The sequence below is a fragment of the Triticum urartu genome, chromosome 5 (genome assembly GCF_003073215.2).
Source record: "Triticum urartu cultivar G1812 chromosome 5, Tu2.1, whole genome shotgun sequence".
Taxonomy (NCBI): domain Eukaryota; kingdom Viridiplantae; phylum Streptophyta; class Magnoliopsida; order Poales; family Poaceae; genus Triticum; species Triticum urartu.
The window spans coordinates 518,501,655-518,573,743 of NC_053026.1; the positions used below are offsets into that span (position 1 = coordinate 518,501,655).

The 72,089-nt window shown below is 46.5% G+C and overlaps 4 protein-coding genes and 2 pseudogenes across 4 annotated transcripts; 1 reads left to right on the forward strand and 5 right to left on the reverse strand.

Annotated features, from left to right (window-relative positions):
* Positions 1 to 10,928: 10,928 nt before the first annotated feature.
* Positions 10,929 to 11,928, reverse strand: LOC125556534 (probable calcium-binding protein CML21). The gene has a single exon (XM_048719251.1). It carries the CDS (start codon positions 11,724 to 11,726, stop codon positions 11,241 to 11,243), a length of 486 nt encoding a protein of 161 aa, XP_048575208.1. The 5' UTR covers positions 11,727 to 11,928; the 3' UTR covers positions 10,929 to 11,240.
* An 8,961-nt stretch (positions 11,929 to 20,889) lies between these two features.
* LOC125510294 (auxin-responsive protein SAUR36-like) lies at positions 20,890 to 21,518 on the reverse strand. Its single transcript, XM_048675438.1, has one exon. It carries the CDS (start codon positions 21,368 to 21,370, stop codon positions 20,948 to 20,950), a length of 423 nt encoding a protein of 140 aa, XP_048531395.1. The 5' UTR covers positions 21,371 to 21,518; the 3' UTR covers positions 20,890 to 20,947.
* Positions 21,519 to 23,995: 2,477 nt separating this feature from the next.
* LOC125510290 (auxin-responsive protein SAUR36-like) lies at positions 23,996 to 25,086 on the reverse strand. Its single transcript, XM_048675435.1, has one exon. It carries the CDS (start codon positions 24,650 to 24,652, stop codon positions 23,996 to 23,998), a length of 657 nt encoding a protein of 218 aa, XP_048531392.1. The 5' UTR covers positions 24,653 to 25,086.
* Positions 25,087 to 26,155: 1,069 nt separating this feature from the next.
* LOC125510291 lies at positions 26,156 to 27,519 on the reverse strand (annotated as a pseudogene).
* Positions 27,520 to 27,545: 26 nt separating this feature from the next.
* On the forward strand, positions 27,546 to 30,324 carry LOC125510292 (annotated as a pseudogene).
* Positions 30,325 to 30,469: 145 nt separating this feature from the next.
* LOC125510293 (auxin-responsive protein SAUR36-like) lies at positions 30,470 to 32,415 on the reverse strand. Its single transcript, XM_048675436.1, has one exon. It carries the CDS (start codon positions 30,950 to 30,952, stop codon positions 30,527 to 30,529), a length of 426 nt encoding a protein of 141 aa, XP_048531393.1. The 5' UTR covers positions 30,953 to 32,415; the 3' UTR covers positions 30,470 to 30,526.
* Between the last annotated feature and the right edge of the window lie 39,674 nt (positions 32,416 to 72,089).

Sequence of the window (72,089 nt, forward strand, 5' to 3'; positions counted from 1 at the left end):
GAGGCACCGGGTCGAGGGGAGACAGTCCTGGAGGCGCCTCAAGGCGACCTTCCGGACTCCGGGAGCAGAGGGAGTAAGGCTCCCAAGGGCTCCGAGTTCAGCCTTCAGCTGAACACTGTGTCGGAACCTCCAGTGGTTCCGGACTCGGGCAGGCGGCCTCCTTCCAAAAGGGGCAAGACGCCCGTGCTGGTGACCTCTGTCCATCCAGAGGCACCGGACAATCTGCTGGGAGTGCTTCGCAACGCTTCCATCAACGAAGAGCACCGCACTATTATGAGTGCGGTGATCTAGAAGGTTCAGTCCGCCAAGAGCGGACTGACTGAAGCCTGTGCCAGCCTTCTAACAGGCTTTGAGGTAAGTATTTGAAATATAGGAAAAATATTACCGCATAGACAGTAGCCCCTGATAATCTGTTTGGTGTTCAAAGAAAAGCCGAATAGAGGATCAAATTATCTGCAGGAGTCTAATACTAGTATGTGTGTATGCGTATGCAGGCTTTGCTGCTGACCTCTACCGCACTGACTGCGGAGGTCGCCGCACTAAAGCAGGACCTCGAAGGATCCGAGAAAGAGCTCGGCCTTGCCAAGAGGCAGCTCGAGGAGAACAAAGGTAAGTAATACCTAGTCTATAGATATGTATATATACAAAAGGGATACGATTGCAAAATGACAGGATCATCTTTAATTTGCCAGGGGCCACGACCGAAGTGGCAACCCTGAAGCAAGCGCTATCCGAGGCCGAAAACAAAGCGGCCCAGGAGCACACCGAGCGGGAAAAACAAGAGGCACGGGTGGGCGAGGTGCAGCAAGAGCTCCACGCTCTCGTGACGAAGCACGAGGCGTTGGAGCTTGACTTGAAGACGCGAGAGTCCGAGCTTGCCATGGCCCTTGAGAGTGCAAAGAATGCCCTCCAGGAGATTGATGCGATGAAGAAGATAGCGGCGAGTAAGGCATTCAATATGCAAAGCAAGCATGTGAAAGTAAATTACTTGTTACTTACCTGAGTCCGGAGCTCTCCAGGAGCATTCGCAGATTTGCCCCGCAGTGTGTCGGATGCCGCACAGTTTTACCAGGCCGAGGAGGGAAGCTCAATGGAGAAGCTGTTCTGGTCTCAGTATACTGGGACCGAACACCCGATGCCTCTGAGCGACCAGCTGAAGCAACTGGTCGAGCTGCACAAGGCGGCCGAATAGGCCATGAAGGGCTTTATAGTCTGGATGTGGCCTGGCGACGCCCTTCCCAACAGCTACTTCGGTCTGGTGAGGTGGCTTGTGGATGCCTGCCCACGGCTGGAAGTCATCAAGCGGTCCGTCTGCATCGAAGGTGCACGCCGGGCTTTCGCCCGTGCGAAGGTGCACTGGGCCAAGATGGACGCCGTGAAGCTGGTGAAGGAAGGGCTGCCGCAAGGCAAGGAGCATCGCCATCCCGAGATGTACTATGAGGGTGTCCTGAAGGGTGCCCGTCTTGTAGCGGACGAGTGTGCAAAAGATGTAATATTTGAATAAACTTGCTCGTGCAATCCTGTATTATGAAAACTTGTTCATATGCGCTATGCAACGCTTGTTTGAATTTAAAATATTACCTTCTGTTCGACTGTTTATCAAATCTGAGAGATGGCTAGTCGTCGGCTTCTGCCCCCACGCCACGAGTGCTGGGGTGTTCGGGATAAACCTGAGCACTCTTGTTCCCATTTTTGGGTCCTTCGAGGGAGGTGCTCAGCACAACGAACAAGGCAATCGGACTATAATGTGTTATCACTCTCACTTAGCCATGGAATTCTATAATTTTAAATTTCGGCGAAGCCCCTAGTATTTGGAAGGCCGAATTCGGGGCGCTATACACGCCTTAAGCCGGACAGGGCCGACTCCTCGCTCTAAGCGGCATAAGTCTTTAGGGACTTGAAACCTCTCGAATAGCGACCAGTCTCTCACCTTATCATGACAGTCAGTTTTAGCTTTCTCTACTGAGGTGCTTAGCCCGGCAGAACCGGGGCACAATCGCAGTAGTTCTCCCAGTGCTACCTTAGCCGATATAACGGAACGTAAGGTACCAAAACATGGGAGCCGGGCAAAACCAACTATTGACCCAAGACATGATTCGAAGCTGATGCATATAATGCTACAAGTTCGGGGTGCCGCACTGTCGAAAGTGTTCGGACTTCTCACGCCGTATTATGGGGTATGCTTAAGCCCCTAGCGTATTGGCCGTAGTGTACGGGTGCTAGATGTCATGAATGAACATATATATATATAAAGGAAGAATGCAATAATAGTCTTAATGCTATGCGTTGTTTATTTAAAAAGGTGTGTTAAAGCAGAATGATACAAGTAGTGCGATAAGCAAAAAGTAGGACTATTTGACATGTCCCTTCCAAGGGCAGGCTGAGGAATAGTATTAAAGCAAGTAATTCACTCGTTATCGTAATCCACCTGGGAGTTCCATGGTGTGACGTAGCTTTCTGCCTCCTTGGTTGCTGCATTATGTATTCGACAATCATGCTGCCAGACAGGGTTTCCAGAGATTGAAGTCCTGAAAGAGAAAAATAACAAAGCGGAAGCCCCTAGTGCGGTTTAAGCCGCGTCTTAGAGCGTGCCGTAGTCGTGCCCCCCTCCCCACCTGTGCCCATGGTATTTTTAATGCGTAATTATGTACGCATGGCACAGATTTCGCCGTTTGGCTGGGACCAGGATGGGGCCGCATTGCTATGCGAGCTCGGAACGTGCCAGGCGGTCCTGTTGCCGATTACTCCGGGCGCGCTTGAAGGTGTCCGGGTCCTTAATCGCCGAACTAGTGGATTGCCTTAAGAGGCTGCTTTGCTCTTCTGCTGCGAGGGCCGAAGTGTGCTCCTCTGTGCGGAGAGAGCGCTCTGTGTTTCCATTGACTGGCATCTTGAGCTTGAGATATGCATAGTGCGGTACCGCATTGAATCTCGCAAATGCGGTTCGCCCGAGCAATGCATGGTAGCCACTGCGGAACGGGACTATATCGAAGATTAATTCTTCACTTTGGAAGTTATCCGGGGATTCGAAGACCACTTCCAGTGTGACTGAGCCTGTGCAATGGGCCTCTACACCTGGTATGACGCCTTTAAAGGTCGTTTTTGTGGGTTTGATCCTTGAGGGGTCTATACCCATTTTGCGCACTGTGTCCTGATAAAGCAGGTTCAGGCTGCTACCGCCATCCATAAGACTCGAGTGAGGTGAAATCCGTCAATGATTGGGTCTAGGACCAGTGAGGCCAATCCGCCATGATGGATACTAGTGGGGTGGTCCCTGCGATCGAAGGTGATCGGATAGGAGGACCATGGGTTGAACTTTGGGGCGACTGGCTCCAACGCATATACGTCCATGAGCGCACGCTTCCGCTCCCCCTTGAGGATGTGGGTTGCGTATATCATGTTCACCGTCCGCACTTGTGGGGGGAACCTCTTCTGTCCTCCTGTGTTCGGTTGCCGGGGCTCCTCCTCGTCATTGCTATGTGACCCCTTATCTTTGTTTTCGGCATTTAACTTGCCGGCCTGCTTGAACACCCAACAATCCCTGTTGGTGTGGTTGGCTGGCTTGTCGAAGGTGCCGTGTATTTGACACGAGCGATCGAGTATACGGTCCAAACTGGACGGGCTCGGAGTGCTTCTTTTGAATGGCTTTTTCCACTGACCGGGTTTAGAGCCTTTGAATCCGGCATTGACTGTCGTATCCTCGGTATTGTCGCTGTTAATGCGGCGCTTATGTTTGTTGCGATGTGACCTGCCGTTGCCGTCCTTGGTATCTGAAGTACCATCACTACTAGGGAAAACGTTATACACAGAATCTTAGCAGCAGCGCGGTTTAAAAACAGGCGCTACTGCTAACTAGCAGTAGCGAGCTTAAAGGAACCGCGCTACTAATAACTAGATAGCAGTAGCGCTCTAGGTGAAACAAGCGCTACTACTATAATTGCCACGGATTTGCCCCCAGGCTAGATATAGTAGTAGCGCCCTTCCCTGGACGCGCTGCTGCTAAAGTACTTAGTAGCAGCGTGTTTCTGCAAAACTCGCTGCTGCTAAGTGTTGCACCTAATTAAGTTTAGTCCCATACTGCTAAGCGAACAAGGTGTTTACCACCTTAAATATGTTGACTATTTAGATTCTACACAAAAAGATCAATGATTACCAATGTATATTTTTTATGCATGCTTAGACTTAGCAGTAGCATTTTTCCTGAAAACGCGCTATAGCTACTTTAGCTATAGTGCGTTTCCTGAAGTGCGCTACTGCTAGTTCTATTTAACCACCCAACCGCTCAAAATTTTGCTAAGTCCTCCTTCCCCCCACTGTTCCCCTACTCCTCTGTTGTCGCCGCCCGAGCCCGAGCCTGCCCTCACCGCCGCCGCCCGAGGCCGCCGTCAACCTCACCGCCGCCGCCCGCTGCCGCTCTCGACCTCATCGTCGCCGCCGCCTCCCCCACCCCCTCCGCTCTCGACCTCACCACCGCTCTCGACCTCACCGTCGTCGCCACCTCCCCCAACCCCTCCGCCACCTCCCGATCCCGAGCCCGCCCTCGCTGCCCCTACCTCTCCGTCGCCGAGCACCTCCCCGCCACCGTCTCTCCCCTTTCTGTAAGCCCCCCACCCCTCCCCCACCCTCGTTCTCTCTGCTTAGTTAGTACTAGATGTTTTTTAGTAGTAGTAGTAGATGTTAATTTAGGGTTCATAGATAATGATTTTTAGCAGTATTAGATGTTAATTAGTAGTAGTGATGGTACTAGTTAACTATTGTATAATGTAGTTTATTTTACTATTTTTAGTAAGTGTTTAAAATAATTAGTAAGTAAATTAATAAACTAGTTGAACTACTTTAGTTGTAGTTGAACTAGTTTAGTAAGTAAATTAATAAACTAGTTGAATTAATAGAACTAATGTATTTTTAGTAAGATAATTAATATAACTAGTTGAACTACTTTATTTTTAGAAAGAACTAGTTTTTTTCTATTTATAGTAAGTTTATATTTAGTAAGAACTAGTTGAATTAATAAAACTAGTTGAACATGTCATATTTGTTGTTATTTTTTAGTTTAAGCAATTATTCGGGATGTATTAGTGATAACTTATACGGTTTTTGCTTTTGCAGAAATCAAGGAGCCCCTCCATCATCCCCGCCGTCGTCCCAGTCACCGACCCCCTCCGACATCGAGGTGAGACCAGCCAAATATCCATGTATATCTTGTCTTGCTCAAATAGGATATGTGGTTGCCCAAGTGGCTGTTCATGTTCAGTTTACACCTCCGAGTGGCCTATGTTTTGCCGGAGTGTTGATTAATTTCCGTTCCGGCAAATTTCAGGCGCTCGATATGTCCTTTTTTAGCAAAGGTCATGCCGGATTTTTCTGTGAATTCTGGCATGACTTGTGCTAGAATATGTAGAAAATATCGAGTGGCCTGGATTTTCTCGAAAAATAATGATCTAATTTAGGTTTTTAGTACATATATTTAATTGTACAAGTTTAATCTTTGAATTATGAACGTAGGAAATGTCGTACTCGGACGACGACAGTCTCCCGGGGGAGTGCAGCTGGTGCCACGACGATCGAGGTATGTGCGACAGGTTCGTTGAGCTAGACGAAGATCGGCGCTTCAGCATTAAGCTCGAGGAGACCTCCGATGTTGAAACGGTACGCAACAACGACAAGTGTTTTTTCGTAATTAAGCATGACTTCAACTATTTCAACGTCTAATTTTTATCTTTTACAATTCGACTAGCTTATCCCATGCCATGCAAGACGCTATGTCTTGGAGAGGATGGGTTTTGAAGACCGTGAAAATTTTCAAACAAAGAAAATACACCTAAGGACCCATCATGATATCGATTTTGAAGTAAATCTGTACAATTCTCAGAGCGTAACCCATTTTGGTTGTCAAAATTGGGAAGCACTTTGCAAAATCTATGGTTTTTATGAGGGTATGATTGTCACCATGGATCTTGGTGATCCTGACATCGAGCAAGACAATATGGACATTTGGGTCCTTGTTGATACGCTTCCGATTCTACCACAATGTGAGTTTCTCAAACATAGTTATTAACTAATTTATATTGTTTATTTCAAAATAGTTGACAGCTTATTTTCATTGACAGCTTATTTTGAATCTTCAAAGAATGTGCAGAAGATGGTAGACAAAAACCACTACGCTGATGGCTCCGAATTAACTTATAAGGAGAAAAGTCATCTGATTGCTTATTATACTTATCTTGAGAATTACAATACCTATTATCGAACACCTCCAAATTATGGTGAATACGTGCCACTAGTGCACGTGTTGAACCACGGTAACTTCTATGGAGATACCCTGGTAAGATTTTTTACTATTACGACATCAGTGCATCTTTTGCATACTTCTAAAACTAGTACATCATTGCTAACTATGAAGTTATTACTATGTTCTTCAACAGAAAATCCCGATGCATTTGTGCCTCATCTGATGTATCAGAATGGTCGCCTTGCAGTTCTGAACATACAGCCAGGTCAATCTAAGGAGCTCACCTGTGCATATCAGATTTCTAAAACCGGTGAACACATGCTAATCAAAGAATGGAAAAATGTTTGGACATTCGCAAGGAGGTTCTTGGAAGTAACATTAAGCGAAAGGCAAGAATTGGAGACAGGATAATCTCCATTCTCCATAATGGAGAGTCAGGGGCTATCTTGTTTTTTGATATTTTACCTTAGAGAATATAGTAGGTCCTAAGAGAATGTAGTAGGTCCTATGAGGTACAATATGTTTATTATGTGATACAATGTGTTAGAGTTGATGATGAGAAGTACTTGTGATTACGACTAGTGACCAATTTGCTATGTGATGTCTCATTGATGAAAACGATGATCTTGAGGAGGTGTTATATGACAATGATGTATTATGATGATAAGTTGTTAATGATATGATGATGATGATGATATTTATTATATCATTGGGTGAAAGAACCGCAGATTAGTTTCAAGTGGATGTCCATCCACTTGAAACTAGTCCACGGTTCTTTCACCCCGTGATGTAATACTCATTATGATGTAAAAACAATTTCTAAATTCCTGTTGTATGAAAACTTGTGTAAAGGTGTACGAATACAACATGAAATAAAAAAGAAATAAAATATGAAATAATAGTAGCAGCGTGGGCAGGGAGAAGCGCTACTACTAATTACCAGTAGCGCTCCTACGGGAAGTCGCTACTACTAAGTCGATTTGGCAGTAGCGTGGGCAGAGGCACGCTACTGCTATACGTTAGCTGTAGTGCCTTATCAGTAGCGCATCGCCCCGCGCTACTGATAGGCCTAAAACCCGCGCTGCTGCTAGGCTTTTCCCTAGTAGTGCATGGTTCTTTGATATGTTATTGCTGCGAGCCAACCAGCTGTCCTCTCCCGCACAAAAGCGGGTCATGAGTGTCGTGAGGGCTGCCATAGATTTCGGCTTTTCCTGGCCAAGGTGCCGGGCGAGCCATTCGTCGCGGATGTTGTGCTTAAAAGCTGCTAGGGCCTCTACATCCGGACAGTCGACGATTTGATTTTTCTTTGTTAGGAACCGTGTCCAGAATTGCCTGGCCAATTCCTCTGGCTGCTAAATTATGTGGCTCAAGTCATCGGCATCTGGTGGTCGCACATAGGTGCCCTGAAAGTTGTCGAGAAATGCGGCTTCCAGATCTTCCCAACAGCCAATGGACTCTGCTGGCAAGCTGTTGAGCCAATGCCGAGCTGGTCCTTTGAGTTTGAGTGGGAGGTATTTGATGGCGTGTAGGTCATCACCGCGGGCCATGTGGATGTGCAGGAGGAAATCTTCGATCCATACCGTAGGATCTATTGTGTCGTCGTATGATTCTATATTTACGGGTTTGAAACCCTCTAGGATTTGATGATCCATTACTTTGTCTATGAAGCATAAGGGGTGTGCAGCGCCTCTGTACTGGGCTATATCGCGACGCGGCTCAAATGAGTCTTGCCCGCTGTGTTTGGCCCGGCCGGACTTACTTTTACTGTATCCGGCGTGACGATTATCGTCTCGCATAGTGATGCGCCCTCGTGATCCGTAGATCGATCTTGCGTGTTTTGCTTTGTCCTCCAATACGTCTCGCGGTTCTGGTGTATTTCCCCATGCCTTTTTATTTGAATGGCGTCGGGGTGCGGGCCGAGCTTTTGACTGGAATGCCTCTTTGTCGCGGCCACGAAGTGGCCGATCAGTCGCGTCATACGCGGGAGACTCCTCCAGTCGGGGTAGCAACCTGCACTTTGGGTAACTCTTGGAGGGGCGTTCGAGTTTATATTCCTCGGCCACCAGGACTTCAGTCCATCTGTCAGCTAGCAAATCTTGATCAGCTTGAAGCTGCTACTACTTTTTCTTAAGGCTATTTGTCGTGGCTATAAGCCGGCGCTTGAAGCGCTCTTGTCCGACGGGATCCTCAGGCACGGCGAATTCGTCATCGTCGAGGCTTGCCTCGTCTTCGGAGGGAGGCATGTAATTATCATCCTCCGCCTCTCCATCTGCCGCTCTCTCAGGAGGGATGGCTTCTCCATCCTCCTGCTCTAAATCTTGCTGGAGGGGATTGTTGTTGTCTTCGGCACTGTCCGGAGTGCTATTATCTCTGATGCCGGTATCACCGCTTTTGCCCTGGAGGGACTTAGAGCGGCGCCGCTGACGTTGGCGCTTGGTTTGCTTCTTGGAGGGGTCATCCTCCGCTGTCTCGTCGCCATTGCCTTCTTTGGGTGTGTCCACCATGTATATATCATATGATGAGGTGGCTATCCAGTGCCCTGTGGGCCGTGGTTCCTCTTCGCCTCCCGCATTGTCGTCCATACCGTCGATGTCTTTAGAGTTGAAGTCGAGCATGTCGGTTAAGTCATCGACAGTGGCTACTAAGTAGGTGGTGGGTGGGCGGCGAATTTCTTCGTCATCCGCATCCCAATCCTGTCGGACATAGTTCGGCCAGGATCCTCCTGACAAGGAGAGAGACCTTAATGAGTTCAGTATGTCGCCGAAGGGCGAGTGCTGAAAAATATCCACGGAGGTAAACTCCATGGTCGGCGCCCAATCGGATTCGACAGGAACGGGCGCAGGCGGTTCGTAGTCCGTGGCCGGAGAAGGATCCGGCAGTTTGGCAACACGGCTCTCGTAAAGGGTAAGGTCGATATTCGACTCGATCGCCACAGAGGGTATGGCCTCCGTGGCGGGGTCTATCCACCCATCCACGGATGGCGCAACTGGCTCCGAATTGAGGGTCGGAGCGGCTGCCGGTGCAATTTCTTGAACATTGTCTGATGGCAGAGTTAAATTGTACTCATCGTGACTGCGTGGTGCACAAGGCAGGGGCTCGAATCCGTCGAAGATCAAGTCTCCGCGGATATCGGCCGTGTAGTTTAAGCTTCCAAACCTGACCTGGTGGCCAGGGGCGTAACTTTCGATCTGCTCCAGATGGCCAAGCGAGTTGGCCCGCAGTGCGAAGCCACCGAACACAAAGATCTGTCCGGGGAGAAAAGTCTCACCCTGGACTGCATCGCTATTGATGATCGTAGGAGCCATCAGGCCTAACAGCGACGACACAGAGGAACTCTCAATGAAAGCACCAATGTCGGTGTTAAAACCGGCGGATCTCGGGTAGGGGGTCCCGAACTGTGCGTCTAAGGCGGATGGTAACAGGAGGCAGGGGACACGATGTTTTACCCAGGTTCGGGCCCTCTTGATGGAGGTAAAACCCTACGTCCTGCTTGATTTATTCTTGATGATATGAGTATTACAAGAGTTGATCTACCACGAGATCGGAGAGGCTAAACCCTAGAAGCTAGCCTACGGTATGATTGTATGTTGTCCTACGGACTAAAACCCTTCGGTTTATATAGACACCGGAGGGGGCTAGGGTTACACAAGGTCGGTTACAAAGGAGGAGATATCCATATCCGTACTGCCTAGCTTGCCTTCCACGCCAAGTAGAGTCCTATCCGGACACGGGACGAAGTCTTCAATCTTGTATCTTCATAGTTTAATAGTCCGGCCAAAGGATATAGTCCGGCTGTCCGGAGACCCCCTAATCCAGGACTCCCTCAGTGGGCCTTTGGTTCTGGTTCGTGTTGAACTAGGACTAGGGGGGGCTCTAACCGGGACTAAAAGCCCCTAGCTCCCCGGCGCGTGCTCGTGCCACGTGGTGGGCCTTTGGTCCTGGTTCGTGTGGAACCGACACTAAAAGACCTCACGAACCAACACTATAGCCCATTTCTGCACTAGTCTAATTTCCGGTTTGAATCCGATAACTGATAACAGCCTGGGCCAACTAGGACTTTTCACATGTGAAAATCTCATTGGCCAATGGATCCACGTGCCAGCTCAGCATTGTGAGAGATGTCATCCATTCAATGGACGAGACGCGCCTATGAAACTGTGACACGTGGCATGGACCAAGAGTGGTCCATTTAGGTTAAAAATGCTGGCCCGTTTGACTTGGTCAAAAGTCAGTGTGTCGGCCCATGGAAAGTCTGATAACGGCCTGTTCGCACATAACCCATTTACGACCCGCGTACTCACGACCCGTTATTGCCTTTCCGAATTAAGCCTAGTAGTGTCATGTCGGCCGTTCAATATGATTCCAGCTTGTTCTCATTTTTGGCCAATATATGATCTTTGATGTCTTTCGGCCCATATTATGATGCCTTTTGTATCTTTAGGCCCTTAATGGCCCGTAGTGATTCTGGCCCGCATTGAATAATAAAATTGCTTTGGCCCATTAACGACCCATGATTCAGTTGGTCTGTTTCCAGCCTATGTTAACTTTTAGTCTTTTAAGGGCCCATAAACTTTTGGGCTCATTTGTGGCCTACAATAACTTATGGTGCGTTACTATCCTGTTTTGCTAATAGGCCAAATTCAGCTAAAAACAGTTGTCCAACTAGAAAATCAAAAGGAACTGCACACAACCTGAAACAGAGAGGAAAATCCAGATGCTACAGGAGACATTGATTACAAAAGGTACAGGACTATGCACATTTTTTTTGACAGTTATGCAGTATGCACATGACAGATTAGCTTTGCCTCCAAGAAAGAAAAAGAAAAACATGACAGACTAGCTTGTACATATAGCTAGCACATACTTCCTCGGTTCCAAATTATTTGTCGTGGTTTTAGTTCAAATTTGTAAAACCACGACAAGTAATTTGTAACGGAGGGAGTAGTAGTAAACTAGCAGTACATCACTTGGAACGAGAAATCAGATTCTTCTTATAACTAAGCCATTACATTTACATACCAGCAGCCATCATGGCCTTGAACTCATGGAAGTCGACGCGGCCATCGCTGTCCCGGTCATGCGCGGCGATCATGTCCTGCACCCTCGCCATGCACGCCGCCTCGGGCACCCCCATCCGCTCCAGCACGGCCTGCAGCTCCGCCGCGGAGATGTACCCGTCGCCGTTCTCGTCGAACACGGCGAAAGCCTCCCTCATCTCCGCCTCCTCGTCCTCCTCGCCTCCCCCGGCGAGCTCGGCGTGGAGCGCCTCGAAGTCCGCGAACCGCAGGCCGGGCATGCCGGGCGCGACGTAGGCGGCGACGAGCCCGTCCGCCTGCGCGCCCAGGGCGAGCCCCAGGCGCCCCAGCGCGCCCGAGAGCTCGGCGGCGGTGATGACCCCGTCGCCGTCGTGGTCGAAGAGGTCGAACACGCGCCGCACCCGCAGCCTCCGGTGGCGCTGCTGCTGCTGCTGGTTCGCTTGCGGCGGCGCCGTAGACATTGTGTGCTACACGTAAGAAGTTAAAGTTTGGGGTTGCAAGTGTTTGTTTGCTTGTGAGAGCGAATGAAGTTGCTAGGGGGTGTATATATAAGCCAGCCATTGTTTTGCCAAATGAAAAGGATAGACAGCGCTCCACAGAGAACGACTTGACCAAATACGATGGGCTCCTATGAATGTCAACCTTGTAGTTCGGGAAGGCCATCATTTCCTATCCCACAATCAAAAGTAGGAGTACGTAATTAAACTGATCCAGTCGGTTGTTTATATACGCAACGCGTTGTGACATATGGTACTTGCTTGCTGTGTACGCCAGCTCCAACCGTTATCAATGGAGCTTTGTCGTGGCTGATGCAAGTTGTAAGCCGTCAACGCGGCAAGCACACGGTCTTGACGCTGAAACGGGTGAGAAGGATGAAAAAGGAAAAATAAAACGGGACTTACAACTTGGAAATGGGCTCCTTTTTTTTTGCGGGCTCCTTTTATGCCGTTAAAAGATGAGGATAGCGATCTGTCTATTTAGGAAATGACTGTTTTTCAATTCAACAATAGTTAGTTTCTCCTACCACTACCAATCAACAATAGGCGCCGTCCTTTTCCTGCAAATCAATCTTTAGGTACATCTTCATCACGAACCTTTAAACCGCCTGCAACAATTTGGACATAGCGGTTCGGACGGATTTTGCAATCCAACGCGATCCCCTATCAGTCCGTGGATCGTCCAGACGTCTATTTTCCCGCAAACCGGACGCAAATCAAGGGGGCTTTGCCGATGTCCGGACCGTAGCCACTTACACGTCCGCCATTCCATCCTACCCCAAAACCTGTCCACCCCAAGTCCTGATGCTCGCATTATTCATGGATTTATTTCAAGATTTCCGGTGACGTGCTTTCAGTGGGAGGAGATGTTCTCGTCGACGACGAGGCGCCTACGATGACTTCGTAAATCTCATAGGAGTAGGACGTGCATAGCGGTAAGTGTACGCGTGTATGTACGAGCGCTTTGCGTCTGTATTGTGTTCAAAACAAAAGAAAACCCTCTCCAAAAGTACCTCATAATATATTTTAAAAATAATACTCCTACAAAAACATAGACATAGTACAAGCTCAATTGCTCGACGTAGAATTTTAACTCAAGCTCTGGGCGATGCCAAAAAAACAAGGGGAAAGATAACCCGGGCCCATGGCGCCGCCCTAGGTTATAGAGATGGCGTAGGCCGAAAAGCTAAACGAAGCCCACACACATGCACTCACCGCCGCGCGTTCCTCTCGAACCACCACCCTTTGTCAACCTTTTTTGCTCAAATTGCTTGTCTGAAGGGGTTATCATAACAACCTACCTGCCCTTTGTCCCTCAAACCAAACATATAGATGGCTATCTCTAACCATTTGACATCCCACCCGGCCAAAAAGTAAAAATGGTTATCCCTAATCATGTGGTTAGGGATACCCATAGTCAATCAAACTATCCCTCGAACCAAACACATCCGAAGGTTTTCTAGTGTTAGTTGGGCTTTCAGACTAATCGTGTCATTCTGATTGAAGGTTTTACTTGTGTTTTACTACCAAGTTATTGTAAACAAAGGCCGATACAATAAACTCTTTGTTGCTAGCAAGTAAAATTACTCGGGGCCCAGCATTCTGAAGACTATAGTTGGACCTCTTTGCCCCACTGGACAACCATCTACTAAGGAGGGCACTTTTCATGCGACCATTGATGGACCTAGGATTGAAGCAAATCACAGGAGAAGAAATTGGCAACTTTGATTTTTTTACGCTTATAACTATCTCATAACATTCTATAAAAAATGCCCATACAAAACATAGACAATATAAAGCTCAATTGCTTAATAAATCTAGAATTTAAAATCAACGCTGGTCGATGGAAAAAAAACTCAATGCTGGTGTTTACTTAAGAACATGATTTTTTTGAGAAAATTTAAGAACATAAATAAATGTTGGCCTAGGTCCATGGAAAAGATAGCCCAGACCCGTCGCGCCGGCCCAGGTCATAGAGATGGCGTAGGCCGAAAAGCTAAATGAAGCCCACACGCACGCACTCGCCGCTGCGCGTTCCTCTCTAGTCTCTCTTCTCCGGTGCTTCCTATTCGGCACGTAGGGCGCCGTCGAGCAACCGCGCGCGTACCCCCTCGCGCGCTGGATTTCGTACGGGCCAACCCATTTGACGTTTTTCCTTCATTTTTTCCTTTTCTTTTTTCCTTTTCTGTTTTCCTTTCCTTTTTTCCTCTTTCCTTTTTATCTGTTTTCCTTTCCTTTTCTCTTTTTATTTAATATTTTCATTTTTGTGTGAATTTTCTTATCAAATTCGTGAACATTTTTTGTTTATCCAATTCAAAAAGTGTTCATCGAATTCATTTTCTGTTCATCGGGATTTTTTCATCAAATTCAAAATTTGTTGATTGAATTTAAGAAAGTTCACCAATTCGAATTTTGTTCATCATTTAAAAAAATTCATCAAATTTGAATTTTTTTTCGTCAATTTCTGAAAATGTTCATCAAATTCAAAATTTCTTCATCGAAATTCGAAATTGTTCATCCATATTTTTCAGAAAAAATGTTTATCTAACTCAAAAAATGTTCATTGTATTCAAACTTTGTTGACCATAATTTTTAAAAATGTTCATCAAATTCATAAAATGTTCATTCACTTTTCAAAATATTTGGCCAAATTTTCAAAATAAAATTCTTGAATTGAGAATTTATTCATCAAGTTCAAAAAATGTTCATCAAATCAAAATAGTTTCATCTTATAAAAAATGTTCATTAATATCCAAATTCACGAATATTTTTTGAAATCACTAACATTTTTCAAATTCGTAAATATTATTTGGAGGACATTTTTTGCTTCATGAAATTTTTCAAACTTCGCATTTTTTTGATTTGTGTAAATATTTCGAAATCCTGAATTATTTAAATTAGAAAAAACAAAAATGGAATAAAAAACGAAACAAGAAAAATACGGGGCGGCCTGCCGCCGCTCATGGGCCGGCTCAAATGGGCGCGCGAGGGGTGAGCTCCCCTCTTCTCCCATGTCCCCGCCGGCGATCCATCCGGCGCGGCGCGGCGCGGCCGGAGATTGCAGGCGCAGCCGCGGCGGTTCTTTTGCGAATCAGCGCTTCCTCTCCTCGAATCAGGTTCGTGTCAGGAAATACCCCTCTTCTCGCCGTAGATCCTGGCAGAATCCCGACTGACCGCGTGTGTGCGTGCGTGCGGGTGCGGCGCAGGTGGTCAAGGACGTGGCGGCGCGGTCGCTGGAGGTTGAAGAAGCTCGATCGCTTCCTCCAGTACGCCGAGAGGTAACCCCCTCGTTCGCATCTCTCCCGGCCTGTGAATGATTAGTCCAACCAGATCGGAGTAGATTCGAGGAGAAACGATCTCTTCTCTAGCAGACGCAACTTTTTTTCGGTGCATACTAGATATGTAAACAAGAATTTCTTTCTGATTTGTTAGACAAAGATCATGCTATTTCAGTATTTCATGGCTTACATCCACTGGATTTCTGAATAAGAATGATGTTTCTTTTTGTGTTGGGCATGCATGTGCTGTTGCAAGTGATTGTAATTATTATTTTTGTAATGCTACCGACCGCTGCAGGCGCCAAAACGAAGTTCTCATTTCTCTCAACGTATTCCACAAGGATTCATCAGCCTTATGGTAAACCTGGCTGGTATCGGATTATATGCCATGCTGTCGCTCCGCTTGTGTTGGTGGCTGTAAAGAAATTGCCGTATGTTAGCAAATGTACTGGTATGCACTTCGCAGCCTCTTGACTTGCTTCCAGAGGAAAGCACAGCTTTGGTGGAGATTTGTTTTGTTAAGAACAACCTGCTTCTCATTTTGCATTGATTCTCTGAATGAAGCCTGCTCATGGTTTTGCAGATTGTGGATACTTTCTTCTGTGACAATTCCTACGGAGTAGTGGGGGTGAAGCGACGGTGTCAGGAGGCCACTGAACCAAGAGTTTATTTATAGCTGAAGAGAAGTACTCCATGACTGGGCGAGGGGACAATACCATGATGAGTTCAGAACATGCAATTTGCAAGCAGATCAAGGCAACGTGATGGGGATCAGATATTGATATGGCGCCAATTGTTTGGTCCATGCTGGGTGCATCACAATGCACTACCAGTGCCACATTGGTGGATTAGTAGCATGAGGATCCCATGCAAACTGGGTTCAACATGTGAGGACCAGTTCTGTTGCTATCGTGCAATGAGATGTTGGCAGGCACGTCTTCTGATTGCCATGGGAAAAGCTAGCCAGAATGGTTCAGAAGTTCGGTGTTCAATGGTCTTATTTTAGCAGGTGAGAAGCTGACTTGATTGGGTTTGTGATTGTGCTTAATGTGTGTTCTTAATTTTTATTATTAAGGTTGAAGATAGACTCAGTTAGTTGATGCAAGGAACACAACTTGATGAACAGTGTTGTATCTTAGTTCTGTTGATGAGCATTGCATGTGGCATCCATTTCTTAGTGCCTTCTCTGCACTTTCGTATGGGTCATTTGACCAGCTGTAAAGCATGGTTTGTGAATTTAGCTGCTAACTGAAGGTATGAATAATAGACATGTACTCAATGCAGTACCGACACACTTCTCATTGAGCATTTTCTGGCCTACTGCCTGCTGTACAGTTTAATTGGTTCATGCGCATTCAAATTTTAGGTAACATTTAAGCATCAGTTGCTTGTTTCTACTAAAGAGACCTGCCGTATACTGCTAAATAAAACCTGGTTTCTCTTCCATTACCTTTTTTTCAACTAGTTTGGTATTTCTTACCCCGAGGACCTTCTCAAGTTATATCCTGAGGGTTCATCACTGCATATAGATTGTGCCGCACAGTCATTTCACTTTCTTACAGTTTTTATAATATTTTTTAAGGACTTACTTAGTGCTAGATTGTACAGAGGCAGAGAGATTAATTATTGTATTCAATTTAAATTTCAGTAAAACAATGACAGCTAGTGCTGAATTGCTGATTGCCCATGTCCCTGCTTGCTTGCTTGCATGATCAAAAAGCTTTACATAACAATTTCCTTTTCCTATTGCCTATTATCTAACTCTTACACTATCCAGGTATTAACTACAACAAGCAGAAGACAACATTAGGGTCTCTGCACACATGTTTTTCAGGGGTTACGAACAGCAAATTTGCTGGCTGGCTCCAACAGTTGGCATCACAGAAACAGTGTAGTGGCAAGATATCACCATAGAACTCAGCAATGCCTTCTCAACCTCGGCAGAGGCATCTCTGCTGAGCAAGCACATGACATACTCCATCACTGCGGCATCACAAGGCAGTGTGATCTTTCCATTGCTTGCGAAACCAAACTCTTCCTGGGACACTCTTAGGAGCTCTCCGAAGACCATCATGCTGAGGTACACCAACGGGACCTCGAAACGGCTTCCGTCGGTCGTGTACATGATGCAGTGGCCCTTTACCACTCCAGAGGTGCAGCATTCTTCATCTTCTTTGGCTGTCACTGTGAGCCTCTTCCTGCCAAGTGCCGCCACCCTCTGCCACTTCTTTGCCAGTTGAGCAAGTCTCTTCATGCTAATCATGGTTGGTTCTGGGTCTTATTTTTTCAGCTCCAGAGAAAGTGAGCTATGGGTGTTGTAGTGCTCAGTTGGTGGTGGGTGAGCTGATGAAGTGATGGTATTGAGCTTAGCCGCTCCCTGAATTTATAGGCAAGGTGAAGGGCATTGTGCTGGTGAAGAGTAGTTGTCACTGTGAAAAGTTGGCCAGGGACAAGGCCATGTGATCAGTGCATGCAGTGTTGCAGCATGATCACTTTGGAGTAGATTGTGATGGGGCCAAATGTTTGGGGCATGCTGGAGCCAATAGTGGTAGCAATAGCATCATGGCACGATCTATTCTGCGATGCAGATATGGATGGATTCAGTTGAGATATCATCAGTTTCGCACATCATGCTATTATTTTGGAGCTCCAAATTGACACTTGACCAGCTGAAAGGAAACGAAAGTGTGTTGGACTAATGATCAGGAACTTGTTCATGGTCTTACCAGTCGCCGCTGAACCTTCAGTCTTAGATGTGTTGTTGATCAGTCGGATGGTGTGCATGCCTGAATTAACTTGCTCGACAGATGTTGCTGTTTGTTCACTTCGTGATCTGCTCCATGCATGTCTGGTCTCCAGTCCAGCATCTCATGTGGTCTTCATTTCATTGTTGCTTCCACCATTTGGAGTCTTAAGTTAGAAAGGAAAGAACTCTATTTCAAAAGGTATGTATTGTAATTTTTCTCTAAAAAACCAGTGTAATTTTTGTCCAAAGTTGTACCATGTTTAGCTAGGGTCAAGTGTTCTGCAACTTGCTATAAATTACTGAATCTGTAGCTGGCTGTTTCTGCTGAGTGTTTTGTTTAATGGAAGTTTTCCTTCGGAAAGTAATTTTGACAACTAGTTTCCCGTGCATCATATATTCTCTCTCCCCTGTTTCTGATTTTCGCAGTTTGCATTTTTTTTTGAAATAATTCATGGATGCAAGCCGCATCTGTGAAAATTCATACCAAAATGTAACTTCTTGTGACCTGTACAAAAATGATAACTTATATCATGTGCATGCTATTTAACTGAGCACTATACATTTGGATATTGTTTTTTTTGTCTAGGTCAGAAATGGTCATATTATTAGATGAATTTCTGCAGGTGCACATCATATAGCATTACTAACATCAATGAATCATTTGGAAAATCAGAAAATATAGAAAAGAGGAGAGAACAGAGAATATGGGTTGCACAGGCAACTGGCTGCACCAAATCCTCTCGTTTTTCCCTTCTTCTATTTCTAAGCTATTAAAATGGGAAACTCATTTGGCATGCATCTATGACTCCTAATTTGTCTTTTCTTAATTCGTTTGCAAATTATGCTCATGTCTCTTTCAGGAAAAAAAATGTCCAAAATTCAGTAGTTTATAGTTTCTAAAATAGGAGTGCACGTTAGTTGAAGAGAGATGCTACACCTATGGACGAATTCTTATGGGATTAAAGTTACAAGGGATGGGGGACTCACAGTGAAAATCAGGTTGGAGATATAATAAGCAATTGTTCATGCTCCTAATAATCTATTCTCTCTAAACATTCATATGAAATCTTGTGCTGGTCTAGTACATGATCTAATTGATTTTCGGCATTCCACATGGTAACTGTTTCTTCTTGCATTCCACATCTCTTGGGTACAAGGAGTAGAGGACTAGAACCAAACCTATAGTGAAGCAACTTGTTGAACAGAGTCATATCTCAGTTCTTGATGGCCTACCTGCCTTGTAGCATTGCATGTGCAAGCCATACCTTAGCCCTTTCTCTGCACTTTCCGGCCTTCAGGCAACTCGAACTAGCCTTTCGGGCCTTCAGCCGGCTGCGTGCCTGAAGATTGTGAATAATATGCGTATACCAAATCTTGTGCCCACACCCTTGTTACTGAGCATTTTTCTGGCCTAGCCCCTCCCCCCCCCCCCCCCTTGCTTACGACTTCACCATTGAAAATGGCTCATCTTCCACCTTGTCATTTTACTAATTCAATATTTTTGGATCTTTTAATTCCCTGACTTAGCTGATAGATTGTAGAGAAACATCTAAAGATAGAATCACAACCATTGTTTGTTCATTGGACAGTTGTATGCAATTAAAAGATTGCGCAAGTCTTTTGGCACTGGCCATGGTTGGTTGTCGATCTTTGTGAGGATATAAAGAAGTATGTGCTATGGATGTTGCAGTGCTCAGTTGGTGGATGAGCTGATGAAGTGATGGTGTTGAGCTAGCCACTTTCTGAATTTATAGGCCAAGGGAAGGATACCGTGATGGTGAACTGTGTGGTTCTCACCGAGAAGAGTTGCCAAGGGACAAGGCCATGTGATGTGCATGCAGTGTTGCAGCATATGATTAGTTTCGATTAGATTGCTGTGTGGCCAAATGTTTGGTGTATGCCGGATCCTATGGTCGTAATTGGTTTGGTTTCTTACCTATCGTGGCTGCCATACCTAACCGTGTAGCGAATAGGAGACATTTCTAGAACAGGCATAGACAGAGCCATGGGCTCATAACATGCAGTGCTGCCTGCATGGGCAGGGCCAAGCAATGTGGTCTTGAGTTGATCTTTCTTGGGCCATCGGTTTGGGACTGGCGGTACTAGGAGTGCTTGCTTGCTTTGGATGTTTGGCCATCTCAAATTTGCTGCCATACTGACCTGTTTCTAGCAGTGGCTAAGATATATGCACAAGAGACATATGAGTGAGGACCACCTGTAAATTCGGTCCATTTCTGTTTGTGATCGTCCAAAGAGGTATAATTCGTTTTTTTGTGCTTGATTATATCCTAATGATAAGAAGCTTATAGAGTGGCCCCCGAGATCGACAAAGTGCTTCATGGATCTCTAACAGGAGTTATGAACATCCATTTGAAAGCTTGTGCTGGTCTAGGATGTGGTCTGAATGTCTGATTGATTTTCAGCATCTTACATGGTGGCTGTTTCTTCTTGCATTTCATATCTCACATGGAGTACATGACTAGAACCAAACCAGTGTCATACCTACCAGACTAACATCTGGAAGCTATTCCTTAGCTCTTTCTATGCACCTTCCTTTGGTGCTTCAACCAGCTGCATGTCTGCAGATTGTGAGTAACAGACATGTACCAAATCCTTGCACCGACACGATACACTTGTTATTGCACGTCTTTCAGGCCTAGTTCCTACTACCTTCTTTAAAGTTTTGTGGATTGCCTTATACTCACAAATAAACCTGCTTTCTGTTCATTTTGTGTTTTTATCCTAGTTTTTGTATGCCTTATATTTCCCCCCTGAGAGTTCACCATTGAAAACGGCTGCTCTTCCACCTTGTCGTTTCACTAATTAACAATTTTGTAGATCATTTTTATTGTCTGACTTGGATGATATAGGTCGTATAGAAACTTCTTGCGAATTCTCCTAGCAGCAGTATGAAACTATCAACATCTAAAAATAGTTGCAACCTTGTTGGGTCACTGGACAGTTGTATGCAACTAAAATGCAAGAGAAGTATGGCTGCAAGCCTGCAATTGCTAGTTGCCAGAATGCTGCTTTGTTGCTTTTATGAATACATACAGAAAACATCTCCTAGTGTCTCTTATCTAACTATCTTACACTATCCAGGCAAACTACGAAAAAACAGAAGGCAACATCAGGGTCTCTGCATTCATATTCTTCAGAAGCTACAAACAACAAATTTGTTGACTAGCTCCAACAGTAGGCATCATATGGCCAGTGTAGTGGCAAGATGTCACCATAGAGCTCAGCAATGTACTCTCGACGCCGGCAGTGGCGTTTCTCCTAAGCAGGGACATGACATACTCCATCACCCCGGCATCACAAGGCAGTGTGATCTTCCCATCGCTTGCAAAGCCAAATTCCTCCTGAGACATCCTTAGGAGCTCGCCGAAGACCATCGTGCTGAGGCACTCCAACGGGACCTCGAAACGCCTCCCATCGGCTGTGTACATGACACAGTGGCCCTTGGCCGGTATAGAACTGCAGCAGTCTTGGTCTTCTTTGGTTGACATTGTGAGCCTCTTCCTCCCAAGTGCTTCAACCCTCCACTTATTTGCCAATTGCGCAAGTCTTTTGGCACCGGCCATGGTTGGCTCTCTATCTATCTTTGTGAGAATTTGAAGAAGTGTGTGATATGGATGTTGCAGTGCTCAGTTGGTGGATGAGCTGATGAAGAGGTGATGGTGTTGAGCTAGACGCTTGCTGAATTTATAGGCCAGGGGAAGGACATCTTGACTGTGAACTGTGCTTGTCATTGAGAAAAGTTGGCACGGGACAAGGCCATGGGATCGGTGCATGCAGTGTTGCAACATGATTAGTTTGGATTAGATTGCAGTGGGGCCAAATGTTTGGTGTATGCTGGAGCCTATAGTCATAACTGTTAGGCATTGGTCCGCTTTCTTACCATTCGTGGATGCCATACCAAGCTGTGTAGCGAACAATAGACATGTCGAGAACAGGCTATTGGCAATGTGCTAGGAGGGAACAGTGATGGCTTCCAGATTCAGGGATCGAACAGTTCGGTAAGCCCTGATCGATTAGGCTATCTCTGTGCTTTCTCCTGGCAGATACTTGACATTGTAACGTGCATTGTTCATGCACCTGATCAATCTATTTTCTGCTGACATTCAGTCGAAAAGCCATGCTTGGTCTAGCAGATCATCCGTTTGATATGCGGCATGCCACATGTTTACTGTTCATTCTTGCCTTCTATTTCTTTTGGGTACAGGAGCATATGGCTAGAATCAGACCACTATATACTAATTTGAAGCTGAAGCAGATGTCTCTGATGTGTGTTGAGTTGACTCTGGGGTTCCGTATTCATGCATAACAATTTCAATGTGATGTTTCCAGTCATAGTTGGGTTTCTCAGGCACAACTTTTTGGACTAAATACAGATGATCCTGAAAAGGAAACCTCTCTCTAATTAAGAATGTCATGACATACATGTGTACTAATTCTCCTTTTGGCTCTGAACTTGTATGTATTTTTAGATATCATTTTTTTGGTAGACATGGTGCAGTTAATCTGTTCCATTGACTGAATTTGCAGGCAACGGAAAGATGGGACTGGAGGGGGCCACAGGGGGAGGCTGGTGAAGTGGGTTGCACCTGTCAGTGCAAAAAGGCAGCGAAAGGACTAGTCTCAAATTTGTTTTTCTTTTTTGCTTGGAGGGAAGAAGGGACTAGTCGGTCAGCAGGCAACATGTCCGTGCCATACCTCACCAGTGTGGTTCTGGTGCTTTGCTTGCACATTAATAGTGTTTGGCAGGTGAGGAGGTCATGAGCTTGGTGAGTGCAATGGTGGCTCCCAAGGGAGGCAGTGATATTCAGATAATGGCCATGCTTGTGTGTTCTTGGTTCTTAGGTATGTTGCTTAGAAATTCTTTATCTGTGAGTTTGTTGATGAAGTGGTGGTGTACTACTATGTAGCCCATGAATATATAGGCACAGACATATGACTAATTTGCATTTGGCAGGGGACAAGGCCATGAGCTTGGTGCATGCAATGGTGGCTGTAAGGGGCAGCAGCCAGATTCAGATCAGATTTTGCTGGGCCATGGCTTTCTGTATAGGCAAAGGTAGTGGACTACTTGCTAGGCACTCAGATGCATACTACAGTAGTACAGTCCTTGATGCTTTACTCGGTAGATGCATTTTGCAACCATCCAGGGTCCAGTATTTAGGGATGTGCTCTTTTTTGTTCAGCACTCTAATCAAGAGATTGGAAGATATGCTGATTCAAGAACAATCACTTTAATGTTCTGATGACCTATATCTGTGCCTTTGCTTCAACTGCGTGATTGCAATTAGGTGAGGTACAGAGCTAGCATCATAAGGGACATAGCACATGATGGTCCGGGAGCCTTTCACAGGCAGATGCGGAGTTCACTTCACTGCTTTCGGGTGTCTACTTTACACTTACAGTTGCAGCTGCATGTTAGGTGTTTGCTGGTTTAACAGTGATTTGATTGCTTCAGATCTGGCAGGTTGCTGGGAAGTTCCATATCTCATTGTCCACCCATGGTCTGCATGGTTTCTAGCATAGCACGTGTCAGCCATTTTCCGGTATCTTCCTTGCATTTAGCTGGGAATTTGAGAGTTTCCAGGCCACGCATATATCCTTGAATCTATCCAGTGACTTGTGATTAGTTTTGCTTTGGTATATCTTTTGAGGAAGTGAGCGCTGTAATGTGAGTCACAATGCAAGGCTTATTTGTTAGTCTTTATTAGACAATGAACCTGGCCTTGCCTGATGATTTACTTTGACTTCCATGACACAAGCATAGCATGAAATTTTGTTTTGCCAAGCACAAATCTTGATGAGTTTATTCTGCAGGACATACCTGATTTTTGAACATTTGGTGATTTTATCATCGGTTTAACAACTTGCAGTAGCCTTTGTCCAAAAGGTCACATCCCATCTCCAGCTGCATATACTCTATCATGGGTTGTCGGCTGAATAACTTTCTTCATAATATTTTGGGTCTGAGGCCATACAATTGCAAAGGAATTTGTCGACGCTTACTGCTTAGGCCCTAAAAAATCGTGATCGAATATTTGTCTTTGGAACAAAGTATATGCATACATTGAAAGAACATTGTCTCTAACTATGGTCCATCTTCCTTGATTGCTTCTTTGCCAGCAAGATCAAAATGCTTACACACAATGTGTTTTCCTTAATCTATTTTCCTATATCTCTGCAGATGGTAATCAGGAGCTGCAGACACCATAATGCTGGCTAACTCTGAGATGTTGCTCCGCATGATAGTGGCATGGCATCGCCATGGTGTTGAGGAATGCAGCCTCCATCTCTGAGGACGCATTTCTCCTGAGCAAGCACATGGCGTACTCCATCATTGATGCGTCACAGGGCAGCGTGATTCTGCCACCATCAACGCGTGTGAAGCCGAACTCCTCTTGGGACATCCTCAGGAGCTTGTCGAAGACGGTCGTGCCAAGGAACGCAAGCGGCACCTCGAACCTTGCACCGTCGGTAGTGTACACGACGAAGTGGCCCTTGCCAGCCACAGGCGAGCACGACGTGCCACACGGCCCTCCGGTTTCCTCCCCTGATGTTGATGAGGTGAGCCTCTTCCTCCCCATAGCCACCACCCTCTGCCACTTCTTGGCCAGCTGAGCGAGGTTCTTGGCACTCATCATGGTAGTTTCTTGTGTTTCTGGAAACTGGAGAAATTGTTCTGCTAGTTCAAGGCTGGAATGCCTTTTGTCTGTGGATGAAGTGGTGGTGTTAGGAGAGCATTTAGCCATGGATTTATAGTCCAAGGGTAAAGCTGGCGCCGACACGGTGGACTGTGATGGTATGCAATGGGTAGGGTACGTGCAGTGCTGCGGTTTTGGAGGTGCCATGGTGTGATCTGGATCAGGTCTGCTGGGCCCAAGTGCTTGGCACTTCCTGGAGCTTGCGTTGGAAAACTCGCCTGCACAGCCGTGGTGATCGGTTTGCTAGGGAATGGCACAAGCACGAGGACCCCATGTGCTTCTCTAACCAGAAGCACATTTCAGACATGGATGGCGCTTGGAAGTCTCATCAAAATCATCATCACGTTTGGTGTCTGAACATTGCACACAGAGCACTCATGGCATTGTCCCCTTTCCAATGCTCTTGCTGAGAGCTACACACTACCCACACACATATGCACTGCCCTGAGTCCTTTCTTCCTTATACTATAAATCCATGGCCTTCTCAGCACAAACTTCATCTCATCTCAAGCAGCATCACAATCTACAACACACCTTCAGACTTCCACAGCCAAAGTGAAATTTAGCCAGCCGGGAACACATCCGACTCAACCATGACCCATCCAAGGAAGCTTGCTCAGCTGGCCAAGAAGTGTCAGCGGATGTTGGTGGCCAGAGCTGGTGCCCGCCATCGGCGTGCCTCAGACACGGCCGACGACGAGTGCTGCAGCACAGTGTCATCTGTGGTTGCCGATGAGGGCCACTGCGTGATGTACACCGCAGACAGAACCCGGTTCGAGGTCCCTCTGGCGTACCTCGGGACTACGGTCTTCGCTGAGCTCCTGAGGATGTCTGAGGAGGAGTTTGGCTTCGTGAGCAGCAGTGATGGAGGCAGGATCATGCTGACCTGCGATGCCAGTGTGATGGAATATGTCTTGTGCCTGGTCAGGAGAGAGGCCCCTGAGGAGGTTGAGAGGCGTTCTTGAGCTCCATTGTTGGGCATTGGCACAACTACAATGCTAGCTGCATGATACCATCAATGGGACTCGGCCATCAGTTTGCTCTTTGTACTTAGCTACTAGCTTAGCTTCTGAAATATTTTTAATTAGGACTGAGAGGAGCTCTGTAGAGAGCCTCATGTAAGATTCAATGATCACAGGAAATGATACAAAGGGACAATTTTTTTGGGAGAAGTTGGATTGTTTTACACATCCTTGAACATAGTTCATACATATTCTAGTGAAGGAAGTAGAAGGAAACCATGGACTTAAAGTTTGTGGTTAGGTGGCTGAACTTGGTGATGGTGCTGCGAAGGGGTTGGGGATGAGAGGATTGATGGACAATGAACAAACTGCTGATTGTTTACTAAAAATAGAACTGCTGTTCCTACCTCCAACTATAAACGTTGGATTGAGACTGCGTGTCCCAGATGGAGGTGGGTTGAGCAGTTCATAAGTTTTGGTTAGAGGTAGTATGTGTCATTGCCGGAAGTGGCCAATTCCGGATCTCCATTCCTCATGTGCTAGAGACTGCTCTGCATTGGCTTCACGGATTCTCATCAGCTCACCACACTTTGGTGAAAAGCTAGCATCAGAGGGGACATGGCACATGATGGTCCAGGAGCCTTTCACAGGCACATGCGGAGTTCACTTCATTGCTTTTGGGTGTGTACTTTGCACTTACAACTGCAGCTGTATGTTAGGTGTTTGTTAGTTTAACAGTGCTTTGATTGCTACAGATCTGGCAAGTTGCTGGGCAGCTACATAACTCATTGTCCACACACGGTCTGCATGGTTTCTAGCATAGCATGTGTCAACCATTTTTCCAGTATCTTCCTTGCATTTAACTGGGCAGTTGAGGGTTTCTAGGTCACAGCCTTGAACCTATCCAAGGGCTTGTCATTAGTTCCATGTTGGTATTTCTTTTGGGGAAGTGAGCATCCTGATGAGGACATCTATGACACAAACATAGCATGGAAATTTATTTGCCAAGTACAAATCATGATGAGTTTATACTGCATGACAGACCCGATTTCTGAACGCTAGTAGGTTTGCTGGTCCTGACTTGAGTATAATTCGATGAATCTGTCATCAGTTGAACAACTTGCAGTAGCCTTTGTCCAAAGGTCACCTCTCTAATCTATCTGCCAGGACTTACCTGCGCAACCTAAACTTTCTTTGTAATAACTTGTGTCTGAGGCCATTTAATTGCAATTTTTTCTGTCGACGCTTAATGCTTAGGTCCTAAAAACTGTGATTAATCATTTATTTTTGAAACAAAGTATATGCATACACTGAAGAGTAATGTATCTAACTACTGTCCATCTTCCTTGATTGCTTCTATGCTAGAAAGATCAAAATGCTACACAAACTGTTTTCCTTAGTCTATTTTCCTATATCTCTGCAGATGGTAATCAGGAGCAGCAGACACCGAAATGTTGGCCAACTCCCAAATGTTGGGCCACATGATAGTGGCATGGCATCGCCATGGTGTTGAGGAACACGGCCTCTATGTCTGCGGAGGCGCTTCTCCTGAGCAAGCAGATGGCATACTCCATCACCGATGCATCGCAGGGAAGTGTGATTCTGTCACTGTCAACTCCTGCGAAGCCGAACTCCTCCTGGGACATCCTCAAGAGCTCACCGAAGATGGTCGTTCCAAGGAACACAATGGGCACCATCGGCAGCATACACGACGCATTGGCCCTTGCCGGCCACTGACGAGCACGACGTGCCGCACGGCCTTCTGGCTTCTTCTGTGGACATTGATGGCGATCAGGTGAGCCTCTTCCTCCCGATAGCCGCCACCCTCTGCCACTTCTTGGCCAGCCGAGCGAGTGTCGTGGCACTCATTATGGTAGTTTCTTGTGTTTCTGGAACTGGAGACATTCTTCTGCTAGTTGGAGGTTGGAATGCCTTTCTCTGTGGATGAAGTGGTGGTGTTTGGTGGTCACTAGCCATGGATTTATAGCTGAAGAGTGAAGGAGTACCCACATATGGTGTAGTGTGTGATGGTTTGGCAGGAGACAATGCCATGTGTATGGCACATGCGCTGTTGCAGTTTTGGAGGTGCCGTGATGTGATCTGGATCAGGTCTGCTGGGGCCAAGTGTTTGGCACTTGCTGGAGCTTGCGATGGACGTCCCACCTGCACAGCCATGGTGACCGGTTTCCTGGGGAAATGGCACGAGCACGAGGGCCCCATGGGGCTCTCTAGCCACAAGCACATTCATCACATTTTCTGCAGCTACTTCAACACAACGCTCTCACTGATAGCTACACACAACCTACACGCATATGCACTTCCCTTAGCCCTCTTTGTTGTTCGTTCTACTATAAATCCATGACCTGCTAAACACAGCTTCTTCATCTCATTTCTGCTCTTTGGGCTTACCTCAAGCCTTTCAGACTTTTTGTTACTTTGCTCTCTTAATTTATAAAAATTGCAGTGGGGTTTTACCCTACTGTTTATAGTCAAAAAAAAAACAATCTACAACACACATTCAGACTTCCAGAGCCAAAGTGAAATTTAGCCAGCTATGATCCATCCAAAGAAGCTTGCTCAGCTCGTCAAGAAGTGCCAACGGATGTTGGCAGCTGGAGCCGGTGCCCGCCGTCGGCATGCCTCAGACACGGCCGATGATGAATGCTGCAGTACAGCATCTGTGGCTGCTGATGAGGGCCACTGCGTGATGTACACCACCGATGGAGCACGGTTCGAGGTCCCTCTGGCATACCTCGGGACGACGGTGTTCGCTGAGCTCCTGAGGATGTCCGAGGAGGAGTTTGGCTTCACGAGTGGCGGCGACGGAGGCAGGATCATGCTGCCCTGCGACGCCACGGTGATGGGAGTATGTCTTGTGCCTGGTCAGGAAAGAGGCCTCCGAGGAGGTCGAGAAGGCGTTCTTGAACTCCATTGCTGGGCACTGTCACAACTACAATGCTAGTTGCATGGCCCCATCAATGGGAATCACCCGTCAGTTTGCTCTTTGTACTTAGCTACTAGCTTAGTTTCTGAAATACTGTTTTGGTTAGGACTGAGGAGATCTATAGTCTGATGTAAGATTCGATCATCACAGGAAATGATACAGAAGAGACAATTTTTTGGGATTTTTTTTGGATTATGTGACACATCCTTCAACATTCTGCTCAAAGTTCTTGAGGTGAATTGTGGGTGCAGCGGCTAAAAGCAGGGGATGTGAATGATGGAACTCGGCAACAGCGCCGGCGAAGGGGAGAGATGAACGATCAACGAGCTGCCTTTCCTACCTCTAGCAAGGACCATCGGATTGACAATTTGACATTGTGTGAGCTGTTTATAAGATTTTGGAGAGAACGTGCTCCACGTAGACCTGCCTCGGAGATGGACGCTTGAACTACCGCTGGCGTGTGATGTCCGATACGCAGCTAGCCTCTGTGTGGGTGTGCTCGGTGGCATCTTGCTTGCTCGAGCACCTCCTCCATACTCCGGTGGGAATTCCAGACTGGAGTAATCTCATAGCAAAGAGATCAAATTTGATTAGGTTAGGTCTGTAGTTACAGAAAAGATGAGCAAGTCGATCTGCTTTATGTAATTCAAGAAACCAAATAATCCAAGTTTAATTTGGATATAAAGTATTCACCTTTCTGAAGAAATTAGGACATCATACATATCTCTGATACTCTGCTTTTGATCTTTTGTTTTGTAGGCATTACCCCAAAAGTAGATAAACACTTAACATGGTTATACTGTGCTATAACATGATTTTTACTGGCATTTAAAAGAGGGTATCTGTTCATTATTTTTTTATGCAAATTGAATACATTTTTCGTTCAGATAGGTTCAAAAGAAAATCAGAAGAAAAAAGATTGACTGTAGGTGCTGGGTTAACAGGTTTCTGCTAGATTCGTTACAGCCTTGCAAGATTGAAAAGGCTTTACATAGCAATTTCTCAAGTGGAAGCGGGAAGAATGCCAATGATTTCATGAACACTAAGAGAAGCACAATTTCCATTTCCCTTCTATCTCTGTCCGACTACTTTACTAACACATAAACATACGGAGCTGCAAACAGCCAGTTCTTGCTTGACAGTTAACCATCACTTGCTTTTACCCCAATAATTGAAATCTTCCTTATGCCCATTAAAACTTGTGGAGTAAACCCTGCTTTCTATTCCATTTTGTTTTTGTTATCATACTTCATTTCTATTGGATTGTTGTCATTGCAATACTTTTCTAGAGGATTCATCATTAAAATGGTTCCTGTACCACCTGATCATTTCAATGATTCACAAGTTTTTAATGCCTTGGCTTAGATGATAGATTGTACAGAAACTTGTTGTGGAGCAGGATGGAACTACCGATGCCTAAAAATAATTGCAACCATTGTTGGTATATTGTACACTTGTACGGAACTGAAATGTATCCTCCTTGGGTGTTCCTTCTCGAGGCACGTCTGGTCCGAGATCCTCTCCTGGATGCGCATGACTTGCAGGCCCCCGAGCAATGAGGCTACCCTCTTTGATTGGTGGCATGATGCCCGGCAGGTCACGCCCAAGGCGATGCGCAAGGGGCTGGCATCCGCGACACTTCTTACCTCCTGGATGATCTGGAAGCATCGCAACGATTGCGTCTTCAACGACGCACGCCCTTCCATCCGGACGCTAGTTCACGGCATCAAGGAGGAGGCCAAACTTTGGGCTACGGCAGGCGCTGCTGGGCTCAGAGTAGTCTTGCCCCCGACCTGGGACGTGCACTAGCTCGTGTCCCCTGACTGTAATTCGCCTCCTAGGAGGACTGTAACATAAAACACTCTTTCTCTTCAATACAATGAAACGCAAAGCTTTTGCGTTTTCCCGAAAAAGAACAATGCATACTGCTGGTGGCCATAATACTGCTTTGTTGCATTATTGATCAGTTGCTATATATACAATTTTCCTGCTCCTAGTTTCTGCTGTCTTTTGTTAAAAAATAATAATTCTACTGTCTAACTATCTTACACTATCCAGCCAAACTACACAAGACAGAAGACATCATCAGGGTCCTGAATGCATGTTCTTCAGAAGCTACAAACAGTAAATCTGGTTGCTGTCTCCAACAGTAGGCATCACACAGCCAGTGTAGTGGCAAGACGTTACCATAGAGCTCAGCAATGCACTCTCGACCTCGGCGGAGGCCTTTCTCCTGAGCAAGCACATGGCATACTCCATCACTGCAGCATCACAGGGCAGTGTGATCTCGCCATCGCTCGCAAAGCCAAACTCCTCCTGGGACATCCTCAGGAGCTCACCGAATACCGTCGTGCTGAGGTACTCCAACGGGACCTCAAAATGCCCCCCATCAGCCGTGTACATGACACAGTGGCCCTTGGCTGGTACAGAACTGTAGCAGTCTTCATCTTCTTTGGCTGACGCCGTGAGCCTCTTCCTCCCAAGTGCTTCCACCCTCTGCAACTTCTTCGCCAATTGAGCAAGTCTCTTGGCACCGACCATAGTTGATTCTCGGTCTTTGAATTTTCAGCTGGAGATCTGAAGAAGTGAGCTATGGATGTTGCAGGGATGAGCGGATGAAGAAGTGATGGTGTTGAGCTGAGCCACTTGCTGAATTTATAGGCCAGGGGAAGGACGTCTTGACGGTGAACTGTGCTTGTCATTGAGAAAAGTTGGCAGGGGAGTGGGGCCAAATGTTGGTGTATGCTGGAGCCTATAGTTGCAATTGGTAGGCATGGGTCTGCTTTCTTATCATTTGCGGCTGCCATACCGAACCACGTAGCCAACAAGAGGTGTGTCGAAAACATGGCTACAGGCAACGTGCGAGGAATACAACAATGGGTTCCAGATTCAGGGACTGAACAATTTCGGTGAGCACTGATCAATTATATGCCATATATTGATGTGCTTCTCTTGATTGGAGTGTCATGATAATGTTTATTGTTCATGCACCTGATCAATCTATTCTCTGTGAACATTCAGTTGAAAAGCTCGTGCTCGGTCTAGCACATGATGTGTTCAATTTCCGGCATGTCACATGTTTATGGCCCATTCTTGCCTTGTGAATGGGCTGTTACTTTTTTTTTAGAAAAGGAGGATGACCCTCGGCCTCTGCATCTGGGCGATGCATACGGGAGTACTTGTTCATTATTCCAGAGGGAGTATTTGTTATGGGTACATGAGCACATGACTAGAACAAGACCTGTTCTGAAGCCGCCTTAATTTGTATCCTCTGAAAGTGTGGTAGGTACGTCATGTTTGCAAGGTGAAGCATACGCCTCTACCGTGTGTTGGGTTGACTACTCACTGGGTTCCGTATGTATGCGTGACGTTTGCAGTGTGATGTTTCCTGTTATAGTTGGGTTTCAAACACAAATATTTGGACCATCCTGAACTGAGAAGGAAACCTCTCTCTGAATGTGATGACACACATGTATGTATACTAGACATGTGTGCAGCTCCTTTTGTTTCTGAACCTGTGATCATTTAGTTTTTTCTTGAGCTACATTGGCCGCTTTATTCCCTTGAGATTTGACTGCTTGAGAATCATAGGATCTGGTTGGCTTAATTAGCATTGCGACTGAAACTGGTGGTTAGAGACGGTGCAGTTCCATCTGTTGAATAATGACTGAATTTGTGGGCGATGGAGAAGATATGATTGGGGGGCCTGGTGAAGTGCATTCTGCATTCTACTAGTACCTTTCAGTGTGGCAAAAAGGCTTCTAGTCAGTCAGCAAGCAACGTGTAATTCAGTCATTAAGCAAGGCGATGGAGAAGATATGCGGTTCCCAACGTGGCGAGCGTGTGTGGTCTCCGCTTCCATTGACAAGCAATGTGGTTCCCATGAAGCCTTGCACTTGCACGCGCCCTGGTTAATTAATTACGGACGCATTAAGCACCCTGATTTGATATCATCTTGGCTGGCTTTACGCTTTGCAGGTACGTGTATACTCCCTCCGTTTCTAAATATAAGTTTTTCTAGAGATTTCAATGCGGACTACATACGAAACAAAATAAGTGAATCTATACTCTAAAGCATATCTATATACATCCATATGTAGTCCTTATTGAAATCTGTAAAAAGACTTATATTTAGAAACGGAGAAAGTATATATGTAGCATTGAATGTCGCGCTGACGGGGCGCGCTTCGAGGTGCCCCTGAGGCACTCGGCATAGCGGTCGTCGGCGAGCTCCTAGGGATACTGCGGCGGTGACGGAGGGTCATGTGTGTACTCCGTTCTCGGAAGGGGCGAAGGAGGCTGAGAGGGTTCGCCACTACCAAAATTGCTCCATCATAGCAGTCATCCAAGGGGCCTAGTGGAATAGTAGCGGTAGCTGCTTCTAGCTAGTTTCTGACGATGCACCATGTCTTAGACTAGCTTCTTAGCCATTATTTTCTTTAGAATGATGATGCATGTAAATGCTGCACTTAAAATTTTGAGACATGAATGACATTAGCATGGATTTCTTCTTCTCTTCGATCTCAAGATGAAAAAACCGCCCGATCTGCATAAATAATGCGGAGGGGCGGTCCTCTCCTCCCACGTCAAGGGGCCGCTAGACCTGGGCATTCGGTAGAAACCGAAATTTCAGTTTCTACTGTTCGGTTTATTTGTGAATTCGGTTAGCAAAAATCAAAACCGAAATAAACACACAAAAAACAGCTAACCGAAATTTCGGTTAACCGACCTGTTCGGTTCGGTTTTCAGATTAAACCGAACGATGCCTTGTGTTGAGCGCTTCCATTCTCAGGAACATATTATATCACCGAGCGCTCAGCGCTCTGTCCTCTTGTGCATGGCCAGTAGAGGTGGGGACCAAACCACCTTCACCTCCCATCGTACACTTCACTAGTCCACAGAAGCACGTCATGTTGTGTTTGGACTTTGCAATCACGTGGCCGGCCCATACTTATCAATCAACAACAGCCGCTGCCTAGCAGGCCTTGGGCCGTTCGTCCTGTAAGTGCTGGCTAGCGCATCTGGCGCTCGCACGCGGTGCGTAGCGGGCCGGCCCAATCAACCTGTGAAAAAAAACGAGAATGGAACATGTTCAACGTTAAATCGATAAAACAGGGAATCGATCTCTGCTCGCTTAATTGGACAGCTTCGAGCGTTCCCACCAGACTAGGCTAACTTTGTTGCCTTTCTCCAAGAAATAATCCTATTTGATCCCTCTTTTAGTACGAACATTAACATATACTCAACTCTGTCCACGTTGATTAATATAAAAATGAAAAAGTTTACAAATTCAAAATGTTCACGGATTTTTTTTAAAAAGTTCATCAAAACTGAAAAAATTCATTGATTTTGAAAAGAGCTCACCGGATTTGAAATAAGTTCATTGGTTTTTTGAAAAAAATGTTCATCGAGTTGAAAAAAGTTCACCGAATGTGAGAAAAAGTTCACAAATCTGAATAAAAGTTCGTAGAGTCAAAAAAAGTTCATCAAATTTCAAAAAAAGTTCATCAATTTTTAAAAAGTTCACATATGCGTCAATTTAAATAATATTTTTAAATCATCAACTTTTAGAAATAGTTCACTAAAATAAAAGAAAAGTTCATCTATTTGGAAAAAGTTCCCGCATTTAGGAAATGTAAAAAAATTAAAATGGATGAGGGAAGAAACAGGGAAGAAGAAAAAAACAGAAAACAAAAGTGACAAAAGAAGAGAACGAAAAAAGAAGAAGAAACAAATAAAAGGAAGAAAGGTTGCAACATATCAGATCTCCCTCTCTGGCGGGGTGATTATATGGCAAATTTGACAATTTTGACCTCTGGACGAAATCAATTCACAGAATAAACTGCCCGTGAAACAATTTCACGCCCCTGACCCTTTTGTGTAGCGCCCGCCACACAGGCGCCACACCCTACGGTGTAATGCCCAGCTCGGGGGCGTTGCACGCTAGTCCACCGTGGCAGCCCCTGGGCCCACACCCAGCAGTGCAGCGCCTCCGAGCTAGGCGCCACACATGCAATGTGCAGCCCCTGGGCCCGCACCCAGCAGTGCAGCGCCTCCGAGCTAGGCGCCACACATGTAATGTGCAGCGCCTAGCCGTCGGGCGCTGCACTGTGACTTATCCACCGCGGCGGCCCTCTCCTCCCCCACCCCATTGCACCACCAGTTACAGAAACAGCATAGCCGCGGCGGCGGCCCTCTCCTCTCCCCCTCTCAATCCCCTCTCCCAAATTCTTCAGATCTGACGATTTGGTCCGTGGATTCCTTCACCAATCCATCCTAGAAGGCACTCTCCTCCGATACCCTTCTTTCTATCCATAGAATGTATGATATTTTGAAGATTTGGGGAACCCTTGTTTGAATCTTGCATGTATTAGATTTGGGGAACCCTTGTTAGATTAGAATGTTGCATGTATTAGAATCTTTCATGTATTAGATACCTAATTTAGCAACCCTAGTTTAGTATATTTTATTGGAAAGATATGGTTTGGATACATAGGTTGACATGTTATTTTATATGGAAAAGAGATTTGTATTAAATCTTGCATGAAGTAGGCCTAGTTTAGTTTATTTGTGTTAAAATTATATTTGTATTGACAAGAATGCTTTGGATACATATGCTTTGAATTTTGTATGTACTAGGTGTACTTTAGTTTATTTGTATTCAAAAGATAATCGTGTTGACAAGAAAGCTTTCTTTCAAAATTGTTAGGATGGTTTGGCTTCTCGATGATCACTGGGACAAACAACACCGGTCGTACGCTATGGCGGTGGAGCAGCGGGTAATAATGAAAGTGGCCGGTTTTATGAATTTCGTGTTTATTTCAAACACAAATGCCCCATATGTAATGTTATGATTTGTTTGTTTGTAGGAGCTTGCACCTCTGAAGCTTCGTTCTCACGGGGTCATCCTTGGGTGGATGCGCTATGATGAGCGATACACACCGTATGTAAGGGAGACATGACTTCTCCCTTTCATTCAGATGGTCAGACGGTCGATGCCACCCAACAATGCTCCAGCACTCACCGCGCTTATTGATCATTGGCGGCCGGAGACACACAGTTTCCATCTTCGGACCGGGGACATGACCGTGATGCTCCAGGATATTGCTATGATCACCGGTCTTCCTATCGATGGGAATCCTCTATGTATGAGCACCGATTCTGATGGGTGGCGCGCGCAGATGAATGCCCTTATCGGTATGGTTCCTCCGGAGCCTCGGGAACCAGCAGCAGAAGACAAGAAGAAGGAAAGAGTCGCAGCCGGTGCTCCTTTCACGTGGATTACCGAGCACTTTGGTACTTGCCCACCGGAAGCTAATGAGGACACCGTCAAGACATATGATCGTGTCTACATGTGGTACGTGATATCCAGGACTATGTTTGCTGATGGTACAGGCAAGAATGCTCCATGGATGTGGCTGAAGGCGTTTACCGTCTTCGATGGCAATTGGAGTTGGGGTTCGGTGACATTAGCTTACTTGTATAGACAGGTATGAAGTTGTTTCTTTTTCACTTCATTGCTACATTATGAATGCGATCTTGCTCTTAATTCAACCATGTTCTCTTTTATGTGCAGTTGGACGAAGCCTGTTGTAGGTCATCTGGAGGTATTGGTGGTTGTTTGCTCGCACTTTCCATATGGAGCTGGGAGCGTTTTCCGGTTGGATGCCCGAAGACCGTGAAGTACGAGGATTGGGACGACAAAGGCAACCCACTACGGCTCCCCACTTGGGCTTACAAGTGGGATGTGTTAAATGAGACGACAGATGATCCCTCGGTCATGTACAAGTTGTACCAGAGCAAGCTTGACGCGATCACGCCTGAGCAGGTGAATCGACATTGCATAAGTGGTTATGATGCTTCTATTGTAAGTCGATATCAATTTTGCATTCTATCCCATTTTGCAGGTGGTATGGGAGCCGTATGGAACAGGAGACAGTTTTGGTAACCCTATAGAGTTCAGGCTGAATCCGATGTGCACTAGGGATAGGGATCTCTGGCGTATGCGATGCCCACTCATATGCAACTGGGCGGTTGAGCTTCACCTCCCACATCGAGTGCGCCGTCAGTTTGGTTTGTCCCGGGCACACCCGCCGGAGTGGGAGGACACAGACAAGTTGCTACACGCGTAAGATATAATTAACCTTGAGCACTTAGCAGCTTCTCGGCGGTTTCGATGGTGCTAATATTCTGTTTCTAACTTGCAGGTTGGATAGGAAAAGGCAGTGGAAGATCAAGGATTGAGACGAGCATCAAAGGAAGTATGTTGTACAGTTTACGCTTAGTGTGGAGCAAGCTAGGGCTGGAAAAGGAGTCCAGCTTCGTGAGCACTGCCCGATCGCATTCAACAACTATCTCACATGGTTTCTTGCAAGTACCCATGTGGAGGTATGAGGAGATTTTGGAAGAACCCACCGTTTTTGATGAGGTAGCCCAGCACCAGTACAACGCATTAGTTAGGAAAGGCAACTCAGTGATCCCTTCAGCTCCAATGATGAACTTTGTGGTATTTGTCCTCTTTGCTTTTCATTCACACTACTCACATCTTCGCTTTCCGAACACGTTAATACCATTTCTGTTCATAGCGTGCCTAGATCAAGAAAGCAGCTGATGAGACCGAGACTATTCTTGAAACAACCCCGGCTGGCAAAAGCAATGGGGAAGGTGCACTTCGAGCATTCATCAAGGTTCACATCTCCTTCAAACTAGCACTTAACATGTGTTGCTACATTGGATGTCTCATTCACTTGTACATGTTGCAGCGCTAGGGCCAAAAGTTAAGGTGGCTATCAAACCTTTTCGGTTGTCGTGACCCCTAGTATGTATCACCAGAATGGTGTAGGTCGGCGACACCATCAGATCCCGCTTCGGGGCAGGGCCATGGTGATCATTTGGAGGATGATGATGTGGGTGTGGTCACCCAAGAGGTTGTTGGGGATCGTAGCAGAATTTTAAAATTTTCTACGCATCACCAAGATCAATCTATGTAGTCATCTAGCAACGAGGGAGAGAGGAGTGCATCTACATAACCTTGTAGATCACGAGCAGAAGCGTTCAAGAGAACGGGGATGATGGAGTCGTACTCGACGTGATTCAAATCACCGATGACCTAGTGCCAAACGGACGGCACCTCCGCGTTCAACACACGTACGGAGCGAGGACGTCTCCCGTGCCTTGATCCATCAAGGAGGAGGGAGAGGTTGAGGAAGAGGGCTCCAACAACAGCACGACGGCGTGGTGATGGTGAAGCTGCAGTACTCCGGCAGGGCTTCGCCAAGCTCTTATGGAGGAGGAGATGTGTTGGGGAGGGGAGGGGCTGTGCCTTGGATGTGGTGTGCAGCCCTCCCCTCACCCCTCTATTTATAGGGGAAGGGGGAAGGGGGCCGACCCTCTCTAGATGAGATCTAGAGGGGGGGGGGGGCGGCCAAGGGGGGGGGGGCTGGCCCCCCAAGCAAGGGGGCGCCCCCCTTTAGGGTTTCCCCCAAACCCTAGGCACATGGGCCCTAGGGGGTGTGGCGCCCCAGCCCACTTGGGCTGGTTCCCTTCTCCATACAGCCCATAAGGCCCTCCGGAAGAGGTGGCCCCTCCCGGTGGACCCCCGGAACCCCTCCGGTGGCCCCGGTACAATACCGATATGCCCCCAATCCTTTCCGGCGACCGTATGACAACTTCCCATATATAAATCTTTACCTCCGGACCATTCCAGAACTCCTCGTGACGTCCGGGATCTCATCTGGGACTCCGAACAGCATTCGATAATCACATACAAGTCTTCCTAACAACCCTAGCTTCACCAAACCTTAAGTGTGTAGACCCTATGGGTTCGGGAGACATGCAGACATGACCGAGATGACTCTCCGGTCAATAACCAACAGCGGGATCTGGATACCCATGTTGGCTCCCACATGCTCCTTGATGATCTCATCGGATGAACCACGATGTCGAGGATTCAATCAATCCGTATACAATTCCCTTTGTCAATCGGTATGTTACTTGCCCGAGACTCGATCGTCGGTATCCCAATACCTTGTTCAGTCTTGTTACCGGCAAGTCACTTTACTCGTACCGTAATGCATGATCCCGTGATCAGCTACTTGATCACATTGAGCTCATTATGATGATGCATTACCGAGTGGGCCCAGAGATACCTCTCCGTCATACGGAGTGACAAATCCCAGTCTCGATTCGTGCCAACCCAACAGACACTTTCGGAGATACCTGTAATGTACCTTTATAGTCACCCAGTTACGTTGTGACGTTTGGCACACCCAAGGCACTCCTACGGTATCCGGGAGTTGCACAATCTCATGGTCTAAGAAAATGATACCTGACATTCAGAAAAGCTACAGCAAACGAACTACACGATCTTTGAGCTAAGCTTAGGATTGGGTCTTGTCCATCACATCATTCTCCTAATGATGTGATCCCGTTATCAATGACATCTAATGTCCGTAGTCAGGAAACCATGACTATCCTTTGATCAACGAGCTAGTCAACTAGAGGCTCACTAGGGACGTGTTGTGGTCTATGTATTCACACATGTATTACGATTTCCGGATAACACAATTATAGCATGAACAATAGACAATTATCATGAACAAAGAAATATAATAATAACCATTTTATTATTGCCTCTAGGGCATATTTCCAACAGTCTCCCACTTGCACTAGAGTCAATATTCTAGTTACATTGTGATGAATCGAACACCCATGCAGTTCCGGTGTTGATCATGTTTTGCTCTAGGGAGAGGTTTAGTCAACGGATCTGCTACATTCAGGTCCGTATGTACTTTACAAATCTCTATGTCTCCATTTTGAACACTTTCACAAATGGAGTTGAAGTGATGCTTGATATGCCTGGTCTTCCTGTGAAACCTGGGCTCCTTGGCAAGGGCAATAGCTCCAGTGTTGTCACAAAAGAGAGTCATCGGGCCCGACGCATTGGGTATGACTCCTAGGTCGGTAATGAACTCCTTCACCCAGACTGCTTCTTGTGCTGCCTCCGAGGCTGCCATGTACTCCGCTTCACATGTAGATCCCGCCACAACGCTTTGCTTGCAACTGCACCAGCTTACTGCCCCACCATTCAAAATATACACGAGAGTCATCCAGATCTGTGTCGAAGCTAGCATCGACGTAACCCTTTACGACGAGCTCTTCGTCACCTCCATAAACGAGAAACATTTCCTTAGTCCTTTTTAGGTACTTCAGGATATTCTTGACCGCTGTCCAGTGTTCCATGCCGGGATTACTTTGGTACCTTCGTACCAAACTTACGGCAAGGTTTACATCAGGTCTGGTACACAGCATAGCATACATGATAGACCCTATGGCCGAGGCATAGGGGGCGTCACTCATCTTTTCTCTATCTTCTGCCGTGGTCGGGCATTGAGCCGTGCTCAATCTCGTTCCTTGCAATACAGGCAAGAACCCCTTCTTTGACTGATCCATTTTGAACTTCTTCAATATCTTGTCAAGGTACGTGCTCTGTGAAAGACCAATGAGGCGTCTCAATCTATCTCTATAGATCTTGATGCCTAATATATAAGCAGCTTCTCCCAAGGTCCTTCATTGAAAAACACTTGTTCAAGTAGGCCTTTATGCTTTCCAAGAATTCTATATCATTTCCCATCAACAGTATGTCATCCACATACAATATGAGAAATGCTACAGAGCTCCCACTCACTTTCTGTAAATGCAGGCTTCTCCATAAGTCTGCATAAACCCAAACGCTTTGATCATCTCATCAAAACGAATGTTCCAACTCCGAGATGCTTGCATCAGCCCATAAATCGAGCGTTGGAGCTTGCACACCTTGTCAGCATTCTTAGGATCGACAAAACCTTCCGGCTGCATCATATACAATTCTTCCTTAAGGAAACCATTAAGGAATGCCGTTTTGACGTCCATTTGCCATATCTCATAATCATAGAATGCGGCAATTGCTAACATGATTTGGACGGACTTCAGCTTCGCTACGGGTGAGAAATTCTCATCGTAGTCAACCCCTTGAACTTGTCGATAACCCTTAGCGACAAGCCGAGCTTTATAGATGGTCACATTACCATCCGCGTCTGTCTTCTTCTTAAAGATCCATTTATTTTCTATGGCTCGCCGATCAATGGGCAAGTCAGTCAAAGTCCATAATTCGTTTTCATACATGGATCCTATCTCGGATTTCATGGCTTCCAGCCATTTGTCGGAATCCGGGCCCGCCATCGCTTTTTCATAGTTTGAAGGTTCACCGTTGTCTAACAACATGATTTCCAAGACAGGGTTGCCGTACCACTCTGGTGTGGAACGTGTCCTTGTGGACCTACGAAGTTCAGTAGCAACTTGATTTGAAGTTTCATGATCATCATCAACTTCCTTTCTAGTCGGTGCAAGCACCTCAGGAACATTTTCTTGAGCTGCGCCACTTACCGGTTCAAGAGGTAATACTTCATCAAGTTCTACCTTCCTCCCACTTATTTCTTTCGAGAGAAACTCTTTCTCTAGAAAGGACCCATTCTTGGCAACAAAGATCTTGCCTTCGGATCTGAGGTAGAAGGTATACCCAACAATTTCTTTGGGGTATCCTATGAAGACACATTTTTCCGATTTAGGTTTGAGCTTTTCAGGTTGAAGTTTCTTGACATAAGCATCGCATCCCCAAACTTTTAGAAACGACAGCTTAGGTTTCTTCCCAAACCATAATTCATACAGTGTCGTCTCAACGGATTTCGACGGAGCCCTATTTAAAGTGAATGCGGTAGTCTCTAAAGCATAGCCCCAAAATGACAGTGGTAAATCGGTAAGAGACATCATAGATCGCACCATATCCAATAGAGTGCGATTACGACGTTCGGACACACCATTACGCTGAGGTGTTCCAAGCGGCGTGAGTTGTGAAACTATTCCACATTTTCTTAAGTGTGTGCCAAATTCGTGACTCAAGTATTCTCCCCCGCGATCTGATCGCAAGAACTTGATTTTCCTGTCACGTTGATTCTCAACCTCACTCTGAAATTCCTTGAACTTTTCAAAGGTCTCAGACTTGTGTTTCATTAAGTAGATATACCCATATCTACTCAAGTCATCAGTGAGGGTGAGAACATAACGATAGCCACCGCGAGCCTCAACACTCATTGGACCGCATACATCAGTATGTATGATTTCCAATAAGTTGGTTGCTCGCTCCATTGTTCCTGAGAACGGAGTCTTGGTCATTTTACCCATGAGGCATGGTTCGCACGTGTCAAATGATTCGTAATTAAGAGACTCTAAAAGTCCATCTGCATGGAGCTTCTTCATGCGTTTGACACCTATGTGACCAAGGCGGCAGTGCCACAAGTATGTGGGACTATCATTATCAACCTTACATCTTTTGGTATTCACACTATGAATATGTGTAGCATTACGCTCGAGATTCATTAAGAATAAACCATTCACCATCGGAGCATGACCATAAAACATATCTCTCATATAAATAGAACAACCATTATTCTCGGATTTAAATGAGTAGCCATCTGTCGGTGTACTAGAGTAGGGGTACCCTAGTATCCCGAACTTGTGCATGGGCAGTCGCAGCATCCCGTGGCAAAGCTTGCCGAGTGACCGCCAAGACCCTCCACGGCTACTTTGAAGACCATTCAAGAGCAAAGTACTCAAACCAAGGCCCCGGCAAGAGGAGCCTGCCGGGAAGGCCAACCAAGGCATACCAAGAAAACTTGCCGCGACGCGCCACGCGTCCCGGCAAGGCCCGGTGAGCGACAAGCTCCCGAACACGACAAGACGACGACCGCGGCAAGGAGCTTGCCGCGGGAAACCCCCACTTCGTGCCCGCGCTCCAGCACACCCGCCAACATGTCGCTCTAGGACCCTCCCAAGCACACGTGGCGGGAGGCCGTGCAGCTAGGGGTGCGCGGTGGCAAGCAGGCGCTGACAAGATAACCATCGTGGCAAACGGTGGCGTCCCTAGCGGTCCCTTTCGGTACTGTTTAGGCGACACAGACGGGCAATTAATGCCCTTGACCCCTGCCACCAGGGGTAGGTACGATACACTGTACAAATAGTTGTACCAACCACCACTCTTCCGTTTTTTCCCTTTTGTCTACGTTGCCACCTGTCGGTGACCCCTTGAGCATATAAAAGGAGGCCCGTGTGCAACGTGGAAAGGAGAGAGCCAGTTCGAACACTCACGCTCGGTCTTGCTAGCCGCTGGTGTGTACTGTAGCACTCTGCGCTCCCGAGCTAGAAATCAATACAAAACCACAAAGCAGGAGTAGGGTTTTACGCATCCGTGCGGCCCGAACCTGGGTAAATCGCTCGCGTGCTTCGCCTCGATCTGCTCTTTGCACGACCTCCGCCCCCGCCGAACCGAAAGGGACCCGGTCCGCCGGTCCCATAGGTGCCCGTGGATCAGCACCCCGGCATCTTTGGCGCGCCAGGTAGGGGGACGTGCATGGTGAGACACGGTCGCCTGGACGAGATACTGCTCCTTCTAACGTAGTTAGAAGTCCGAGCATATCCCGCTCCTCACACCGTTCGCCACCGCCACCCGCCACCCGCCACCGCAGCAGAAGCTTTGGCGCGAGCGAGACACGGTCGCCTGGACGAGATACTGCTCCTTCTAACATAGTTAGAAGTCCGAGCATATCCCGCTCCTCGCACCGTTCGCCACCGCCAGCGTCAATCAGACCAGCGCGCTGGGCCCTCTGTTGACATGCATGCGCCAGGGGAACCAGGCGACTTGCCGTACGCGGTAGGTTGCCCTGCGTTCACTCGTGAGCTGCGGCAAGTCCAGTGGCCCAGTACATAAATAAAGCTCACGTGCTCCGCGCATTTTGTCGGTTTTATGCTTTCTATTTTTTGGCATATATGATCTGACACTTTGTGCAGCACCTACTCCACGGTAAGCACTAACGAGCCGTAAAGCTCCATATCTGTATTGCCTCTCCTCTCTTTTCAAAAGTAGATTCCCCTCGCCCGCAAGTTTGCCGGGGGGGAGAGGAGAGGAGAAGATGATGGTATGGACCAGGCGTCGTTCAAGAGAGTTTCGCCTTGCCAAGGAGCAAACAACAGAAAAGCTAAGTTGCCAAAGTTTGAGCGATCAAATTTTTTAATTTTTAAGTTATTTCCCTCGAACGACCGCACTTTGTATGGAAAACCTGTGCGCGGAGGAACCTACTCGTAGCTAGTTGCGCCCTTACTTTGTTTCGAGTCCGCTCAATAAATTAAGTGAGCTGCTAGCGCCCTTACTTTGTTTCGAGTCCGCTCAACAAATTAAGTGAGCTGCTGGCGCCCTTACTTTGTTTCGAGTCCACTCGACAACATTAAGTGAGCTGCAACTAGTCGCGACAAGGTTTCTTGCCGGTAGCGGCACTGCCAGCAGGCTGCTGACGTTCCGCACTCAGCGCTCGCGGCTAAAGTGCCTACACCGGCAAGTTCCCTGAAAGCGTAGGGTAAAAGCATATAAAGCAAAGAGTCAAGTAGAGGGAATGACATTGCAAATAATACCCAGAATAAAGTTATATTACAAAAATAGCTTGTCACAGCTCTGATAAATTGTTTTCATGACGAGGTAAACAGCGACAAGGGAAGAAGAGATGGGCGGCCTAATCTACGCGATCACGCGATCGCCTTCAACCCTCTTGATCCCGCTCACCTTGTCCACAATGGGTGCGACAAGGGCTTTGAGCTCCTCCAGATCAGCTTCTGGCGGCAAGGTCCTGAGGATGTTGGTGAGGCGGAGGCCAGGATTGCGGAAGGCCACCTTCATCAACACTTTCTCGAGGGCCCCTGCGCAGACCCTGCGCGACTCGTCAGCCAGTTGCTTGGGGATCCTCTCTCGGAGTCGCTGAAGGGCCGTCGCCACGCCCTTGAAGAACAGGACGAGCTTGGCGCTGGGTTGGAGGTTGTCGTCGGTGGAATACCCGAGATCCTCCATCCCCAGTTGCGCCAGCTCCTTGTCGATGTCCGTGGCGGCGTTCACAAGGCTCTCCGTCCAGTGCGTCACGGTCTCCCTGAAGGCGTTCTGGGCGGTGGCAGCGCTCTCCAGCAGCGCCTTGTCGGCCTTGATTTCCTCCTTCAAGGCCGCCTCCCGCTTCTTGGCGCTGTCCAGAGTCTTGGTCAAAGTGGTTTGCTTCAACTCAAGATCCATGTTGGAGACCTTGGCGGCGCTGAGCTCCTTGCCCTTCTCGGAGAGATCGGCCTCCAGCCGCGCCACTTTCGTCTTCAACTCCTCCTTGGCGGCCTCAGCGGCGGTGGCAGCGTCCTCCGCTTGCTTGAGGGCTCCGCCAAGCTTTTCCTCGCGCGAGGCAAGCTCCTCCTCGTGGGCGTCGAGATTGACCTTCCGCTGCGCCAGCTCGCCCTCCTCCGCGGCTAGCTTCACAGCGGCAAGTCGCTGGCGCTCTTCGGCTTCGGCCTTCTCGAGGATAAAGGACTTCTGCGCTTCAACGAGCCGCTCCCGCTCCTCCGCCAGGGATCGGAGGGCTTCCCGGTGGAAACCCCCGAGCTCTTCCGCGCGCTTTTCAATGTCTGCCCCCGCCTTCGCGACAAGTGCCTCGTGGGACTCCAGCTTGGCCTGTCGCGCGGGGTAGAGCGACATCAACCTCCGCAGCAGCCGCTCTTCTTCGGGCTCGTTGTTGCTGCTACTCGGCGCGTCGACCAGCGTCAACCCCGCGGAGGCAAGCACTTCTCCGTCGAAGATCTCCCCCTCGACCGACGCTCTGGAGCTTGATGCCCAGGGAAGATTGATGAAGACGTCGTCGCCGGCCTTCAGGTAGACGCCTGGCTGGGGCTCTCCGGAGCCTGGCGCTGCGGCAGCGGCGGACGGATCGACGGTCGGTGTAGCGCCTGGCGCTCCTGCGGCCTCAGGGCCGTCAGTGCGATCGCCGGACCCCTCGCCAGTTGCCGCGACGTCTGCCTTGGCGGCCTCTGCGCCGATGGCGTCGCCACCACCGGTTGCCTCGTCAGCGGCGACCTCGGTTTCCATCTGCTCCGCAGCGGGTGGATCTGACGACCGGAAAAGGGGGAAGAGTCAAGCAAAATCCAGCAAAAAGTCAAGAAGATCAAGAGAAGAACCCAAGGGAAGTTTTGAAGCAAGAGGAGTACCTGCACTAGGTTCTGCAGTCGTGGTCTCCGCCGTCGGGGGGCCACTGGCGTAGTCCCTCACCGGAGAACCCTCCCTTGCCGGAGACTTCTCCCCTGCCGGAGATCCCTCCCTTGCCGGAGACTTCTCCCTTACCGGGAAGCCCTCCCTTGCCGGAGAATTCTCCCTTGTCAGGGGATTTTCCCTTGGCTCCTGGTGAGGCTGCTCGGTTCCTACACAAGTCAACAAGCAGATATCAGCAAAGACAAGTACCCGAACGCGCCTCGCAGCAGAAAGTAAACCGTACACTTACGCTGGGGGCTGCCCTGGAGGAAAGTCGCCAGGTCCGGTAAGCTTGTCTCGGGCGCGCCACCTGCTGTCGCAGTGGGCTCGTCCTCGACGACGATCACCGGGGCCTTGGCTCTCTTTGCTGCTCTCTGAGCCAGAGTCCTAAGAAGGAACAAATTCAAAGCAAAGCAAATGAGATACAAGGCAAACAACAAGATTTGAAGAATTATAAGTACGACAAGAGAAGCTTACTCTTCTTCCTCTTCGTCGTCGGAGCTGAACGCGGAGAAGTCGAAGTCCGGCGCGCGCCCGGCGTGAGGAGGTGGAGGGGTAACTTCCCTTGGCCGCTTGGCAGGAGCGGTGGTGGTAGGCTGAGACGACCCCGCTCTGTCTGTCCGCGCGGCGTGAGTAGCGGCAGGGACTGAAGCGGTGGTCCGGCTAGACTCCGCTCTAGTTGCCGTCGCAGCATGAGGCGCTCCCGCGGCAACGGTGCTTGCCGCGGTAGAGCGTGTCGCGCGGCGCGGCGACTGTTGACCCGCTTGCCGCTCCGCCACGTCACAGGCCTTGCGGAGACGCCTTCTTGGCGGGGATGGAGGCCCTGCTTGCGGCGAGCTGCCTGAAGACGAGGAGGAAGAAGAGTTGATTTCCAACGAGCTGCTCATGTCCCTGGCGGGCTTGCTCGGCTCGGCGTCACGCCCGACAAGCTCCTTCTTGCCGGCGGCTTCCCCTCGCTCGGCATGGCTTGCCGCTTCCGCTGCATCAGCCTCCTCCACAGTAAAACCGAACTCGCCCGCGGCTGCGGCTGCGGCTGCCGCCTCCTCCATCCTGGTGGCGATGAGCGCCAACTCCGCATCCGTGGTGTCGCGGGTGAGGCCGTCCTTCTCGTCGGGACGGACTGGCACTTCCACCAAGTCGTCGAAGAACTGCTGCACGACCTCGTCGGCAGGTTCCTGCCAAGTTGGCACAATTCCATGCGAGTCACACTCCGGCATCATTGCACGGATGCGATCGAGCGAGGAATTGTTGCACAACGGCACGACGCCCCCCGGCAACCTGAACACCTCGGGATGTTGGGGGTCATATTTGAACAACTCCTGCAGCATTGCGTTGAGCTCCAGGACTGTGAAGTTATAGTTGAGGCCCGGCCGCAGCCTCATAATGTCTGCCGCGTTCTTGAACTCCCAAGTGGGCCTCCCCCGTTCCTGCAGGGGGGCGATGCGGCGGCGAAGGAAGTCTGCACCAACAGCGCCAACAGTAAGCCCGGCAAGCCTGAGACACAGGATCCTGGTGACGGCAATTCTCAGCCTGTCGTCTTCCGGGGCCATGTCGCTCCAATCGCTGCCGCGTGCTACTGGGGTTTTGCGCCGGGTGGTGAATGGCTGCGGATCCTCTTCGTCAATCCAGCACCAATCCGCTCTCCACTCCTCCCACTTGCCGCGGAACTCTCCCTCCAGATAGGTCTCCTTCTTTCCGGCCCTTGAGATCCAGGCAATCCCGCCGGATAGAGGCTCTCCTCTCTCTACTCGGGGTATGAAGAAGTGGCGGAAGAGGGCTACGTTGGGAAGGACTCCGACAAAGTTTTCACAGAGGTGTGCGAAAACTGCCATGGTCAGGACGGCATTGGGGGTGAAGTCAAGGAGATGGAATCCGTACGTATTCATGATGTCGCAGAAGAAATCTGAGAAGGGCGGACAGAGCCCGCAGTAGAAGAACAGAGCAAAAAAGGGGTATCTGTTCGGAGCCTTCTTCCAAGCAATGGCGGGGAGTACCTTTGTGCGCGGATGCGCGCGTGTCTCCGCCGACCAGAAGAGGTAGTACTTCTCCCTCAGCTCCTTCGCGGCAAGCTTGGGGGGGAAAACTGCCCGCTCCTTCCGCAGCGCCGCGAGCCGCTGCGCCTCGGTCGACTTCACGGCCTTCCCCTTGTCGGCTTTCGGAGCCATGGCGGAAGCAGTGAGGAGGCCGACGGCGTTGGTGATGCTGGCGGCAATGGGGGGCGGGGCGCTGCTCTCTCTCTCTGCTCTGGGATGGCGAGGGAGCGGCGGAGGTTTCTGAGATTGGAAACAGCAACGGGCGAATGTGCGAACTGCCACCATTTCCTCTGCTTATAAAGGGGGAGGGGGCGGACGTTCCGCATTTCCGAATAAAATAACCACCCACGATCTCGCCCACGACGCCGCATTCAACGCGTGCCGTTCGGGAAGGGCGCGGTGGATACGGAGTAAGATACGGCGTAACTTAGGCCGCGTGTGCCCGTGCCCTGTTTTGGGCCTGGCCCAACAGCGCTCGGCACCGTGTCTGGCCCAGGCCCGGGGGCTCCTGTCGGTGTACTAGAGTAGGGGTACCCTAGTATCCCGAACTTGTGCACGGGCAGTCGCAGCATCCCGCGGCAAAGCTTGCCGAGTGACCGCCAAGACCCTCCACGGCTACTTTGAAGACCATTCAAGAGCAAAGTACTCAAACCAAGGCCCCGGCAAGAGGAGCCTGCCGGGAAGGCCAACCAAGGCATACCAAGAAAACTTGCCGCGGCGCGCCACGCGTCCCGGCAAGGCCCGGTGAGCGACAAGCTCCCGAACACGACAAGACGACGACCGCGGCAAGGAGCTTGCCGCGGGAAACCCCCACTTCGTGCCCGCGCTCCAGCACACCCGCCAACGTGTCGCTCTAGGACCCTCCCAAGCACACGTGGCGGGAGGCCGTGCAGCTAGGGGTGCGTGGTGGCAAGTAGGCGCTGACAAGATAACCATCGTGGCAAACGGTGGCGTCCCTAGCGGTCCCTTTCGGTACTGTTTAGGCGACACAGACGGGCAATTAATGCCCTTGACCCCTGCCGCCAGGGGTAGGTACGATACACTGTACAAGTAGTTGTACCAACCACCACTCTTCCGTTTTTTCCCTTTTGTCTACGTTGCCACCTGTCGGTGACCCCTTGAGCATATAAAAGGAGGCCCGTGTGCAACGTGGAAAGGAGAGAGCCAGTTCGAACACTCATGCTCGGTCTTGCTAGCCGCTGGTGTGTACTGTAGCACTCTGCGCTCCCGAGCTAGAAATCAATACAAAACCACAAAGCAGGAGTAGGGTTTTACGCATCCGTGCGGCCCGAACCTGGGTAAATCGCTCGCGTGCTTCGCCTCGATCTGCTCTTTGCACGACCTCCGCCCCCGTCGAACCAAAAGGGACCCGGTCCGCCGGTCCCATAGGTGCCCGTGGATCAGCACCCCGGCACCATCTCGAATTAAACGAGATCCTGATACAATGTTCATGCTCAAAGCTGGCACTAAATAACAATTATTGAGGTTTAAAACTAATCCCGTAGGTAAATGTAGAGGTAGCGTGCCGACGGCGATCACATCGACCTTGGAACCATTCCCGACGCGCATCGTCACCTCGTCCTTCGCCAGTCTCCGCTTATTCCGCAGCTCCTGCTTTGAGTTACAAATGTGAGCAACCGCACCGGTATCAAATACCCAGGAGCTACTACGAGTACTGGTAAGGTACACATCAATTACATGTATATCACATATACCTTTCGTGTTGCCGGCCTTCTTGTCCGCTAAGTATTTGGGGCAGTTCCGCTTCCAGTGACCACTTCCCTTGCAATAAAAACACTCAGTCTCGGGCTTGGGTCCATTCTTTGGCTTCTTCCCGGCAGCTTGCTTACCGGGCGCGGCAACTCCCTTGCCGTCCTTCTTGAAGTTCTTCTTACCCTTGCCTTTCTTGAACTTAGTGGTTTTATTCACCATCAACACTTGATGTTCCTTTTTGACTTCTACCTCTGCTGATTTCAGCATTGAATATACCTCAGGAATGGTCTTTTCCATCCCCTGCATATTGAAGTTCATCACAAAGCTCTTGTAGCTCGGTGGAAGCGACTGAAGGATTCTGTTAATGACCGCGTCATCCGGGAGATTAACTCCTAGCTGAGTGAAGCGGTAATGCAACCCAGACATTCTAAGTATGTGCTCACTAACAGAACTATTTTCCTCCATCTTACAGCTGAAGAACTTGTCAGAGACTTCATATATCTCGACCCGGGCATGATCTTGGAAAACCATCTTCAGCTCTTCAAACATCTCATATGCTTCGTGTCGCTCAAAACGCTTTTGGAGCCCCGGTTCTAAGCTATAAAGCATGCCGCACTGAACGAGGGAGTAATCATCAGCACGTGTCTGCCAAGCGTTCATAACGTCTTGGTTCTGTGGGACAGGTGCGTCACCTAGCGGTGCTTCTAGGACATAATCTTTCTTGGCAGCTATGAGGATGATCCTCAGGTTCCGGACCCAGTCCGTATAGTTGCTTCCATCGTCTTTCAGCTTGGTTTTCTCTAGGAACGCGTTGAAGTTGAGGACAACGTTGGCCATTTGATCTACAAGACATATTGTAAAGATTTTAGACTAAGTTCATGATAATTAAGTTCATCTAATCAAATTATTCAATGAACTCCCACTTAGATAGACATCCCTCCAGTCATCTAAGTATAACATGATCCGAGTTAACTAGGCCGTGTCCGATCATCACGTGAGACGGACTAGTCAACATCGGTGAACATCTTCATGTTGATTGTAGCTTCTATACGGCTCATGCTCGACCTTTCGGTCTTCTGTGTTCCGAGGCCATGTCTGTACATGCTAGGCTCGTCAAGTCAACCTAAGTGTACTGCGTGTGTAAATCTGGCTTACACCCGTTGTATTCGAATGTTAGAATCTATCACACCCGATCATCACGTGGTGCTTCGAAACAACGAACCTTCGCAACGGTGCACAGTTAGGGGGAACACTTTCTTGAAATTATTACGAGGGATCATCTTATTTAAGATACCGTCGTTCTAAGCAAATAAGATGTAAAACATGATAAACATCATATGCAATCAAATAGTGACATGATATGGCCAATATCATTTGCTCCTTTTGATCTCCATCTTCGGGGCTCCATGATCATCGTTGTCACCGGCATGCCACCATGATCTCCATCATCATGATCTCCATCATCGTGTCTTCTTGAAGTTGTCTCGTCATCTATTACTTCTACTACTATGGCTAACGCTTTAGCAATAAAGTAAAGTAATTACATGACGTTTATGTTGACACGCAGGTCATAGATAAATAAAGACAACTCCTATGGCTCCTGCCGGTTGTCATACTCATCGACATGCAAGTCGTGATTCCTATTACAAGAACATGATCATCTCATACATCACATATATCATTCATCACATCCTTTGGCCATATCACATCACAAAACACTTGCTACAAAAACAAGTTAGACGTCCTCTAATTGTTGTTGCAAGTTTTTATGTGGCTGCTATAGGTTTCTAGCAAGAACGTTTCTTACCTATGCCAAAACCACAACGTGAATTGCCAATTTCTATTTACCCTTCATAAGGACCCTGTTCATCGAATCCGATCCGACTAAAGTGGGAGAGACAGACACCCGCCAGCCACCTTATGCAACTAGTGCATGTCAGTCGGTGGAACCGGTCTCACGTAAGCGTACGTGTAAGGTTGGTCCGGGCCGCTTCATCCCACAATGCCGCCGAATCAAGATAAGACTAGTAACGGCAAGATAATTGACAATATCGACGCCCACAACTACTTTGTGTTCTCTCGTCCATAGTAACTACGCATAGACCTAGCTCTGATGCCACTGTTGGGGATCGTAGCAGAATTTTAAAATTTTCTACGCATCACCAAGACCAATCTATGTAGTCATCTAGAAACGAGGGAGAGAGGAGTGCATCTACATACCCTTGTAGATCACGAGCGGAAGCGTTGAAGAGAACGGGGATGATGGAGTCGTACTCGACGTGATTCAAATCACCGATGACCTAGTGCCGAACGGACGGCACCTCCGCGTTCAACACACGTACGGAGCGAGGATGTCTCCTGCGCCTTGATCCTGCAAGGAGGAGGGAGAGGTTGAGGAAGAGGGCTCCAACAACAGCACGATGGCGTGGTGGTGGTGAAGCTGCAGTACTCCGGCAGGGCTTCGCCAAGCTCTTATGGAGGAGGAGATGTGTTGGGGAGGGGAGGGGCTGCGCCTTGGATGTGGTGTGCAGCCCTCCCCTCACCCCTCTATTTATAGGGGAAGGGGGAAGGGGGCCGGCCCCCTCTAGATGAGATCTAGAGGGGGGGCGGCCAAGGGGAGGGGGGCTTGGCCCCCAAGCAAGGGGGCGCCCCCCTTTAGGGTTTGCCCCAAACCCTAGGCGCATGGGCCCTAGGGGGTGTGGCACCCCAGCCCACTTGGGCTGGTTCCCTTCTCCATACAGCCCATAAGGCCCTCCAGAAGAGGTGGCCCCTCCAGGTGGACCCTCGGAACCCCTCCGGTGGCCCCGGTACAATACCGATATGCCCCCGAACCTTTCCGGCGACCGTATGACAACTTCCCATATATAAATCTTTACCTTCGGACCATTCCGGAACTCCTCGTGACGTCCGGGATCTCATCCGGGACTCCGAACAACATTCAGTAATCACATACAAGTCTTCCTAACAACCCTAGCGTCACCTAACCTTAAGTGTGTAGACCCTACGGGTTCGGGAGACATGCAGACATGACCGAGATGACTCTCCGGTCAATAACCAACAGCGGGATCTAGATACCCATGTTGGCTCCCACATGCTCCTCGATGATCTCATCGGATGAACCACGATGTCGAGGATTCAATCAATCCGTATACAATTCCCTTTGTCAATCGGTACGTTACTTGCCCGAGACTCGATCGTCGGTATCCCAATACCTTGTTCAGTCTCGTTACCGGCAAGTCACTTTACTCATACCGTAATGCATGATCCCGTGATCAGCCACTTGATCACATTGAGCTCATTATGATGATGCATTACCGAGTGGGCCCAAAGATACCTCTCCGTCATACGGAGTGACAAATCCCAGTCTCGATTCGTGCCAACCCAACAGACACTTTCGGAGATACCTGTAATGTACCTTTATAGTCACCCAGTTACGTTGTGACGTTTGGCACACCCAAGTCACTCCTACGGTATCTGGGAGTTGCACAATCTCATGGTCTAAGAAAATGATACTTGACATTCAGAAAAGCTACAGCAAACGAACTACACAATCTTTGAGCTAAGCTTAGGATTGGGTCTTGTCCATCACATCATTCTCCTAATGATGTGATCCCATTATCAATGACATCTAATGTCCATAGTCAGGAAACCATGACTATCCTTTGATCAACGAGCTAGTCAACTAGAGGGTCACTAGGGACGTGTTGTGGTCTATGTATTCACACATGTATTACGATTTCCGGATAACACAATTATAGCATGAACAATAGACAATTATCATGAACAAAGTAATATAATAATAACCATTTTATTATTGTCTCTAGGGCATATTTCCAACAGAGGTATGGCATGAGCATATATATCCAATTGTTGATGCATTGCTAACTATATCCTCACACACGGTCTTTCCATATCTTTTGTTGAGGCATAGGTTGCTAATGATATGACCTTGGGGACGTACCAGGTTAGGTCCGCATACAGGTTAAAGCCTAGGACAGGAATCAACAAGTACACACCTAAAGACTTCACTGCTACGTCTCGAGCTAGCGTTGGTTTTCCCCGAAGAGGAGGGGGTGATGCAGCACAGTAGCGTAAGTATTTCCCTCAGTTTTTGAGAACCAAGGTATCAATCCAGTAGGAGGTCACGCGCAAGTCCCTCGTACCTGCACAAAATGGTAGCAACTCGCAACCAATGCTTAGGGGTTGTCAATCCCTTCACGGTCACTTACGAGAGTGAGATCTGATAGAGATAATATTTTTGGTATTTTTGGTATAAGGATGCAAAGTGAAAAGTAAAAGCAAAACAAGTAAAATAAAGTAATGGAGATTGATATGATGAGAATAGACCCGGGGGCTATAGGTTTCACTAGTGGCTTCTCTCAAGAGCATAGATATTCTACGGTGGGTGAACAAATTACTGTTGAGCAATTGATAGAATTGAGCATAGTTATCAGGTTATCTAGGTATGATCATGTATATAGGCATCACGTCCGTGACAAGTAGACCGACTCCTGCCTGCATCTACTACTATTACTCCACTCATCGACCGCTATCCAGCATGCATCTAGAGTATTAAGTTAAAAACAGAGTAACGCCTTAAGCAAGATGACATGATGTAGAGGAATAAATTCATGCAATATGATAAATACCCCATCTTGTTATCCTCGATGGCAACAATACAATACGTGCCTTGCAACTCTTTCTGTCACTGAGTAAGGACACCGCAAGATTGAACCCAAAGCTAAGCACTTCTCCCATTGCAAGAACTACCAATCTAGTTGGCCAAACCAAATGGATAATTCGAAGAGACTTGCAAAGATAACTCAATCATTCATAAAAGTATTTAGAGAAGATTCAAATATTATTCATAGATAAGTTGGATCATAAACCCACAATTCATCGGTCTCAACAAACACACCGCAAAAAGAAGATTACATCGAATAGATCTCCACGAGAGAGGGGGAGAACATTGTATTGAGATCCAAAAAGAGATAAGAAGCCATCTCGCTACTAGCTATGGACCCGAAGGTCTGAAGTAAACTACTCACACTTCATCGGAAGGGCTATGGTGTTGATGTAGAAGCCCTCCGTGATGGATGCCCTCTCCGGCGGAGCTCCGGAACTGGCCCCAAGATGGGATCTCATGGATACAGGAAGTTGCGGCGGTGGAATTAGGTTTTTGGCTCTGTCTCTGGTCTAATGGGGGTACGTAGGTATATATAGGAGGAAGGAGCACGTCGGTGGAGCTCCGAGGGGCCCACGAGGCAGGGGGGCGCGCCCAGGGGGGGCGTGCCCTCCACCCTCGTGACCTCCCCGGAAACTTCTTGGAGTAGGGTCCAAGTCTCCTGGATCACGTTCGGTGAGAAGATCACGTTCCCGAAGGTTTCATTCCGTTTGGACTCCGTTTGATATTCTGTTTCCTCGAAATACTGAAATAGGCAAAAAACATCAATTCTGGGCTGGGCCTCCGGTTAATAGGTTAGTCCCAAAAATAATATAAAAGTGGAAAATAAAGCCCAATATAGTCCAAAACAGTAGATAAAGTAGCACGGAGCAATCAAAAATTATAGATATGTTGGAGACGTATCAGGCATCCCCAAGCTTAATTCCTGCCCGTCCTCGAGTAGGTAAATGATAAAAAGAGAATTTTTGATGCGGAGTGATACTTTGGCATAATTTCAATGTAAATCTTCTTAATCATGGTATGAATATTCAGATCCGGAAGGTTCAAGACAAAAGTTCATATTGACATAAAAATGATAATACTTCAAGCATACTAATTAAACAATTATGTCATCTCAAAATAACATGGCCAAAGGAAGTTCATCCCTACAAAATCATATAGTTAGGCTATGCTTCATTTTCGTCACACAAAGATGTTCCCAACTTCTATACCCCCGATGACAAGCCAAGCAATTGTTTCATACTCAAATAATCTCAAACTTTTTCAACCTTCACGCAATACATGAGCGCGAGGCATGGACATAGCACTATGGGTGGTATAGAATATGATGATGGGGATTGTGTGGAGAAGACAAAAAAGGAGAAAGTCTCACATCAACGAGGCTAATAAATGAGCTATGGAGATGCCCATCAATTGATGTTAATGCAAGGAGTAGGGATTGCCATGCAACGGATGCACTAGAGCTAAGAATGCTCAAGAAAAGAAAACTAGTGGGTGTGCATCCAACTTGCTTGCTCATGAAGACCTAGGGCATTTCGAGGAAGCCCATCATTGGAATATACAAGCCAAGTTCTATAATGAAAAATTCCCACTAGTATGAACAAGACAACTTATGAGACTCACTATATGAAAATCATGGTGCTACTTTGAAGCACAATATATGAGACTCACTACATGAAGAACAAGGTGCTACTTTGAAGCACAAGTGTGGAAAAAGAGATAGTAGCATTGCCCTTTTTATTTTCTATTTTTTTGGGCCTTTATTTTTTTCTTTTTGGCCTTTCTCTCTCTTTTTTTTGATTGGGCAATGCTCTAATAATGATGATCATCACACTTCTATTGATTACAACATAATGATTACAACTTGATACTAGAACAAGATATGACTCTATATGAATGCCTCCGGCGGTGTACCGGGATGGTGCAATGAATCAAGAGTGACATGTATGAAAAATAATGCATGGTGGCTTTGCCACAAATACGATGTCAACTACAAGATCATGCAATGGCAATATGACAAAAGTAAAGCATGTCATGATGATGATGATGATGATGGAAGTTGCATGGCAATATATCTCGGAATGGCTATGGAAATGCCATGATAGGTAGGTATGGTGGCTGTTTTGAGGAAGATATAGGGAGGTTTATGTGTGAAAGAGCGTATCATATCACGGGGTTTGGATGCACCAGCGAAGTTTGCACCAACTCTCAATGTGAGAAAGGGCAATGCACGGTACCGAAGAGGCTAGCAAATGGCGGAAAGGTAAAAGTGCGTATAATCCATGGACTCAACATTAGTCAAAAGAACTCATATACTTATTGCAAAAATTTAGAAGTCATCAAAAATCAAGTACTACGCGCATGCTCCTAGGGGGATAGATTGGTAGGAAAAGACCATCGCTCGTCCCCGACCGCCACTCATAAGGATGCACAAGCCAGGTACACTTCATGCTTCAAATTTGTTACACAACTTTAACCATACGTGCATGCTACGGGACTTGCTAACTTCAACACAAGTATTTCTCAAATTCACAACTACTCAACTAGCACGACTATGATATTATCACCTCCATATCTCAAAACAATTATCAAGCATCAAACTTATCTTAGTATTCAACGCACTAAAAAGAAAGTTTCACATATCTTGAATACCAAGTATATTAACATTAATCAAATTACCATGCTATTAACGACTCTCAAAATAATCTAAGTGAAGCATGAGAGATCAAGTTTCTTTAAAACAATCCACCACCGTGCTCTAAAAGATCTAAGTGAAGCACTAGAGCAAAAATTATCACGCTCAAAAAGATATAAGTGAAGCACATAGAGTAAACTATCAAGCTCAAAAGATATAAGTGAAGCACATAGAGTATTCTAACAAATTTCAATTCATGCATGGCTCTCTCAAAAGGTGTGTACAGCAAGGATGATTGTGGTAGACTAACAAGCAAAGACACAAATAATACAAGACGCTCCAAGCAAAACACATATCATGTGGTGAATAAAAATATAGCTCCAAGTAAATTACCGATGGAAGTGGACGAAAGAGGGGATGCCTTCCGGGGCATCCCCAAGCTTTGACTTTTTGGTGTCCTTGTATTATCTTGGGGGTGCCATGGGCATCCCCAAGCTTAGGCTCTTGCCACTCCTTGTTCCATAATCCATCAAAAGAATTCACCCAAAACTTGAAAACTTCACAACACAAAACTCCATAGAAATCTCGTGAGCTCCGTTAGAGAAAGAAAACAAAAGACTACTTTAAGGTACTGTAGTGAACTTGTTCTTTATTTGTATTGGTGTTAAACCTACTGCATTCCAACTTCTCTATGGTTTATAAACTATTTTACTAGCCATAGATTCATCAAAATAAGCAAACAACACACGCAAAACAGAATCTGTCAAAAACAGAACAGTCTGTAGTAATCTGTTACTAACGCAAACTTCTGGAACCCAAAAAATTCTACCAAAATTAGAGGACCTGGGAAATTTGTTTATTGATCAGCAGCAATTGGAATCACTATTTTATCACGTTCTGGTGATTTTTGACAATTCGGGCACTGAGCGCAAAGATTCTGGAAATTACAGCAAGATCAAATAACTATCTTCCAAGAAGATCTAATAGGATTAACTTGGCACAAACACTAATTAAAAGATAAAACCACATCTAAACAGAATCTAGATGGATTATTTATTCCTAAACAGAACCAAAAAGAAAAAAACACAGAATAAAACTGGGTTGCCTCCCAACAAGCGCTATCGTTTAACGCCCCTAGCTAGGCATAAAAGCAAGGATAGATCTAGGTATTGCCATCTTTAGTAGGCAATCCATAAGTGGCTCTCATGATAGATTCATATGGTAATTTTATTTTCTTCCTAGGAAAGTGTTCCATGCCCTTCTTTAAGGGAAATTGGAATTTAATATTCCCTTCCTTCATATCAATAATTGCACCAATCGTTCTAAGGAAAGGTCTACCAAGAATAATAGGACATGAAGGATTGCAATCTATATCAAGAACGATAAAATCTACGGGCACATAATTCCTATTTTCAACAATAAGAACGTCATTAATTCTTCCCATAGGCTTTTTAATAGTGGAATCCGCAAGATGCAAGTTTAGAGAGCAATCATCAAAGTCACGGAAATCTAGCAAATCACACAAAGCTTTGGGGATAGTAGAGACACTAGCACCCAAATCACACAAAGCATAAAACTCATAATTTTTAATTTTAATCTTAATTGTAGGTTCCCACTCATCATGGAGTTTTCTAGGGATAGAAACTTTCAACTCAAGCTTTTCTTCATAAGATTGCATTAAGGCGTCAACAATGTGTTCGGTAAAGGCCTTATTTCGACTATAAGCATGAGGAGAATTTAACACGGATTGCAACAAGGAAATACAATCAATTAAAGAGCAATTTTCATAGTTAAATTCCTTGAGATCCAAAATAGTGGGTTTAGCAATACCTAGATTTTTATTTCTTTCAATCCCTTTTTTATCAGTTTCATCATCAGGATCTAAAAACTCAGAATTCTTAGAACGCCTTCTAGGTAAGGGAAGATCATAATCAGATTCATCAAGATTCATATTGCAAAACAAAGATTTAATAGGGGACACATCAATAACTTTTAGATCTTCATCTTGATTTTCATAGTTATTCGGTTTAGCGGCCATCTTATTGACTAAGGTGGCTTGCATATCCGAAATTTCAGCGGTCATTTTTTCAAGATGAGCAATCTGGGCTCTTACACCATCAAATTCTTTGGACATATCATCGAGCTCTTTATTCATATAACTCATAAAACTCTTTTGTTCCTTAAGCTCGTTTCTAAAGAAATTATTATGCTCAAATTGCAAGACCATAAACTTCCTGACATTGTTTTCGATATCTTCTAGCCTTTTAAGGTGAAGATCACCAAAATTAGGTTAGGCCATCGTGACGAACAAGCAAGCAAACTAACACACGAGCAAACAAAAGGCAAAGGGAAAGAGAGGGCGAAAAAAATGGCAAGGGTGAAGTGGGGGAGAGGAAAACGAGAGGCAAATTGAAAATAATGTAATGCGAGAGATAGAGATTGTGATGGGTACTTGGTATGTTGACTTTTGCATAGGCTTCCCCGGCAACGGCGCTAGAAATGGCTCGTTGACAGGAGAGTAAATCTTGACTTGACTTGGCGTAGGCCTCCCCGGCAATGGCGCCAGAAATGGCTCGTTGACGGGAGAGTAAATCTTGACTTGACTTGGCGTAGGCCTCCCTGGCAACGGCGCCAGAAATCCTTCTTGCTACGTCTCGAGCTAGCATTGGTTTTCCCCGAAGAGGAGGGGGTGATGCAGCACAGTAGCGTAAGTATTTCCCTCAGTTTTTGAGAACCAAGGTATCAATCCAGTAGGAGGTCACGCGCAAGTCCCTCGTACCTGCACAAAACGGTAGCAACTCGCAACCAACGCTTAGGGGTTGTCAATCCCTTCACGGTCACTTACGAGAGTGAGATCTGATAGAGATAATATTTTTGGTATTTTTGGTATAAAGATGCAAAGTGAAAAGTAAAAGCAAAACAAGTAAAATAAAGTAATGGAGATTGATATGATGAGAATAGACCTGGGGGCCATAGGTTTCACTAGTGGCTTCTCTCAAGAGCATAGATATTCTACGGTGGGTGAACAAATTACTGTTGAGCAATTGATAGAATTGCGCATAGTTATGAGGTTATCTAGGTATGATCATGTATATAGGCATCACGTCCGTGACAAGTAGACTGACTCCTGCCCGCATCTACTACTATTACTCCACTCATTGACTGCTATCCAGCATGCATCTAGAGTATTAAGTTAAAAACAGAGTAACGCCTTAAGCAAGATGACATGATGTAGAGGAATAAATTCATGCAATATGATAAATACCCCATCTTGTTATCCTCGATGGCAACAATACAATACGTGCCTTGCAACTCTTTCTGTCACTGAGTAAGGACACCGCAAGATTGAACCCAAAGCTAAGCACTTCTCCCATTGCAAGAACTACCAATCTAGTTGGCCAAACCAAACGGATAATTCGAAGAGACTTGCAAAGATAACTCAATACATAAAAGAATTCAGAGAAGATTCAAATATTATTCATAGATAAGTTGGATCATAAACCCACAATTCATCGGTCTCAACAAACACACCGCAAAAAGAATATTACATCGAATAGATCTCCACGAGAGAGGGGGAGAACATTGTATTGAGATCCAAAAAGAGAGAATAAGCCATCTAGCTACTAGCTATGGACCCAAAGGTCTGAAGTAAACTACTCACACTTCATCGGAAGGGCTATGGTGTTGATGTAGAAGCCCTCCGTGATGGATGCCCTCTCCGGCGGAGCTCCGGAACAGGCCCCAAGATGGGATCTCGTGGATACAGGAAGTTGCGGCGGTGGAATTAGGTTTTTGGCTCTGTCTCTGGTCTAATGGGGGTACGTAGGTATATATAGGAGGAAGGAGCACGTCGGTGGAGCTCCGAGGGGCCCACGAGGCAGGGGGCGCGCCCAGGGGGGGCGTGCCCTCCACCCTCGTGACCTCCCCGGAAACTTCTTGGAGTAGGGTCCAAGTCTCCTGGATCACGTTTGGTGAGAAGATCACGTTCCCGAAGGTTTCATTCCGTTTGGACTCCGTTTGATATTCTGTTTCCTCGAAATACTGAAATAGGCAAAAAAACAGCAATTCTGGGCTGGGCCTCCGGTTAATAGGTTAGTCCCAAAAATAATATAAAGTGGAAAATAAAGCCCAATATAGTCCAAAACAGTAGATAAAGTAGCATGGAGGAATCAAAAATTATAGATACGTTGGAGACATATCATTCACCCAAAGAGGCAAAAGGACGGTCGGCACCTCGCGGATGGCGGCTTTGGATGACTATTTGGATGACGATGTGGATGACATGGAGGAACCGGAGCCGTAGCAGGAGCGGGTTCCTCTTCCTAGGAAGGTGAAGAAGTTAGCCAGCAAGAGGAGGGAGCAGCCAAAAAGCGCTCAAGGAACTAGTCATCGTCCTCTATTTGTAATGTTGAACTTGAAGTGGTGGTAGCTTGTAGTAATGTGGAACTTGTTATATCGGTGAACTTGGAGTTGTGGTAGCTCTATGTTGAACTTGATCCTCTTGTATGTCTTAGTTATGTTGAACTTGGAGTGGTTGTCTTAGCAATGTTGAACTTGTTGTCTTAATAATGTTCAACTGTGACTGAAATGTTGAACTTAACGATCCTGACTGCTTATTCTAGGAAATGTTGAACTGTGCCTGAAAATGACCAAGTTTGCAAGTTACAGCCATGCAACGCCTAGCTTGGAGGCGCTACACTGAGTAGTGCAACACCTAGCTCCAGGGCGTTGCACTGCTCAGTGTGGCGCCTCCAGGGTAGGCGCTGCAGTGGCTGTAACTTGCAAACGTTTTGTTTGCCCTCTGTTTAGCTCATCCCAGGAGTGCAACGCCTCCGAGCTAGGGGTCACACTGTATAGTGTGACGCCTAGCCCAGAGGTGTTGCACTTCTTGGATGAGCTAAATAGAGAACAAACAAAACGTGATTGAAATTCTAACCATTCATCAACCTTGGGTGGGAACTTGTACTTGTACTTGCGCGGGTTCTCACCCGCTATCTATGCATCAATTTTCATCGAGTACTTTAGAAAGTACGCATTCATCTTGTCAAATGTGTATTGAATTATTTGAAGGAAATATGCCCTAGAGGCAATAATAAAGTTATTATTTATTTCCTTATATCATGATAAATGTTTATTATTCATGCTAGAATTGTATTAACCAGAAACGTAATACTTGTGTGAATACCTAGACAAACAAAGTGTCACTAGCTCGTTAATCGAAGATGGTTATGTTTCCTAACCATAGACATGAGTTGTCATTTGATTAACGGGATCACATCATTAGGAGAATGATGTGATTGACATGACCCATTCCATTAGCTTAGCACCCAATTGTTTAGTATGTTGCTATTGCTTTCTTCATGACTTATACATGTTCCTATGACTATGAGATTATGCAACTCCCGTTTACTGGAGGAACACTTTGTGTGCTACCAAACGTCACAATGTAACTGGGTGATTATAAAGGTGCTCTACAGGTGTCTCCAAAGGTACATGTTGGGTTGGCGTATTTCGAGATTAGGATTTGTCGCTCCGATTGTCGGAGAGGTATCTCTGGGCCCTCTCGGTAATACACATCACTTAAGCCTTGCAAGCAATGCAACTAATAAGTTAGTTTCAAGATGATGTATTACAGAACGAGTAAAGAGACTTGCCGGTAACGAGATTGAACTAGGTATTGAGATACCGACAATCAAATCTCGGGCAAGTAACATACCGATGACAAAGGGAACAACGTATGTTGTTATGCGGTCTGACTGATAAATATCTTCGTAAAATATGTAGGAGCCAATATGAGCATCCAGGTTCCGCTATTGGTTATTGATCGGAGACGTGTCTCGGTCATGTCTACATTGTTCTTGAACCCGTAGGGTCCGCACGCTTAACGTTACGATGGCAGTTTCATTATGAGTTTATATATTTTGATGTACCGAAGGTTGTTCGGAGTCCCGGATGTGATCACGGACTTGACGAGGAGTCTCGAAATGGTCGACACATAAAGATCGATATATTGGACGACTATATTTGGACACCGGAAAGGTTCCAGGTAAGATTGGGACAATACCGGATCACCGGGAGGTTATCGGAACCCCCCGGGAGGTATATGGGCCTTATTGGGACTTAGTGGAAAGGAGGGGAAAGGAGCAAGGGAGGGGGCGCCCCCCCAAGCCCAATCCGAATTGGGAAGGGGGCCGACCCCCCTTTCCTTCCTCCCTCCTTCCTCTTCCTTCTCTCTCCTACTCCTAATAGGAAAAAGGGGAGTCCTACTCCCGGTGGGAGTTGGACTCCCCCCTTGGGCGCGCCACCCTCCTTGGCCGGCCCCCTCCTCCACTCCTTTATATACGGGGGCAGGGGGGCACCCCAGAGACACAACAATTGATCATTGATCTCTTAGCCGTGTGCGGTGCCCCCCTCCACCATAATGCTCGATAATATTGTAGCGGTGCTTAGGCGAAGCCCTGCGACGGAAGAACATCAAGATCGTCACCACGCCGTCGTGCTGACGGAACTCATTCCCGACACTTTGCTGGACCGGAGTCCGTGGATCGTCATCGAGCTGAACGTGTGCAAAAACTCGGAGGTGCCGTAGTTTCGGTGCTTGATCGGTTGGGCCGTGAAGACGTACGACTACATCAACTGCGTTGTTATAACGCTTCTGCTTCCGGTCTACGAGGGTACATAGACAACACTCCCCCCTCTCGTTGTTGTGCATCACCATGATCTTGCGTGTGCGTAGGAATTTTTTTGAAATTAATACGTTCCCCAACAGTGGCATCTGAGCCTAGGTTTTATGTGTTGATGTTATATGCATGAGTAGAACACAAGTGAGTTGTGGGCGATATAAGTCATACTGCTTACCAACATGTCATACTTTGGTTCGGCGGTATTGTTGGATGAAGCGGCCCGGACCGACATTACGCGTATGCTTATGTGAGACTGGTTCTACCGACGTGCTTTGCACACAGGTGGCTGGCGGGTGTCAGTTTCTCCAACTTTAGTTGAACCGAGTGTGCTACGCCCGGTCCTTGCGAAGGTTAAAACATCACCAACTTGACAAACTATCGTTGTGGTTTTTGATGCGTAGGTAAGATTGGTTCTTGCTAAGCCCGTAGCAGCCACGTAAAACTTGCAACAAACAAAGTAGAGGACGTCTAACTTGTTTTTGCAGGGCATGTTGTGATGTGATATGGTCAAGGCATGATGCTAAATTTTATTGTATGAGATGATCATGTTTTGTAATCAAGTTATCGGCAACTGGTAGGAGCCATGTGGTTGTCGCTTTATTGTATGCAATGCAATCGCCCTGTAATGCTTTACTTTATCACTAAGCGGTAGCGATAGTCGTAGAAGCATAAGATTGGCGAGACGACAACGATGCTACAATGGAGATCAAGGTGTCGCGCCGGTGACGATGGTGATCATGACGATGCTTCGGAGATGGAGATCACAAGTACAAAATGATGATGGCCATATCATATCACTTATATTGATTGCATGTGATGTTTATCTTTTATGCATCTTATCTTGCTTTGATTGACGGTAGCATTATAAGATGATCTCTCACTAAATTTCAAGATAAAAGTGTTCTCCCTGACTATGCACCGTTGCCAAAGTTCATCGTGCCCAGACACCACGTGATGATTGGGTGTGATAAGCTCTACGTCCATCTACAACGGGTGCAAGCCAGTTTTGCACACGCAGAATACTCAGGTTAAACTTGACGAGCCTAGCATATGCAGATATGGCCTCGGAACACTGACACCGAAAGGTCGAGCGTGAATCATATAGTAGATATGATCAACATAGTGATGTTCACCATTGAAAACTACTCCATTTCACGTGATGATCGGTTATGGTTTAGTTGATTTGGATCACGTGATCACTTAGAAGATTAGAGGGATGTCTTTCTAAGTGGGAGTTCTTAAATAATATGATTAATTGAACTTAAATTTATCATGAACTTAGTACCTGATAGTATCTTGCTTGTTTATGTTTGATTGTAGATAGATGGCCCGTGCTGTTGTTCCATTGAATTTTAATGCGTTCCTTGAGAAAGAAAAGTTGAAAGATGATGGTAGAAATTATACGGACTGGGTCCGTAACTTGAGGATTATCCTCATTGCTGCACAGAAGAATTACGTCCTGGAAGCACCGCTGGGTGCCAGGCCTGCTGCTGATGCAACTGACGACGTTAAGAACATCTGGCAGAGCAAAGCTGATGACTACTCGATAGTTCAATGTGTCATGCTTTACAGCTTAGAACCGGGTCTTCAACGACGTTTTGAACGTCATGGAGCATATGAGATGTTCCAGGAGTTGAAGCTAATATCTCAAGCAAATGCCCGGATTGAGAGATATGAATTCTCCAATAAGTTCTATAGCTGCAAGATGGAGGAGAACAGTTTTGTCAGTGAGCATATACTCAAAATGTCTGGGTATAATAATCACTTGATTCAACTGGGAGTTAATCTTCCGGATGATTGCATCATTGACAGAATTCTCCAATCACTTCCACCTAGCTACAAGAGCTTCGTGATGAACTATAATATGCAAGGGATGGATAAGACAATTCCCGAGCTCTTCGCAATGCTAAAAGCTGCGGAGGTAGAAATCAAGAAGGAGCATCAAGTGTTTATGGTCAACAAGACCACTAGTTTCAAGAAAAAGGGCAAGGGGAAGAAGAAGCTGAACTTCAAGAAGAACAACAAGCAAGTTTCTGCTCAGGAGAAGAAACCCAAGTCTGGACCTAAGCCTGAAACTGAGTGCTTCTACTACAAGCAGACTGGTCACTGGAAGCAGAACCGCCCCAAGTATTTGGCGGATAAGAAGGATGGCAAGGTGAACAAAGGTATATGTGATATACATGTTATTGATGTGTACCTTACTAGAGCTCGCAGTAGCACCTGGGTATTTGATACTGGTTCTGTTGCTAATATTTGCAACTCGAAACAAGGACTACGGATTAAGCGAACACTGGCGAAGGACGAGGTGACGATGCGCGTGGGAAATGGTTCCAAAGTCGATGTGATCGCGGTCGGCATGCCACCTCTACATCTACCATCGAGATTAGTATTAGACCTAAATAATTGTTATTTGGTGCCAGCGTTGAGCATGAACATTATATCTGGATCTTGTTTGATGCGAGACAGTTATTCATTTAAATCAGAGAATAATGGTTGTTCTATTTATATGAATAATATCTTTTATGGTCATGCACCCTTGAAGAGTGGTCTATTTTTGATGAATCTCGATAGTAGTGATACACATATTCATAATGTTGAAACCAAAAAATGCAGAGTTGATAATGATAGTGCAACTTATTTATGGCATTGCCGTTTAGGTCATATCGGTGTAAAGCGCATGAAGAAACTCCATACTGATGGACTTTTGGAACCACTTGATTATGAATCACTTGGTACTTGCGAACCGTGCCTCATGGGCAAGATGACTAAAACGCCGTTCTCCGGTACTATGGAGAGAGCAACAGATTTGTTGGAAATCATACATACAGATGTATGTGGTCCAATGAATGTTGAAGCTTGTGGCGGATATCGTTATTTTCTCACCTTCACAGATGATTTAAGCAGATATGGGTATATCTACTTAATGAAACATAAGTCTGAAACATTTGAAAAGTTCAAAGAATTTCAGAGTGAAGTTGAAAATCATCGTAACAAGAAAATAAAGTTTCTACGATCTGATCGTGGAGGAGAATATTTGAGTTACGAGTTTGGTTTACATTTGAAACAATGCGGAATAGTTTCGCAACTCACGCCACCCGGAACACCACAGCGTAATGGTGTGTCCGAACGTCGTAATCGTACTTTACTTGATATGGTGCGATCTATGATGTCTCTTACAGATTTACCGCTATCGTTTTGGGGTTATGCTTTAGAGACGGCCGCATTCATGTTAAATAGGGCACCATCAAAATCCGTTGAGACGACACCTTATGAACTATGGTTTGGCAAGAAACCAAAGTTGTCATTCTGAAAGTTTGGGGCTGCGATGCTTATGTGAAAAAGCTTCAACCTGATAAGCTCGAACCCAAATAGGAGAAATGTGTCTTCATAGGATACCCGAAGGAGACTGTTGGGTACACCTTCTATCACAGATCCGAAGGCAAGGCATTTGTTGCTAAGAATGGATCCTTTCTAGAGAAGGAGTTTCTCTAGAAAGAAGTGAGTGGGAGGAAAGTAGAACTTGATGAGGTAACTGTACCTGCTCCCTTATTGGAAAGTAGTACATCACAGAAACCGGTTTCTGTGACACCTACACCAATTAGTGAGGAAGCTAATGATGATGATCATGAAACTTCAGAACAAGTTACTACTGAACCTCGTAGATCAACCAGAGTAATCCTGTTCAAGAACAAGGTACGGTAATCCTGTTCTAGAAGTCATGCTGCTAGATCATGATGAACCTACGAACTATGAAGAAGCAATGGTGAGCCCAGATTCCGCAAAATGGCTTGAAGCCATGAAATCTGAGATGGGATCCATGTATGAGAACAAAGTGTGGACTTTGGTTGACTTGCCCAATGATCGGCAAGCAATTGAAAATAAATGGATCTTCAAGAAAAAGACTGACGCTGACGGTAATGTTACTATCTACAAAGCTCGACTTGTCGCAAAAGGTTTTCGACAAGTTCAAGGAATTGACTACGATGAGACCTTCTCACCCGTAGCGATGCTTAAGTCTGTCCGAATCATGTTAGCAATTGCCACATTTTATGATTGTGAAATTTGGCAGATGGATGTCAAAACTGCATTCCTGAATGGATTTCTGGAAGAAGAGTTGTATATGATGCAGCCGGAAGGTTTTGTCGATCCAAAAGGAGCTAACAAAGTGTGCAAGCTCCAGCGATCCATTTATGGACTGGTGCAAGCATCTCGGAGTTGGAATGAACGCTTTGATAGTGTGATCAAAGCATTTGGTTTTGTACAGACTTTTGGAGAAGCCTGTATTTACAAGAAAGTGAGTGGGAGCTCTGTAGCATTTCTGATATTATAAGTGGATGACATATTGCTAATCGGAAATGATATAGAATTTTTGGATAGCATAAAGGGATACTTGAATAAGAGTTTTTCAATGAAAGACCTCGGTGAAGCTGCTTACATATTGGGCATTAAGATCTATAGAGATAGATCAAGACGCTTAATTGGACTTTCACAAAGCACATACCTTGACAAAGTTTTGAAGAAGTTCAAAATGGATCAAGCAAAGAAAGGATTCTTGCCTGTGTTACAAGGTGTGAAGTTGAGTAAGACTCAATGCCCGACCACTGCAGAAGATAGAGAGAAAATGAAAGATGTTCCCTATGCTTCAGCCATAGACTCTATCATGTATGCAATGCTGTGTACCAGACCTGATGTGTGCCTTGCTATAAGTCTAGCAGGGAGGTACCAAAGTAATCCAGGAGTGGATCACTGGACAGCGGTCAAGAACATCCTGAAATACCTGAAAAGGACTAAGGATATGTTTCTCGTATATGAGGGTGACGAAGAGCTCATCGTAAATGGTTACGTTGATGCAAGCTTTGAGACTGATCCGGACGATTCTAAATCACAAACCGGATATGTATTTACATTAAACGGTGGAGCTGTCAGTTGGTGTAGTTCTAAACAAAGCGTCGTGGCGGGATCTACATGTGAAGCGGAGTACATAGCTGCCTCGGAAGCAGCAAACGAAGGAGTCTGGATGAAGGAGTTCATATCCGATCTAGGTGTCATACCTAGTGCATCGGGTCCAATGAAAAACTTTTGTGACAATACTGGTGCAATTGCCTTAGCAAAGGAATATAGATTTCACAAGAGAACCAAGCACATCAAGAGACGCTTCGATTCCATCCGGGATCTAGTCCAGGTGGGAGACATAGAGATTTGCAAGATACATATGGATCTGAATGTAGCAGACCCATTGACTAAGCCTCTTCCACGAGAAAAACATGATCATCACCAAGGCTCCATGGGTGTTAGAATCATTACTGTGTAATCTAGATTATTGACTCTAGTGCAAGTGGGAGACTGAAGGAAATATGCCCTAGAGGCAATAATAAAGTTATTATTTATTTCCTTATATCATGATAAATGTTTATTATTCAGGCTAGAATTGTATTAACCGGAAACGTAATACTTGTGTGAATACATAGACAAACAAAGTGTCACTAGCTCGTTAATCGAAGATGGTTATGTTTCCTAACCATAAACATGAGTTGTCATTTGATTAATGGGATCACATCATTAGGAGAATGATGTGATTGACATGACCCATTCCATTAGCTTAGCACCCGATCGTTTAGTATGTTGCTATTGCTTTCTTCATGACTTATACATGTTCCTATGACTATGAGATTATGCAACTCCCGTTTACCGGAGGAACACTTTGTGTGCTACCAAACGTCACAATGTAACTGGGTGATTATAAAGGTGCTCTACAGGTGTCTCCAAAGGTACATGTTGGGTTGGCGTATTTCGAGATTAGGATTTGTCGCTCCGATTGTCGGAGAGGTATCTCTGGGCCCTCTCGGTAATACACATCGCTTAAGCCTTGCAAGCAATGCAACTAATAAGTTAGTTGCAAGATGATGTATTACAGAACGAGTAAAGAGACTTGCCGGTAACGAGATTGAACTAGGTATTGAGATACCGACGATCGAATCTCGGGCAAGTAACATACCGATGACAAAGGGAACAACGTATGTTGTTATACGGTCTGACCGATAAAGATCTTCGTAGAATATGTAGGAGCCAATATGAGCATCCAGGTTCCGCTATTGGTTATTGACCGGAGACGTATCTCGGTCATGTCTACATTGTTCTTGAACCCGTAGGGTCCGCACGCTTAACGTTACGATGACAGTTTCATTATGAGTTAATATATTTTGATGTACCGACACTTTGCTGAATCGAAGTCCGGGGATCGTCATCGAGCTGAACGTGTGCAAAAACTCGGAGGTTCCGTAGTTTCGGTGCTTGATCGGTCGGGCCGGGAAGACATATGACTACATCAACCACGTTGTTATAACGCTTCCGCTTTCGGTCTACGAGGGTACGCAGACAACACTCTCCCCTCTCGTTGTTGTGCATCACCATGATCTTGCGTGTGCGTAGGAATTTTTTTGAAATTACTACGTTCCCCAACACTATTGCCGTCACGGGTAATCCACGTGCACCTTTGAGCACCCTATTGAAGCATAAGGCCATATTGCTTGTCATTTGACCGTATCTCCGGCCATCTTCATCAAAAGCACGTTCCCACTTGTTCCGGTGTTGAATGTGCCTATTGATAAAGTCTTGACCCCCGGGATCAAGTTTTTTGTGTGTGAGCAATTTGTTCAACAAAGTGGCGAACCGCTTCTCGGAGAAAGCGAGACAACAAGCTTGAAGATCATCGGCCAACTCCTTAAGGCCACATGCCCTATAGAAGTTCGAACAAAAGTGCCTCATGCACCATCGATGGTGCAACGGAGCATGCTCGGGAATGTCAATCTCCACCGCGTTAAGAATTCCTGGATGCCGATCCGATATGACACAAATTTCCCTTTGAGCGGGTAACACCTTCCTCCTCAAAATACGCAAAACCACTCCCAGTTGTCATTGTTCTCCGCCTCAACCAAAGCAAATGCCAATGGTAACACCCGGTTATTGGCATCACTTGCTATCGCAACCAACAAGGTGCCCTTGTATTTTCCGGTCAAGAACGTGCCATCAATGGCGATGATCGGCCTACAGTGTTCGAAAGCCCTCACGCATTGCTCGAACGCCCAAAATGCATGGCCAAATACTCGGACTTTCCTTCCTTCATAAACCGTTGTTTGGTGCCCATGAGGCTCGACCACATGAACCATGCCCGGGTTTGTGGCGGCCATGGCTAACAACAACCTAGGGATTCGGTTGTATGCTTCCTCCCAAGTACCATACAACATCTTAAATGCGGCTTGCTTCACCTTCCATGCCTTGCCGTACTTCACCTTGTAATAAAAGATGGCTTTCACAAGGTCAATGACATGTTGGACGCTCATTGTTGGAAGTGTGGATATTGAGTTCGAGAGCCTGTAGGCGATGAACTCGGACGTGAGTTGTCTGTGGTCTTGGGACACAATCTTGCCATCCACCCTTTTCCTCGGCACATGTGAGTTGGCACACAACTCACTACGTTCCAAGTGGGACCTCCTTTCCATGTTCTTGCACGCATAATCCACGGACATATATCATCTTCACATGCACATGCAACCATGTAGCGCACATTGACATCCGAGTGCACCACCTTGTGTGGACGATAATGCATAACCGAGTAGTTGTCGAGCCACATCTTCAATTCCAAGAAGGTTTTGAACTTAGACCCTTTAGCAATCCGGTTCTTGTAGTATCCCAAATCACGGTGAGAGCTTGGCCTAACCCCAAGAGATATAGATTTGCCACCATCCACAACGGTTTCATCCGCAAGACTAACATCCTTGAACAATGGTGTCTTCTGATCCCGACCGAATACCTTCTCGAAAGCTTCGGCCTCCTTCACCGTGAACCCCTCCTCATCAACTTGTTCATCGGGACCTTCGTCATCCGAATCCGATGCATATGCAAGGGAGAAAGGGATGGAATGGTCCATTGTCTCTTGCAAATGATATTTGTCGAGATCACCCACATTGTTGTCATGGAGATCAACTTCATTGTCATCGTCCGCATACTCATCATTGTCCTCTTGCAAAGCTTCATCTTGGTTGTTTGCAAACGGGCTCAATGTTGGCCTCACTTCTTGGGTCAAAAGAGGTTCAACAATTTCATCTCGCTTCAAGGGTGGGGGGCTACTAGCAACCAAAGGGGAGGGTTTCCGGTTCAAGTCCAAATGCAAACTTGAATCAACCTTCTTCGTTGCAAATAACTCAAGAGCCTTGTCAAGTGAATCGGCCACCGTTTCCTTGTATGCAACCCAACGTTGCTCCGAGTTGACACGCATTGTCTTCCAACGGATGTGCATTCCAAAACCTACATTATGCCTTCCCTCCAACTCAACGATATCACTAGGGTCCATCCAATTCAAATCTTTCCTCACTTGTTGCAAGAGCTCCGCATAGCTAGGACTACTATCAAACACCATATCAAGCTCATCCGGGTCCGATTCGATATTGCCTTTCAAGAAGGCGTCTTTGTCCCCATTTTGAACAAACACACATGTTCTTCCCATCCCTATAAGCATTCAAACAACACAACGTAACATTGCTTCCATGAGTACTAATTTAAGGATTAACATGGAATACAAACCCTAAAATATATATCAAACAACAACCCTAACCCTAACCATAACCCTAACAATAACCCTAAGCCTAACCATAACCCTAACACCAAAATAAGAACACCCATAAGAATAACCCTAACATAATAACAAAGCCTAATCATAGGAAATTGGCAAACAAAGATCTCACATCTCCATGCAAATTTCTAGATCCAAACAAAACTAGGGTTTCCCCAAACTAGCAA

Coding starts and splice junctions, on each gene's coding strand:
- LOC125556534 (XM_048719251.1), bottom strand. CDS start 11,726: ATGTCTACGGCGCCGCCGCAAGCGAACCAGCAGCAGCAGCAGCGCCAC.
- LOC125510294 (XM_048675438.1), bottom strand. CDS start 21,370: ATGGCCGGTGCCAAAAGACTTGCGCAATTGGCAAATAAGTGGAGGGTT.
- LOC125510290 (XM_048675435.1), bottom strand. CDS start 24,652: ATGGCACCTCCAAAACCGCAGCACTGCACGTACCCTACCCATTGCATA.
- LOC125510293 (XM_048675436.1), bottom strand. CDS start 30,952: ATGGTCGGTGCCAAGAGACTTGCTCAATTGGCGAAGAAGTTGCAGAGG.